Raw genomic sequence first — 56,335 nt, 5'->3', positions numbered from 1 at the left:
CCCAATTTCATAGAAAAAAAATAAACGGGTCTTGGGTCTTATCAAACCATCTAGCTTTTAAACCGGGTTATAACATCTCATTTATTTGTGAAACAATTTATTATCAAACCATAAGTATATTATTAACTTTCATACGATAAAAAAAATATAAATTAAAATAAATAAATAAATATTAGAACAAAAAATATAAAACAACCCCCGTAATACGGGGATAAAAACTAGTTATTATATAATTATAATTATAATTATATAATAATTGTCAATTTTCCGTAGCAACAAAAACACTAAATAAAAAAAATAAAAAAACTGAAAACCATCGCAACTGTCTTGATGACGTAAAGTTGAAGGTTGAGAATTTATGGATCAATATCATCTTCTATAATATTAATAAAATAATAATATAAATCCACTCGTTGGTCACCTTCATCACACACAAAATCCTGATTTCAAATCTCAACTGGTAACAAATCTCTTATCTCATTCTCTCACTTACACATGCAATTTCAATTCACATCAAATTCCTGTTAATTAAATCATTTGATTTTGATGAACGATTGCAATTAGATGTTCAAATGAACGGATGTTAGGTTTAGTTTTGTATTATTTGTATGTTTAATTGCATTATTATTATTATTATTAACATTTGATTTCCGCCAGGATAATAATAATAATAATAATAATAATAATCATAATAGTAATGGATCGGCTTACATTTCTCCGCGCCTCATGATTGTTTCAGATCTCGATCACACTATGGTAAGTTCAAACCGATCAACTGGAAGTTTGCTTATTTATTAATTAAACGAATGAATATTTATGTTTGTTTAACTGCTAACAGAAAGTAATCAAATATTCTTTTTATTTTATTTAAGTTCATTCGTTTATGCTTTATATTATTTAAGTGTGGTCATTTATGTATATTTGCGTTCCTTTACGTTTGTTCATATATCTTCGTGAACTCTTTAGCCAGAAAGTTCGTTTATTTATTTAGCAACCAAACATGAACAGAAAGTTTTTCGTTCTTTTAATTAAATGGACAGACATGACCACATGGTTCATTCGATGTTCGTTTCATTTAGGTTTGTTTATAAACGTCCATTTATGTTTGTTTAAATTTTAATAGAAAGTAATTAAATTTTAATTTAATTTATCTACGTTCGTTTACGTTTTATACTTTTATATTTGTTTGTTTTGTGTTCATTTAAGTGTGGTCATTTATGTTTATTTGTGTTCGTTTATGTGTGTTCAATTATGCTTGTGAATTGCCCGTTTAGATTTCTAACGAACGAACATAAACAAACCCGAACATGTTCATTTTTGAAACAAACAAACCTAAACGCAAATATTCGTTCGATTAACTGTTAGTGGCCGTTTAGATTTTTAACAAACGGACATAAGCATACCCGAACATTTTTGCTTTTGAAATGAACGAACCTGAACACAAATATTTGTTCACTTAACTGTTAATGTTCATGCTTGTATAAAGTTAAATGAACGAACACGAGCATGCCATTGTTCCTGTTTGTTCGGTTCGTTTTCAGGCCTAAAAGAATCTATATGCATTGATATATATATATATATTATATATATATATATATATATATATATATATATATATATATATATATATATATATTATATATATATATATATATAGAAAATGCATAAACTTACTCACACAAGTGTGCTAGTTAAAATAACAAAATGTTTAACTAACTCAAAAGTCAACCAAATAACTAAGCACACTTATTATACCTGCCTTGATACATTTATCCACAGGTTGATCATCATGATCCTGAGAATCTTTCTATACTAAGGTTTAACGCGTTATGGGAGGCTAAATACCGGCATGATTCACTACTAGTGTTCTCAACTGGACGATCGCCTGTGTTGTACAAACAATTAAGGAAAGAGAAACCTATGTTAACACCCGACATAACAATTATGTCTGTGGGAACGGAGATAACATATGGTAATGACATGGTTCCAAAGGCTGGGTTGAGTTTCTAAATCAGAAATGGGATAGAAATATTGTGTCGGAAGAGACCAGCAAGTTTTCTGAACTCACTTTGCAGGTATGTATACTTATATCATGATAAATGTTTATTTAACTCTATGTTAAAACTTCAATTTGTTTAATGTGTTTTTGTTTATGGTAATGCAGTCTGAAACTGAGCAAAGGCAACACAAAGCTAGCTTTCATGTTAAGAAAGAAAAGGCTCAGGAAGTTATGAAGACTCTTTCTGAACGTCTAGCAAACCGAGGGGTGAGAATTGAATTTTTCATTTTATGGTTAATGAAAACAAGAAAAGTTTAGGGACATGTTTAATTAATGAAAAGGATGGTTCTTTGTAGGCCTGTAAACGAACCGAACTAACACAAACAGGGCATGTTCTTGTTCATTTGTTTAACTTTATCTGAACAAACTATCAAACATGAACAGTTAGACAAACGGGATTTTCTTAAAGTTCATTCCTTCAGAAAATGAACGTGCTAACGTCTGTTTATGTAATTATGTTCGCTTTTTAATAGTGCAAGGGGATGTTTGGCAATTATGTGCTAAACCATTAAGAGGTCTAATTAAGGGTAGCCTCTGAATGGGTCAGCATGATTCTGAAACTTACCACTTAACAGGCTTCATGAGCCATTAAGAGGTGTCTTTCAAGCAAATCAAACACACTCTACCTCTAACCGATTTAGAAGTAGCCTCTTAATGGATCATTAAGAGGCTACCAAACAGCCCCCAAATGAGCATATTCATCAATCTGTTAGGCAAAAAATATAATAAAACTAAACTAAATTGTAATGGGTGATATCTTAAATTAAAATACTTTAAATAGTAATGGGGCTTACAATCTTAATGAATACACAAACGAACAAACTTAAACAAACGTAAACTAACGAATGAACATAAATATACATTAACGAACATAAATGAACGAACACTGCATGTATTCATGTTCGTTTGTGTAACTAAAGAACAAAAGAAAATAAACGAACTTCATGTCGAATGATTCACGAACAATTCAGTGAACATTTGGCTCGTTTACAAGCCTAGTTCTTTGGTTTAATTCTCATGTTGATTTAGGGATTTCTTTTTGGTTGCAGCTAGATGTGAAAATAATTTACAGTGGCGGGATGGATTTGGATGTATTACCTCAAGGTGCTGGTAAAGGACAAGCACTTGCTTATTTGCATAAAAAGTTAAAAGGACACGGGAAAATTACCAAAAAATACCCTTGCATGTGGAGATTCCGGGAATGATGCCGAGCTATTTACCATTCCGGATGTGCATGGTGTCATGGTTGGTAACTCATTTCATTAAATTTTAAAAGTTAATTACTTGGATGGTCCCTGTGGAATTTCTACCTATGTTAAGGGTCATTTTAGTCATGCACTTACTGGAAAAGTAACGCATGTACATTCCAAGGACCATTTGTGTTATGCTTTTGAAACAGTGGGGAGCGTACGCGTAATTTTTCAAACTTAATGACGAAAGTTGCAATACCACATGGATCATACTCTATAAATTATGTTCGAATCAAAACGCTTTGAATACAAATATGATTGTGTTAAATTTTCAATGAGTATAAATTATTTTCTCCATGCAGGTAAAGAATGCACAACAAGAATTGCTTCAGTGGCACGCTGAAAATGCCAAGAATAACCCTAAGATCATTCATGCAACTGAAACATGTGCAGCTGGTATCATAGAAGCTATTGGTCATTTTAAACTGGGCCCAAATATATCATCCAGAGACGTAACCGATCTATCAGACGCTAAACTGGACCATTTTGACCCTGCGTATGAAGTAGTCAAATTTTACTTATTTTTTGAGCGATGGAGACGTGGAGAAGTCGAAAATATCGAAGCCTATTTGAACAACCTAAAATCTGTTTGCGTATGTTCATTAACCGTATTAACTTCTTTATTTAAGTTTTAAGGAAATAATTTGTTTTTTCTCTTTCCTTTTTTTTCTTGCAGTCTCCTTCGGGTGTGTTTGTTCATCCATCAGGTGTTGAGAAATCTCTTCATGATTGCATTGACAAATTAAAAGATTGCTGCGGTGACAAAAAAGGTAAACAATATCGCGTTTGGGTTGATCAAGTGTTCCCTTTGCAGATTGATTCCAACACGTGGGTTGTGAAGTTTAAGAAGTGGGAGCAAACCGGTAAGTTATTATATGATTTTAAATAACTAAAATGATATCATCTATTAAAAGATTAACATAATATGACCAAAAATGCAGGTGAGGAGCAACAGGGCTGTTTGACCACAGTTATAGTTAGCTCAAAGGTAATTAAACAATCACTAGTGACACAAATTAGTGGTATTATTGGTCAGTAGAACCTACGTGTGGGGCCAACCTATTTTCCAACAAGTCACCACAGATTAAAAAATAATTTTGTTTCTAGTTAAACCATTATGCGCATTTTTAGTGAAAAGTTAGTGCCCTCACGCCTATGTGAGACAATGAGTCACTTTTGCACTTTTTAGTATTGTGTATTGACATGATTTGTTTTTGTTGATCTTAGGATGTGAAGAGGTAAGTCTCAGCAGAGCCCAGTTGGATCCGCAAGACTCACCTTGAAGAGGGACGTCTGCGCAAAGACCAACTGGTTCCGCAGGACCCACCATGCTCAGAGAGATGAAGACCTTACGCGCAGTACGCCAGCTGTTCCTGCAGGAAAAGCCTCCCAATGGTGAAGTAGCCCGCCTGTTCCCGCAGCTGCGGATACAAGCCATCAGGGAAGGCTACCCGCACTAATAGCAAGGCTACACGCACAAGGCACTAACTCTCAATAATTCAGTAATGTCACCTGAAGAAGGAATGAGCAAGGCGGGAATACTCCCGCCCAAATGAGCCAGTCCGTACGCTTCTAGAGGATCTTTTGTACTATACCTGCCAAGGTATGGACAAAATAGACAAGATCTGACCAAAGCAGCCCATGAACCAATCACAGGGTGACAGCTCACTGACAACAGTACGACGAGGAGCACGCTCTAGTACTTAATGTCACTATCAGCCGCTGCCTACTCACCAACCCTTGTCGTGGCACGTACATAGCCTGCAGTTGGTGGAAAAGGAATAGTACACAGCCGGCCATGTCACTATCAGCCGCTGCCTACCCACCAACTGTGACATCTGCCCCGATCCGACCCGACCCAGGTACCCGTTTCTCTGACCCGATCTCTTTCTTTTATGATTAATACCTATACTTTATTTTTAATAATAATAAAATATATTTTCCTTCCCGCCTCTTTCTCTCTCTTTCTTTCCGCCGTTCCGTCCCTCTCCATTCTTTCCGCCTTCTTTTCCCTCTTGTCGCCGTCCCGCCCTTAAGCCTTGTTTCCCTCTTTTCTTCTAACTTTTGTTCCTTCCCGCCTAAGGTTGTCTGCGCAGACCCCTTGCAAGGAATCCTGCGTGAAAACCACCTGTTTCAGCGTTACGCGAGACGAACTCTTCTCGCAGCGCGCTAAGAATTGTAATTCTTCTCGCAGCGCGCTAAGAACGGTAGTTCTTCCCGCGACGCGCTAAGGATTTGTAGTTCTTCTCGCCGCGCGCTAAGAATCGTAGTTCATCCCTCGACGCGCGAAGAATTATAGTTCTTCCCGCGGCGCGCTAGGAATTTTAGTTCCTCCCGCGGCGCGCTAAGAAATGTGATTCTTCCCGCGGCGCGCTTAGAAATGTAGTTCTTTCCGCGACGCGTTAAGGTTGGTTCTGTCTGCCTTCGCGCTCGCGCTCTCTTGACCTTCCGCGTCTGCCTTCGCTCTCGCGCGTGCGCTCGAGCTTTCTCGCGCTGAACCCTTTGAGTTTTCTTCTGTTTAATCTAGCCGTTTGCTTTTGTGTTGTCTTATCTTTTGTGCTGTTGACCTAATCTGCTTTATGTCTGAAAAGCCACTTTCGGCGCAGCATGCGCACCAACCCCATTGGTTGGCAGAAAAAGTGACTGACATTATCTTTTGAGATCTGCTTTTTCCATGCTTGACCAGTACCTTTTTCTGAACTGCCCATGCCTTTTTACTGTTCCCTGTCAGCTTTTTCTCTTTTTCCCTGCTGCCATATCTTTTGATATCTTTTGCTTTTGGAATCTTTTGCTTTTTGAGATCTTTTCCCCTTTTTCTAGGGATTGTGTTCCCTAGGGTTTCTCTATAAATAATAGTATTATTTTTCCTAACACTACACACACAAAACACTTAATCTCTCCTGTTCTCCTTGCTCTCTCTGCCGCCTCCCTCTCTGCCTCCGTCTTCCTCCCTGTTCTGTCCTGCTTTTCCGGTAATATATATATTATATATAATAATTTACTTATGCTAACTTATAATCAAGACTTAAAACAAATCATTAAAACAATAATCTTATTTATAGGTTAACTTGTGCTTGTTTAAAGTTGGTTCTTGCTTTATCTTACACCGCATCGTTTATCAAGTGAGTAATCTCGTACCTAATCCCTTTTTGCTTTTAATGTTTTGGGATGTTCATGTGTTCATACAAACTTAGAGTCTTAAACTTGTTTATGAGCTTTAGTCGCGCAGTATCCCATGTGTTGAGGACGTTTACTTGGCTGTTTATTTGTATGTGTGTATCATTAACCGCTTTGTTCGGCCTATTCCGCAGTTTTCATGGATCCATTAGATGAACACGGGAGACCTATCGTTTACGGTTTTCTTTGTTTACACTTGCACAGATGTTTTCTCGTTTTTGTGCTCAATTGGGAGCACGGATTGAACTATGAACTATGAGCTATGATCTATTTAGGCTTGATCACAATCTGATTGCACCCTTGTTAAACACCAGACATACACGTGTTGCGCGCAGATTTATTGATATCTATGTATTGTATTAAACTTGATTTCTCACCAACACGCAAGTGTTTGACGTTTATTTTAACACATGTTCAGGTTTGCAGTAGCTGTTTTGGAGCTTGTGGACACGTAGGAAGTTTTCTTTATTTTGGACCTAGATTAAAATGTATCAAGACAAGTTATTGCTGTTCGAATATTTTGATTTATAATATATATTGATTTATGTTGGTTTATTTATATCTTATGTATACGTTGCGCATGCGTGAATGAATATATTTATTAAATATTGACACCCAATAGTGTCACGAGTAATGAAACAATATGTGGCGCCCCGATGTATAATCCGCCTTTGGTCGGGGTGTTACAGATTGGTATCAGAGCTCGTTGACTTTATGATAGGTGGTTAGACGTAACGACCTAGAATACCTAGGAGTCCCTTCTCGCGCATGAGAGAAATCTCATGTTTGCGCGCTTATTGTTAATTACTCGTTATTTATGAATATGCTCGCGCTTGCGCAGTATATGATTTTATGTTTTATTTCGCGATATTTCAATTTTTGTTGAATTTCGATTTTATTGATTTTACTTACATATTCGTTTGTTGGGTTTGAAAATCCGAAAAGTCATGGTGATACATGAATAGTTGATTTTTAATTCCCATTTACGATTATGTTCTGAGGTTGGAGACTTGAAAAGTCATGGTGATACATGAATTGTCAACTTCCAATACTCATTTTCTTGTGTATTTTGTTGAAGATTGAAAAGTCATGGTGATACATGAATCGTCAATCTCCAATACTCGTTTGCTCGTATATTTTAAATTGGGAATTCGGAAAGTCATGGTGATACATGAATTGTCGATTTTTGATTCGAATTTGTTACCTTTATTAAGTCTAGGGTCATTTATTTTACTTTAACTTTTGATAGTATCTAACTCCGTGAAACCAAGCTTTATAAGATTTAAAACTTTGTGCTAAAACCAAGATATTAACTAAAATTAAAATTTTTATAGAATGCCTCCGCTATCTCGCCGATTTCAGAGAAGAGAAGCCTCGCGCATGCGTAGACAGCAACGTTCCCAGGAAATGGCCGCCGCAATAGCCCAAGCTTTGAGCCAAAATAATACCTCCAGTTATAACATTAAGTCCTTTAACGCGGGTAACCCTCCAAAGTTCACAGGTCTTGAAGGAGCCACCGTGATGCTCCAGTGGCTTGAGAAGATAGAAAACACTTTCCTCCACACCCAATGCCCCTCAGACAGACGAACCCTGTATGCTTCCAGTGTCCTGGAATCCAGAGCGCTTACATGGTGGAATGGAGTAGCTCATGCGCGTGGCGCAGAGGCTGCTTCTAGCATGACATGGGAGGAATTCAAGGAAATTCTTACGCGAGAATTCTGCCCTCCCAACGAAGTTAAGCGCCTGGAGGAGGAATTTTGGAATCTTAAGCAGTATAGCGGTGAAGCGCGCGAGTACGCGATGCGCTTTCATGAACTAAGCCTGCTTGTCCCTCACCTTGTTACCCCTTTCCGCCGAGCCATAGAGAAATTCCTTGGGGGTCTCCCCATGGAAATTCAAGATTCTGTATGGGCTAGAAACCCAGTTACCCTCTCTGACGCCATCGAGTTGGCCGCTGTGCTCAGCGACAACCATGTCAGAGCAGGAACCCTGTTCCTGCGGGGATCTGAGAAGACCAAACCCACCAAGACTGTCCCTGAACCAGCAGAAACCAAACCTGAACCCTCAAACCGTAACAACCTTAAGCGCAGGCGCAAGGCCTATGCGCTTACCAACCCGCCCATTGTCCAGCAACCCATCTACCAACCTCCAGTTTATGCGCCTAACCCACTGTCAGCCTACCCAACACCTCCTATAGTCCACAACTATGCCTTAACCAATCCAGCACTCCCTGCCCCGCCACCTAAGAAACCTTACACAGGAAATCAACCCTTTTGCCCAACCTGTAGACTTCACCACCCAACCCAAACCCCGTGTCGACAATGTAACCGATGTGGCCGCGTTGGTCACTCTGCCGAATACTGTAGAGTCCCTATCGCCAACCCAATTGCGCCAATACCACCAGTCTACCCGCAGAATCCACAACCAACCTACCAAAACCCACGACCCAGGTCGTGCTATAACTGCGGTGATCCCAGTCATTTCCGGAACGCGTGCCCGAGACTACAAGTTCAGATTACACAAGCGAATCCGGTGAACCAGATTTCGAACCAAGTGACGCGTGGACGAGCTTTTAACATAACCGCGCACCAAGCGCAAGCGAATAATGACGTAGTTAATGGTACATTTTTGCTTAACGGATTTTATGCTTCTGTACTTTTTGATACTGGCGCCGATCGAAGTTTTATCTCTCGCACCTTCGAGCAGAAGCTTGCGCGACCGCGCGATAACTTAAAAGATTTTTCAGTTGAATTGGCTAACGGCGAAACTGTTTTAATTAACTCTGTAATTAAAGATTGCACGCTTAACCTTAACGAAAACGATTTTCTGATCGACCTCATCCCTATGCCTCTTGGAAGCTTTGATGTTATCATTGGTATGGACTGGCTTTCGCATAATCGCGCCGAAGTTATTTGCGCCAAGAAATTGATTCGCATACCTCGAGAGAATGGTGATCTTCACATCTACGGCGAAAAACCCTCCAGTGGTCTTAAGCTTATGTCTTGCGCCGAAGCCCAAAGACTCATGCGGAAGAAGTGTATTGCATTTCTAGCCCATGTGGTTAAACCTGCTGAAGAAAAGAAGCTTCGCGATATCCCTGTTGTGCGTGATTTCCCTGAAGTTTTTCCTGATGATCTTCCTGGTATCCCTCCCGCTCGTGAAGTCGAGTTCCGTATTGATCTTGTCCCTGGTGCTTCCCCCGTAGCTAAATCTCCTTATCGTCTTGCACCCACTGAGATGCAAGAATTGGCAAGCCAACTTCAAGAGTTGACTGCTAAAGGATTCATTCGCCCTAGCTCTTCGCCCTGGGGTGCTCCGGTGTTGTTCGTTAAAAAGAAAGATGGATCGTTTCGCATGTGTATTGATTACCGCGAGTTGAACAAACTCACCATTAAAAACCGGTATCCCTTACCGCGTATTGACGACCTCTTTGATCAACTCCAAGGTGCCTCTTGTTTCTCGAAGATTGATCTCCGCTCTGGCTATCACCAGTTGCGCATCCGCGATGAAGATGTTCCGAAGACTGCCTTTCGAACTCGTTATGTCCATTTTGAATTCTTGGTCATGTCCTTCGGTTTAACCAACGCACCCGCCGTTTTCATGGATCTAATGAATCGGGTGTGTAGACCTTTCATGGATAAATTCGTGATTGTGTTTATCGATGATGTTCTGGTGTATTCTAAGACCAAGGCCGAGCATGAGCAACATCTTCGGTTGGTGTTGCAAAAGCTTAGAGCTGAGCAGCTCTATGCCAAGCTTTCCAAGTGTGAATTCTGGTCTGATGAAGTACAGTTTCTTGGTCATGTTGTAAACAAGATGGGTATTCATGTCGACCCATCCAAAATTGAAGCAATCAAGAACTGGATTACGCCATCCTCTCCTTCTGAGATCCGTTCCTTTCTGGGCTTAGCTGGTTATTACCGGCGCTTCATTTCGAACTTCTCGAAGATCGCTTTGCCTTTAACAGCTTTAACGCACAAAGGTAAACCGTATATTTGGGGCTCGAAGCAAGAAGAAGCCTTTCTAACGCTCAAGCGTTTGTTGTGTGAAGCTCCTGTTCTTGCGCTACCTGAGGGTAATGATGATTTTGTCGTGTACTGCGATGCCTCCAACCAAGGTCTCGGTTGTGTTCTTATGCAACGAGGCAAGGTTATCGCTTACGCATCAAGGCAACTTAAGGTTCATGAAAAGAATTATACAACTCACGACCTCGAACTTGGTGCAGTAGTTTTTGCCTTAAAGATCTGGAGACACTACCTTTATGGTACTAAGTGTATCCTTTACACTGACCATAAAAGCCTTCAGCATATCTTTGATCAAAAGGAACTTAACATGAGGCAACGCCGATGGAACGAACTCATCAGCGATTACGATTGTGAGATCCGGTATCATCCTGGTAAGGCTAATGTGGTAGCCGATGCGCTCAGCCGAAAACCCTGCCAGCTTAACTGTATCTTGCCGCGCACCCAGCTTCACTTCGCGCCGATTCAAAGCAACCTTGAATCGCGTATTCGTGACGCGCAGCGCGCATCCATCAGTAATGGTAACCTTCGCGCCGAGTTAGCGTGTGGCGCGGAAGCGCACTTTGTCCCTAATCTGAGTGGAATTCTCTGCTATCATAATCGCATCTGGATTCCCTTTGATGAGAATCTTCGCGCTGATATCCTGAGTGAAGCGCATAAATCTCGGTATTCTATTCATCCCGGCGCTGATAAGATGTACAAGGATTTGCGCATTACTTATTGGTGGCCCGGTATGAAGAAGGATATTGCTGTGTTCGTAGCTAAATGCCTGACTTGTTCTAAGGTAAAAGCTGAACACCAACGCCCATCTGGTTTGCTCGAACAACCAGAAATTCCTACGTGGAAATGGGAATGTGTAGCGATGGACTTTATTACCAAGTTACCTTTGACAGCAAGCAAGCATGATAGCATTTGGGTAATAGTGGATCGTTTGACTAAGTCTGCTCACTTTCTGCCCATTCGTGAAAACTACCGTGTTGAGCATCTCGCGCAGCTTTATGTCAAGGAAATTGTCTGCCGCCATGGTACTCCTTTGAGCATCATATCCGATCGTGATGGCCGTTTTATATCTCGCTTTTGGAAATCTCTCCAATCTGCGCTAGGAACTCGCTTGGACATGAGTACGGCATATCATCCCCAGACTGACGGTCAGTCTGAGCGAACTATTCAGACTCTTGAGGATATGCTCCGATCTTGTGTTCTTGATTTTGGAGGTAATTGGGATTCACACCTGCCTTTGATTGAGTTCTCTTATAATAACAGCTATCATTTCAGTATTGGTATGGCCCCATTTGAAGCACTTTACGGTCGTAAGTGCCGCTCCCCGATCTGTTGGAGCGAAGTGGGTGAAACTCAAATCACAGGACCCGAACTTGTTCAAGAGACAACCGATAAAATCGCCAAGATCCGTGATCATCTGCTGACTGCCAGAAGCCGACAGAAGAGTTACGCAGATCGTAGGCGGAAGCCTCTCGAATTTCAAGTTGGTGATCTTGTTCTCCTCAAAGTGTCGCCCTGGAAAGGTGTTGTCCGCTTTGGGAAGAAAGGTAAGCTTGCTCCTCGATATGTTGGACCATTCAAGATTCTCGCGCGTGTGGGAAAAGTTGCCTACAGACTTGACCTGCCGCCCGCGCTCAGTAATGTGCATCCAACGTTCCATGTATCCAATCTCAAGAAGTGTTTAGCTGACGAGAACCTTCACATTCCACTTGATGAAGTTCAAGTTGATGAAACTATGCATTTTGTTGAGAAGCCTGTTGAGATTATGGATCGCGAGGTTAAGCAAACCAAGCGCAGTCGTATCCCTATTGTTAAAGTTCGTTGGGAGTCCAAGCGCGGAGCCGAGTTTACATGGGAAAGGGAAGATCAAATGAAGATCAAGTACCCGCACCTGTTCTCTGCGCAACCTACTTCGAGATAAATTTCGGGACGAAATTTCTTAAAGTAGGGGAGACTGTGACATCTGCCCCGATCCGACCCGACCCAGGTACCCGTTTCTCTGACCCGATCTCTTTCTTTTATGATTAATACCTATACTTTATTTTTAATAATAATAAAATATATTTTCCTTCCCGCCTCTTTCTCTCTCTTTCTTTCCGCCGTTCCGTCCCTCTCCTCTCTTTCCGCCTTCTTTTCCCTCTTGTCGCCGTCCCGCCCTTAAGCCTTGTTTCCCTCTTTTCTTCTAACTTTTGTTCCTTCCCGCCTAAGGTTGTCTGCGCAGACCCCTTGCAAGGAATCCTGCGTGAAGACCACCTGTTTCAGCGTTACGCGAGACGAACTCTTCTCGCAGCGCGCTAAGAATTGTAATTCTTCTCGCAGCGCGCTAAGAACGGTAGTTCTTCCCGCGACGCGCTAAGGATTTGTAGTTCTTCTCGCCGCGCGCTAAGAATCGTAGTTCATCCCTCGACGCGCGAAGAATTATAGTTCTTCCCGCGGCGCGCTAGGAATTTTAGTTCCTCCCGTGGCGCGCTAAGAAATGTGATTCTTCCCGCGGCGCGCTTAGAAATGTAGTTCTTTCCGCGACGCGTTAAGGTTGGTTCTGTCTGCCTTCGCGCTCGTGCTCTCTTGACCTTCCGCGTCTGCCTTCGCTCTCGCGCGTGCGCTCGAGCTTTCTCGCGCTGAACCCTTTGAGTTTTCTTCTGTTTAATCTAGCCGTTTGCTTTTGTGTTGTCTTATCTTTTGTGCTGTTGACCTAATCTGCTTTATGTCTGAAAAGCCACTTTCGGCGCAGCATGCGCACCAACCCCATTGGTTGGCAGAAAAAGTGACTGACATTATCTTTTGAGATCTGCTTTTTCCATGCTTGACCAGTACCTTTTTCTGAACTGCCCATGCCTTTTTACTGTTCCCTGTCAGCTTTTTCTCTTTTTCCCTGCTGCCATATCTTTTGATATCTTTTGCTTTTGGAATCTTTTGCTTTTTGAGATCTTTTCCCCTTTTTCTAGAGATTGTGTTCCCTAGGGTTTCTCTATAAATAATAGTATTATTTTTCCTAACACTACACACACAAAACACTTAATCTCTCCTGTTCTCCTTGCTCTCTCTGCCGCCTCCCTCTCTGCCTCCGTCTTCCTCCCTGTTCTGTCCTGCTTTTCCGGTAATATATATATTATATATAATAATTTACTTATGCTAACTTATAATCAAGACTTAAAACAAATCATTAAAACAATAATCTTATTTATAGGTTAACTTGTGCTTGTTTAAAGTTGGTTCTTGCTTTATCTTACACCGCATCGTTTATCAAGTGAGTAATCTCGTACCTAATCCCTTTTTGCTTTTAATGTTTTGGGATGTTCATGTGTTCATACAAACTTAGAGTCTTAAACTTGTTTATGAGCTTTAGTCGCGCAGTATCCCATGTGTTGAGGACGTTTACTTGGCTGTTTATTTGTATGTGTGTATCATTAACCGCTTTGTTCGGCCTATTCCGCAGTTTTCATGGATCCATTAGATGAACACGGGAGACCTATCGTTTACGGTTTTCTTTGTTTACACTTGCACAGATGTTTTCTCGTTTTTGTGCTCAATTGGGAGCACGGATTGAACTATGAACTATGAGCTATGATCTATTTAGGCTTGATCACAATCTGATTGCACCCTTGTTAAACACCAGACATACACGTGTTGCGCGCAGATTTATTGATATCTATGTATTGTATTAAACTTGATTTCTCACCAACACGCAAGTGTTTGACGTTTATTTTAACACATGTTCAGGTTTGCAGTAGCTGTTTTGGAGCTTGTGGACACGTAGGAAGTTTTCTTTATTTTGGACCTAGATTAAAATGTATCAAGACAAGTTATTGTTGTTCGAATATTTTGATTTATAATATATATTGATTTATGTTGGTTTATTTATATCTTATGTATACGTTGCGCATGCGTGAATGAATATATTTATTAAATATTGACACCCAATAGTGTCACGAGTAATGAAACAATATGTGGCGCCCCGATGTATAATCCGCCTTTGGTCGGGGTGTTACACCAACCACCAGCATGGCACGTGCGTAGCCCATAGTTGGTAGAAAAGGAATATTATACAGCTGGCTGTACCTGCTTGGAAACCTACCTTCGGCTATAAATACTCCAACACCTTGGAACGGTATCATTATCTTATATCTTATCTGATACCATCATATATCATCTAGCTATTTCTCTTAATATACACTTATATTCAGAGCAATCTAGTCTGATTCTCACGCCGGAGGGTGGTCACAAGGAGGTACCCCCACTTCTCAGTGACGAGCTCACGGTGTCTGTTTTGCAGGTCATCAGAAGAATAACCATCTTTTCCGGACCTAACCCTCGTGGGAAACATCTACTTGACCCTAAGATTATCCGTAATCTGCCGGGGTCACTTAGTGTTTCTTCATTGGCGCCATCCGTGCATAAAAGCTAGAACTAATTTTCTCAGTTTTTTCAAAACCTCTGGAAAGATGGTTAAGGTTACTCCGGTGCCAAGGCCAGCGAGTGACCAAGAAACTCCGGTAACCACAACCCCAGCTACTGGGGGGAACACCGGCGAGTACACAATTTTTACGAACACTACCCCGGTTACCCAAGCCGGGGCAAGTGCAGTAAACAATCCTTCACTGGGATTCACCGATACCCAGTTGGAGAGACAACGGACGAGGCTCCTCCTCCAAACACTTGATCAAGTTAAAGCGTGGGCGGAAGCACGTCAGAAAGAATTCCAAGCTGATTTGGATGAACGTTTACGTTCACTCCAACAGGCTAATGACGAGTTCGGAAACACTCGACAACAGCTCAACATGATCAATAAGTGCGAGTACTTGGATGATGATTGGGAGGAGTCCGACAGTGACGCAAACCCTCGTCATAGGGCGAAAGGGAAGCGCAAGGAAACAGACTTCCAACCAAGAAGGAATTTTGGAGAAACCTTCAAACCAAGGAACGCGGGGGAAACCCACGTGACTTATCCAAAGCCTTTAGACCAACTGTTGCAAATGCGGGAACGTCCAAGTTTGCAAGGGACATTGCGGAAGCAATCGCCCCGAAGAGTGCCAAACAGATGTCCAACATCGGCACTTATGATGGTATATCCGACCCAGATGATCACTTGAACAGATTCATAGCGGGGGCAACCGTCAGCAACTGGACGGAACCCACGTGGTGTTATATGTTCCAGATGACGCTGGTTGGAGCGGCCAGGGCGTGGTTTGATCATTTACCGATCCACCACATCTATGATTGGGCGGACTTCCAACACAAGTTCAGCCAGCACTTCAGCCAACAGAGGAAATATACTGAAGAGCAGTGGACGATCCTCAACTGCGTTAGAGAAGAGGATGAATATTTACTAGACTTCATCATTCGCTTCAACTCGAAAAAGTTGGGTCTGGGCACCATAAGCGAAGATCTTGTTCGCGCCGCTTTCATCCAGGGCGCCGAATACCCAGAGCTTATCCGCACGTTGACGGGTAAAGAAGGCATGCCATCCACATAGGATGCCATCATGACGGCGGCCAAGCGCTTTGCCGAAACGGAGAAGCAACTGGGTAGGGATCTTCCCCATAGTACAAACCTCTACACGCAGAGGACTAGAGAAAACAACGTCCGGACCGCCCGGCAAAACAAAAAGAGAAAGCTAGGTATTTGGCAGTCAAGGGTAAACTTTGACACCTCATCCAGCTCTCGCCCTCTAGTAGGCGGAAGGGATAACACGCACCCATCAAGTCGTTGTCCTCGTTCATAAAAAAATAAAAAAAAATCCGACAAATTAACCGAAACTGAAAAGTGGACGAAAATGAAACAAAAATCAAAATCGACTCGTCCAGTCCGAAAAGAAACCGAAACCCAACCCGTCCAGTGCTAAAACTCGTGTCGGCACGAAACCTGATCCGAGCCGAAACATAAACCTAAACCGATCTCGTTCCAATCTAAAACCCGTTTCAACCCGAACATGCCGCTTTTCCTTAAGACACTAACCCACATCGACCCATATAGTTAAATTTGTCAACCCATTTTAACCCGAAAATAAGAATGTAATTTGACCGATTTAATTAAAACTTATGACCCAAATTAACCAATTTAAAATGGTTTGGGTCAAATTGTCACTCCTAGACAACATGTTGATTCTGAGTGGGTTGTCCCCACTACACATACACTTAAACAAACGTGTTAAAGTAAAAAAGCGGAGTGTCTGTCAAATAATCAAACACTTCTTTTGCCTTACATATTCAATACATCACATGACATATATCTGAACCAGTCAAACACGAACATCACCTCGTGTGTGATTTTATATTATGTATGTCAATATAAAAGTTTGTACTCGTGTCTAAAGCCGAACTGAGTAGAATCCAAAACAAAAGCAAAAACAAATCAATCCGTTATTTAATAACTTTCCTTCCCATTTGATTCTCGTTACATCCGATTCATTTAAAAATACATAGATAAAATATAAAAAGTTGGAAAAAGGAGATAGATAAAATGTTCCTAGACGGTTGATCCTTTTTGTAACTTTATCGAAATATCGCATCCAATTTGGACTCTACGAAGCTCACTAATAAACAAACACCGTCAATATAACTTAACTATTACATCCATGCCCTTTCTTCCCAATAACCCCATAAAGTATACAATTTCATAAATAACCAAGTTTTAGAGATTGATATGATCGAGCTGAGCCAAATCAAAATAAGCGAAGGCTTGTTCATGCTAGGCTCATTAACAAACTCAACCGAGCCAATCAACACATTTACAAACCGAGTCAAAGGATAAGGGTCCAAGGGACATAAAAACTTGAAGAAGAGTGACAAGTTCTCGAACAAACAAGGGAGAAGCGGACCGGGCCAAATTCGAACGCCATCAAATTCTTTTTTCAAGCACAACTTATTTCCTTTTAAAATGTTCTATAGAAACAAGTTTGAATTCGAATATATTATGTATGAAAAAGAAATTAGTAGGTTTATACAAATTTTAATAAGAAAGAAGTTTAAAGTTGGTTAATGCACATAAAAACAAACTTTAGTATCCTGAAAACTTAAAGCGAGCAAATGAACTATGAAACTAATCAAGTAAATTGAACCAAACCAAGCACACCTTTGCTTGTGCTTGGCTCGTTTTCAAACCGAGCCGAAATCAAACGTGCATTTCCCAAGCAATCGGCAAGCAACATGTGATTTAGACATCTTTAATCGCGCCCACCAAGCCACTCATGCCTTTGTCATGAGCGCCTCTTAGTCAACGTGTTTGGTGCCGCTCTGGGCTGACTCGGCAAGTGATGTCACGTCACTACACAGTACACACGGTCCAGAGAAGAGAAACTGAATTTTCAAATTATTAAAAAGGGTATTTTTGGTATTTTCTATCTTAAATAAAAATAGCAACCAATTTGGACTCTACAAAGTACGAAACACCCTATTAAACACCCTCATAATAACTCCATAATTACATCAATACCCCTTCTTTCAATATTCCATTAACCCCATAAATATTCCCAAATTCACAAATAACCAAGTTTCAGAATCAATTGATTATTTCTCACCGGACAAATAAATCTCGCCGGAATCCTTCAGTTCCATGAATACCCACAACTTTCCGGCGATCTAAAACACCAATTTCATATAATCAAATCATCAATTTCAGCAATCACAACATCAAATCACTGAATTTAAACAACTGGGTCATCATCAATTCACCATGCCAATTCAAAAAATCGTAATCCGTCAATACTCAATCGATCAACCACACCCATTACTCGAACCAACCCACTCGTCAAAAACCCGGTTCGCAGAATTCGCCGGCGGAACCACGGCGGAGTGTGCGGTGGTGTGCTGCTGTATTCCGTTATCGTTGGTTAACTTATTCGTTCTGGCGGTGTACGGTGTTCCGGCAGGGTTGTTAAAGAAAGCGTTGAGGAAGAAACGACGTCGTAAGATGTTGAAGAACGGGTTGTTGATTGACGGTGGTGCTGACGTGGACGGTGATTTAAGTGGTAGTTGTGATGTGTCGGAGTTGCTGATCCGGTATGATGCGGCGGAGATGGTGATTGGTGCGCCGGTGAGTGTTGATAGGGAGGTGGTGGAGTTGGAGAATGAGATGTGGGACCGGTTTTACTCGACGGGGTTCTGGAGAAGCGTGTCGCAACGAGTGGATTAAACGGTGGGTAATAGGGATGGGATCGGTATTGTACGTGTGTTGGAAATATCGATACTGAATTACATGATGCGCTTACTTGTTACAACATGTTTATCTTTGGACGGTACATGGAACTGAATTTGAAGAAAAGTGGCGACCGTGGTTGCAAAAGTCTCTACACGGTTGATTGGGGAGCTGCGAGTACTCGGCTTAATTAGGGAGTGCTATGGAATTATTTGCTGATTAGTTGGGCTAGGCGCGGAGTACGTAAGGATTAATCATCAAGTACTCACTTCAACCGATTTTTACAAAACACTGGGCACTTGGTATCATGGTTGCAGATGTTGCTAGGTGATACCAGATCAGTCGACTGGAAAGTTGTGAGTACTCAGGATTTATGATTACTTGTTGAGTACGTGATGCCTAAATACGATTTTTGCAACCATGCTTGATACCAAGTACTCATACCTAGTACGGAACGATGATGTTGGGTTAATGATGATTTGTGCACACGTGACTTATACGGTACGAGTCAGCAATTTATGATGAGAAGTTTATAGAAGTGGCCACTTTTTGTTTGAATTTTTAAGGTTTAGATTAACAAAGAGGAATTTTGTTTTAGTGGTTAAACATTTATTATTGTGTTAGTTAAAAACTGAAATCAAATGAAAAGATTGAGGGAATTACGTTTCGCATTTATTGTCTTATTATTATGTATTCAAATCACTCATAATCACGACTCATAAAAGTGAAGTAATCATCTAAATTCAGTTTCAAGTTATGTTTAATTTTGATTTTTCAACTTATGTGAAAATATAAAGAGTCTTAGACTGTTTTTAAAAGATTTGAGGGTGAATTGATAAATTTATATAAATAAAGGGAACATTTTACGTTTTAAAAATTCAGAAAAAACTATCAACATGAATCGATTAATCCATACATATCAGACAGTTCACAACGTTGCATGTAGGAAGGACAACGCCACCTTGTACTCCACGTCAGCTACGAATGTCTTTGTTCTCTTGTGTTGAAGGTAATCTTATACTACTGAACTCTTATACGTGAAAACAGAAAAATGTTTGCTTATTGTGGTGGCCGGCCGGGTTTAAAAAGTGACCCAACAAGGAAACCAACAAAACAATTGATATCATTAATAATCTATAGGATGAGAAGGTTGAATAGATCGACCAATGACTAAGTTTATTGTTTTTTAGTCATATGACCAAGATGTAACTTTCATTAGGAACGTGGGTTAGTGGGTGGGTACAATTATATCCACATCTGTTACAACTCAGCACACCCAGAAGTCGATTGACATTTATTTAATATGTCAAAGTAGCTAGTAGTATGATGCAATTTGACATATACTTTTGAATTTAAGAGTGTGTTTTTTCCTAACAACTTGTAAATAGTTGTAATATAATATGTAATCTAAACATGTATTTTGTCATAAAAATTAAAAAAAAAAAAAAAAACACTGGATGAGATGACTCCCTTTGATCTTATGAGCAGGGCCGGCTGTTGTCGGGCATGTGTCTTGGAGGTTGAGTCGAAGAAACAAGTTTTTTTGGATTGCTATCGGGCCAAAGCGATATGGGAAATAATATCAATTTAATGTGGGTGAGACTTTCCTGACCTAGACTCCTTGAAACAAACAATTATGTTTTCAACGTTTGTTTGAGCCTTTGTCGTTCAAAGAAATGAGTATTGGTCATGCTTCAAAAGATGATTATTGCCCATGTGATTACAGATAAATTTATATCAAGAATTGTCAAATATAGTAATATGCAAATAACCTTATACGATCAAATTAACGTTGTCAAAATAATCTAACACCTTAGTCTAAAACCATTGATTTGGTCCTAATAGAACTTGCACTAAGGGTATGTTTGGTTGGAGGAGATGATATGAAGGGAGAATTGAATGAGAGTAGGAATGAAATGGACAACGGAATGAAATGAATCATTAACATTCATTTGTCTTGTATGGTTAACAAATGAGAATTAAATGAATTATTAATTTATGTTGTTTAGTATAAAAAAAATGTAGGAATAAAATAGAAATAATAAAAATAGTCTTATCTAGAAATAACTTTTTATAAAAATAAAAAAATGCAATGGTGACAGTGGTGGTGGTGGTAGCTTCGACGACGAAAATGGTAATGGCGGTGGTTGTGATGGCGATGGTGGTCAGGCGGCGACAGTGACAATGGTTGTGGTTGTTACGCCGACGATTGCGGCAGCAGCGGTGGCATGGTAGCGCTGGTGGCGGAGGTGGGGGAATTGGTGACTGTGGCAGTGGCGATCATGTGCTGGTGGTGGTGATGGTAGTGGTGGTGCTAGTGTTGTTGAGAAAGTTTGGTGAATGATGAATGGAATGAAAAAAAAAAGGAGGTGAGAAGGAATGGTTTTGATGGAATGAGATTCCATATGTAATTTGTGATTACATTCCATTAAGCAACCAAACACTACTTTTTTTTGTTCTCACGTAGTGAATTATTCCATTCCCTTTATTATTTCTACATACCAAACGCTACCTAAGAGTGTTCATATAGTAATGGAAACGTTTTGACATAATATGAGAGGAGTTACTAACTATTAAAATAATTTTTTTCTTTGAACATGGTTTTTAATGTGTATATATGTATAACTAGCTTTTAGCCCGCGTGTTATGCGGGTTTATTTAAGTTTTTAATCATTTTGCATTATGTTTATGTAATTAAGTGCTTTATTTAATTTATTATAAGAAAGTTTGCTATATCTATTCTAAATTTATACATTTAGACTTATTTTGATAAATTTGATCTTCATGAAAGGCATGAATATTATTCCCTATTTACTATGCATATAAAACTTTGAAAATTCGTTATAATACTTTGAGGTCTCATAACAAAACTATTTCAACCAAAGTAATCCCATTCATGGGTTGCTATTTCATGACATCTACAACAATAAACAATAAATTCATTTCATGAGGTTTGTTGGAAACAAAAGATGCCTGAAACAAAACGTTGTCCAAACTCTATGTTACATTTTTAAATAAATTTTAGTGAGTTCATTAACTAACCAACTTCTATGAAGTTTTACGGTTTCAGCAGTGTCGGGGTGGTAGTCGGGTTCCCCTTGCTAGAAGCATGATGTTCGTATCCAGATTCAGGGAGTAAGTTAAAGCCAGATCCATTGCCAACTCCATTAATGAACCATGTTACTGACTGCCATATAAACAGTCATAATTTGGTAAACTTCGATAATTAAACTACCGAGATGGGCTAGGCTTCTTAATGTGGGTCAAAATTGATAGATACGAAATGTAGAACAAATAGAAAACGAACCCTAAACGTAAAAACATTAAAATAGCTTTTACTAATAACAAATTCTGTATTTTAACATATAGAAAAATGTAAACGGATATCTCCGTAATAAGCTTTTCAGTGAGTGGGTAATAGAAAAAACATATGAAAATAGTTTTTACAATAAAATCAGAGAAGAATAAAAATATAATGAAAATTAATATTTTATATAAGACCTATTTTATATTATATTATAGATATAATCCATGAGGAAAAAAAATTAACGCTAAAAGCTAAAACTTATAGATTAAATTCAAACTGGTTTATCTTGTTCAGAGCATGTTCAGCTTATTAAGTTAAAAAAGTGTTTGACAGACATAAAAACATTTTTTATTTTAGCTTTTTGAAAGTATTAAAAAACTGTTTTTAAAAAGCCATAAATCCTGGCTTTTCAAAATGACTTTTTGAAAAGTCGATAAGTTGTTTTCAAACTCAATCCCAAGCATGCCTTCTTAGTAGTATAATGCAAAAGTAGGTCATTTTTGATAACTAAAAAAAACATAGAGTCAACCTATTAATATAGATTGTAAAATCTTCAGAGGTTTCACCAATGCAAAGCCAGCCAATTATTTGTTATTAGCTCGATCATCAATAATACATCAAAAAACAACATTTTTAACCATGACATGTTATCATTATTAATACGTCATTATGTCAACTATTTAACATTTAAGCTCGCCCTGCTTGCGGTGCGCACATATAATGTATATATATGTGAACCTCGGGTAGGTAAAATTGAAATTGCACTAATTTTGACGTTATTAGACTAATCTCGTGAAAATAACGTTAAAAATGTCGAAAGGTTAATTAGGCATCATGTGGTGGCGTTGATAGCCGAAACACAAGGGCACATGCATCAATCGGCCGGTATGCCGATGATTGAGTGTTATGTGCCTTATGTCCAAGGCTTAATGCAAAACTACTATCGAGCCGGGGATCTCACCGGGAGCAGCCTCTCTATCCCTATGAGGTAGAGGTAAGGCTGTCTACATCTTACCCTCCTCAGACCCTATCATAGCTTTGCTATTGGTGGGATTTACTGAGTACGATGATGATGATGATTTAACATTTAAGCTACATGTGAGGAATCTCTTGCATTCTCATGCCATGCGAAGAAAATTAAGCGATGCGACCGTTGTAGTTTAAACCAGCAACACTAATAACATGACTTTGATCGATGGGATTATGTAGTGTACCACAAAGTGGGCCATGAGGTACATACAACCTCTGTAGAAAACAATATTAAAAGCACTAATTAATATGCTTATTCGATTCGAAACCGTGAAACCATCCAAACTGGCCATCGGTTCGGTTTGACGGCTGGTTTTTTCTTCAAGTTTCGATCGGTCGGTTTCAGTTATTTCAAACCGTAGTGAACGGTTTGGTTTACGGTTTGTATCAAAAACCAACCGCACAAAACCGGACCGGACCGTATAATTAATTTAAATATATTTAATTTTATAAATATTTTATATTATATATACCAATATATATGTTAAATATGAACCGGTAGTGCAAATGTATATATAATAGGCATATTAAACTATTAACTAAACACTAATTGAAAAATGATTGAGCCCAAATTCCATATATCTCAGGCCAGTTAGTTATTCTGATGTATTTTCATGTTTCTGGACAGATTGTGTTTTAACATGACCATGGACGAATTGTATTTATATACGTTAAATATTTTTAAATTATTCACGGCCCAAACCATGAAACCAAACCGTAATGCACGGTTTGGTTGGGTTCGGTTTAAGAATTCAACGGGTTGGTTTTGATTTACAAGAATTAAAAACCGTTACTAACGGTTCGGTTCACGGTTTAGCCCAAAAACCGCGAAAACCAGCCCGTGAAGACCCCTAACAGGAAGGCACATGATTTACAGATATAGCTCAAAACCAAAAGCGGGTGCCTTAAGGGTAAAAGCGTTTTCAAGCATTTGCTAGATTGCATTTATGTTCATTATTATATACTTTAGTTCTTGCAACTTTGATCATTTATTTTTAGCACTTCATCAACAACTTTCCAACAACATACTGATGAAACATTGTTATAATCTAAACTGAAATCTAGCAACCTAGAACAAAAGGGAGCATCAATAAAAGCAGTAATATGAAAAAAAAAAGAATATGCCATAAAAACACGCTGTCATACCAACCTATACCACATAGGCATGTACTGTAAACGAACTACGAACTGAGCGTTCAGTAACTTGTTCGTTAATAATTCATCGGAAAGTTCATTTATGTTCGTTTATTTAATAAAATGAACATCTTGACAAAAAAAAACAAACGAACACGAAACAAAATATTATGTTCTTTTAATTAAATGAATGGATTAGAGTTGTGATGAAGTGGGCTTCTTAATGTGGGTACAAAATGATAGGTATGAAACGTTTAGCAAATAGAAGACGAACCCTAAAGTAATACTTACTAAGATCAATGCTCGCCGGCCACTGCCTCGATTCACAACAACCAAAGGCAAATCCTGTAATAAAAACAAACCATAACAAAATTAATTCTTTGGATTCCTAAATCCTAAATGAAATGAGATTTGCAATATGTTGCAGAATAATAAACTAACTAATGCACCATCATCTTATCACTTTACACCACAAAATTAAGCATGCTTACATAATGACCAAGTTAGGGATTTTGATCATATTGGTGGCCGGATAACTTATGTGTTTAACTACAACTGATTTTCTTGCATAAACCTGGAATGAAGTAAAACACAAACCAATAAATGACACTATGTATGCAAACAATTGACCCATTTGCTTATAAACGGGTATAAAGTTCACATTTTTACAGAAATGTTTATTCAAGTACCTCGCAACACCAATAAATGAATGCCCGTTAGGAATGCCAGCCTACTGAACATCTGAGATAACTCCAAATTAGAAAAGAGGCGGTTTCTCTTGTGATATTGATCCATTAGAACTGCCAATTGTTCTTTAACTATCCAAACAAAAAATAAGAACAATATTAAGATAAGCATGGTAGTAAGTAGGAAAACAACTAAATTAAATAATTCATTTTGGGTTAAACGGGTCATGTTTATTTCAATATGCCAATCGGATTCGTGTTGGAAATCAAATCATTTTGGGAGTATATGTACAATACCCGTCATTCATAAGCCTCGTAGCATTCCCAAAATGATGGCAGCATCCAAAAACAAACCTTCTTCAGTCCCATTAATCGATTTTATACAACCCGATTAACATGCTTACAACTTAATTTATATGCATCAACCCGTTTGACATGTTTAAATATGAGGGTTAAACTGGTTGTGTTCAAGTCACATGTTTTTAAGTATGTAATAGAAAGGGTATGTAGTCCGCAACCTGTCAAAAGACCCATCAAACCGCCAACCTGAACCCGAACACGATCCATATTTTTAAGTGTGTAAACGAACAGGTGGTGTTCGGGTTGAACAATTCAGCCCGCCAACCCGACACATTGGCACCCCTAAATTTCTGCAATATTCTTAAAATGATCAAGGAGTTGGCACGTTTACAGGTTAGAAACAAATGTAATCAAGCCCAATGAGTAATGTACCAATTTATTATAAGGCAATCAAATATAAATATGATGAAACGCCAAATATGTACCTTATATTCCATTCATTATCAGCATGAACTGGGATTTCTATAGTTAATTCTTCCTCCATCTTTGCTTTGAGAGCTGCATCCCTTGTGGGTTTAATGAGCATGTCTTCTTTCTGCATAATTATTTAAAAAATTATTAAAGAAACCAACAACCTTAAACGGATCAAATGATAAAACAACAATGGTATCAATTTACCTGGCGTTGTACACAAGGCCCGTTTGAACATTGAGGGTTTGGCTTCATTGCCATTGTTTCTATTGCTCTTGTTGACCTGCACGCCAAAAATTAATACTACATATGAAAAAAAATTATAAATGTATATTAATAAATTAATAAATAACATCACATACATAAGATCTGAGATAAGTTAGACCTAAAATCAAAATAATGACAATTCACCAACATATAAACAATTAACTTCACAAAACTGATTAAAAACTGTATAATTGACTATTTGACTGTTGACTATTTGGCTAATTATCACTAATTAACTAAAATTGAACATGAATTTCATCTAATTACAAGTTCAATTTGTCCATAGATTTTCCTACTAAAAAAGGGAGCCGCTGCCTATCACTTTATTGCAATATAAATATTTTAACCTCCTCCACGTTTTAGGGTTTGACAGAGGGAAATGGAGAAAAAGAGTAGAAATTAGCGAGTTCACCATTTAAAAATCGAGCAATCTGGTGGCCATCGGATCTGTATCACAGTTTCTGTTATCACCAAATTGATGAGAGTAGTAGTTTTGGCCGGAATTGAGGTCTAGGGTTTTGTTAATTTGGGGTGATAGGGTGCGGTTTGGTGTTGAATTGGGATTGAGATTGAAGGTGGAAGGTGGTAGAAGAAGAAGCAGCCATCGGAGGGGATGGAGGCTACAGAGAGAATAGGAGGCAGGTTCAATCAAGCCGTCTGGCCCATTTTAGTGTATTTGGGTTTGGTAAAAATCTCGACCCGCGAAATTTAAACCTTAAAACCAGGTTAAATCAATGAAAGTCATCATTTTAAAATCAAGCAATTCTGGTGACTTCAAAAAAAGGGGGAGCGATCACATCGTGACACCTAAGCTTTTTTGGTTTTCGTTTATATATATTATAGATAGATGATAGATTGGACAAAATTTTAAATGTCAAAACAAAGGAAACCATTTCAATTATTTTTAAGGTGAATTGGATTTTAATATTCTAATTTAATATAGTTGTTTAATAAGAATTCTAACTTAAAAAATAGAAGTCACATGTTCCAACTTTAATACAGTTTGTTTTCATTTGACCTATATTTAAAAAAAGCTTAATGACGTTAATTTTTTTCCAAATTTCAAATTAATGTTTTAGGGCTTTCGATCGGAATGAGGATACAAATTAATTGATGTAAAACTTACCTCGAAACGGTGCTCTAAATAACTTGATTTTTGGTAATTAAAAGTTTACATCGCAATTGGAACATGCTTTAGTCGTTTGGACCATTGTTTTGAGGTAAGTTTTACATCAATCGACCCGTATCCTTATCCCGAGCGAAAGCCCTAAATCATCAATTTGAAATTTGTAAAAATATTAGCGGCGTTAAGTTTTTTTTAACGGGGTCCGATGAAAACATACAGTGCGAAAGTTGAGATTATTAAAATCTAATTTACCTATTTTTATAGATTAAATTACTAACGTTATTATTTAGAGTTGTTTCATGTTGAATCTGTTTATTGTTTTTAATCAAGGAAGTCTGTGTAAATGTGTAATATCAAATATCTCGAATTTCTAAGAATTCTAAGAATATTATCATAGTATCATTTGTTTTAAAAAATTGAAATTGTCATTCGTGATATAGGCTTTAACAATAAAAGAGTTTTTCAGGGTAAGTAAAGTTCTACAAATCTTCATTTCCCTCTTGTTAAATGTTTCCCGTCATCATACTTGATGTGGTCCCTTTTGTGTACATTAATCAGTAAATTTGTCATTAAATCAGTTATATGAGACATTATAATACTTAGTGATAGTAATGAATATATAAATTTTAGCTAGTGGGTGTCAAAAATAGTCAATCCAGAACATGTCAAGTCAAAATAGGTCAAACGAAAACGGGTCGAACAATAATGGGTTGGGTCAGACCCAAATGAGTCGACTCAAAAGAAATTACATTAAATAAACTATGTATAGAAACGTAAGTAACAAATTTCATCAAAACATAACAAACTTAAACTAAATACATATCACAATTAACAAAGACCTTTCTATATTTGTCATAACTCAAAGTTGTTACTACACACGTGTACAAATAAAAAAATTACAAAGTTAAATAAATATAAAATTTAGAGTATCATTAAAAACGCATAGTCGACAAGCATCTGAAGCACCCCAAATCAAGTTGAAAAATAGGTTTTTTTATACAGACCCACAAAACTATATCGTACATTACCTACAAGGCACATTAAAACATGGCATTCTACTTCGTTATAATCTCCTATGCACTTGCACGCTTTTTACAGACGCACACTGGACCAATGATAAAGATAATTATAGAATCACAACCAGTTACATTGTCTACCTCGGTACAAACCCAATTACATGGAGCTTGAAACTACAAAGCACCCTTGCACGAAGCTCAACAAAGGCAAAATTTAGAGCGGTTGCATCCACCATGGCCGAAGTACAATGGTTAATCTCTTTACTATTTGAGCTCGGTTTCCAACTTTCATCAATTCCTAATATTTACCGTGACAACCTAAGTGCAACAACATACTCTGCCAATCCAATTTTCCACTCACGGATGAAGCACCTAGCACCGGACTTTCTAAGACTAAACCGCATTTCTAGAGATGACCAAGTAGCTCTAACCTCCAAGATCGGTCTCACAAACGTATCATCCATCGTAAGGAATCATGCCACATATCATGCCCCTTTACATATGCTACAAATCGTATATACGTCTAATTAGTTATTTATATATTGTAGTCAAACATAGTTTATCAATGTTAGCTTGATTATTTCCCTGTATTACTTTCCATATTGTATATAAATTTATTGTGTCTTTCATCATCAATGGATGAATGGAAGAAATTTACTTCTTTCACAATCTCTATCTCTGATATGATCAAATTAACTTTATCAAAGAAAATCCAACGCCTTAGTCTAAAACCATTGATTTGCTCCTTATACTTACATAATAGAAACTATTTCATGTTGCTGAAGAACTAGCAAATTAGTTAAAGTAATAATACAAAAATTTTAATGACTACAAGAAAAATGTTGTGAAACACAATTATATGTTAATCTTTTTGATAAGTTGGAATGTTATTAGATATGTTTTTTATTTTAATTTTACTAAAAATGTATAATAGTAAAACTGTAACCTTCTCTTTTTTTCCTCCAATCCTAGAAACACATAAAATGTTTAATTTTCTTTCAATTAAACTCGAGAACATAAAATAAATCATATTTTCTTTCTTATATTTCTTTTCTATTCTAATTATCTTTCCTTTATTTTATCTTATTAAATGAAACTTGGGAACACATTGTTAAGGTTTGTAGAATGAACATGATAGCGGGTTATAACTTGTATATATACGATCCATGTTAATGAACACGGGTCGAGTCTAAAACCCGCAAGAATTCCATATTCGGGCTCCAGTTTTTTGGAAATGGGTTAAAAAGCTATGAAGCAGTGTTTGAGCGATACCTTATTAAAAATTATGCCTTTTATAAGGTTAATATTCAAAATAAGACAAAAATAAGAAAATGTGAGTGATTTGTTGCAAAAAAAAACCACCTCAACAAAAAATTCAAAAAATTAATTAAAAAATCATAAATTAAAATATAAATAACAAGCGATTTAAAAAAAAAACTCAAATGTTTCCTCCGTCTTCACGTTCCAAGAAAAAAATCGAAAACACAATGCCGAGATCAAAGACACAATAATAACTAAAAAAAACATAACATATCACAAATATAACATAATGTTGAGTAATATAACACAATATCAAGAAAAAAGACACAGTGTCAAGAAAAAAACACAATTAATAACGAAATAAACACAAAATACAATGATAAACAAAATGACACAATGATCCTTTTCCCTCAGCATTGTTTTTTTTGTGTTTTTACTTTTTTCGTTTTTATTATATTTTGAGTTATGATTTCTTTTATAATTTCTTTTATATATTTTTGTAATTTTTTAAGAGGCTTTTTTTTGTGATTATAAATCTTTCTCATCCTTATTATTTTTGTCCCCCTTTGTAGAATAAATCGCTCTAAAATCGAAAATATATTTGATAAAAAATAGTAATCATTTTTATAATTTGATTCCATAATGATTCGAAAAGAGTTTCGTTTTAAAACGAAATTACGTGACCTAATTCTTATTAGTTGAATTGAAAAATATCTTAGAATGCATTCGCTGATTGCAAACGCGGTATGCGTAGATGTTACAGACGATTAATCAATTTCTTTTTCTAAAGGTGGGACTTTATCAGTATTAGTGTTGTCTATAATGATATTTAAATTATAAGCTTGCAATTAGTATTTTTGTTTCTCTCCTATTTTATAAAAATTGAAACTCAGACCCTGGATTGATGGTTTAATTGTAATTTTTATTTTTGTTAAAAAAGTAATTTACTTTTTATTAAGACTTGTAATTTTTATTTTAGTTAAACTTCAGCCCCAAGTTTAACAATTAGTAATGTGACCACCACCACCTTGGCTTAAACAGATGGTGTTACATTTTACACCAAAAGCCTTTTAATAGAGGTGTGCGTGTGTACTATAAAAGTGGTGTATGTATAGAAACACTCTTGCTATATGACAAGATGGTGCTAATTTTACACGTGTGCCTAAAGAAAACTAGCGACCTTTAACCTTAACATTAACTATAAATAACTGTCGCATTTAAAACGGTACGTTAGCCCCTACAACTGGAAGCGTTTATACGATTCTCGTATTTATTATTCTGAAATTGATTTTAAAACGTGTTTCTAGGAATATCATAGACCTTGAGAAAATCATATTTTGTTATGCATGGAATATCATATTTGCATTCTTTACGGAACAGTGGTGTTATGTTCCAATTACAACGGATAAGCAAGTAAGCGGACAACAAGCATGCACAACAATCTCCTTTTGAGTAATCATCAATGCACCATCTTTATTGTTATGATGTACATAATGCCACAACACAAAGAGATACCTGAAAATAATTTACTATAAGTTTAGATGATCAAGCTTGTCCCAATGCAATGCAGGCCTATAGATGTTGGCTTGCAGGTCCATTCACTAACTAAAAGAAAACTGAATGTGAATCTGAATATATTATAAATTGGATGGTTTAGTGATGCAAAAAAGTTGTTTGTTGGATATAGGGTTTACAAACCAGTTGTAAAATCAAGAAAAATATGATATAAACAACGGATGACCTTCATGGTTGCAGGCTATGCATATCGATTACAATGAATTTGTTTCAGTGATGCAAAAAGAAAGCGGTACGTACTGTCGGAAGGAGACAGCAAAGAAACAATCAATTGGACTCACGGTGAGAGGGATTGCAAGTTTGTTGATCCTTACTAAAGTTTTGATTTTTTTCCTTTTAAAAATAAATAAATAAATAAAGTTTGTATTCATATTCTTCACAAAATATACAAGAAAATTGGGTCAAATCTCACCAAATTTCATATAAGATACTAGATCCTAGCTAGCAAGATTTTTTAATGGAAGTCAAAAGAGTCTTAACGAATTCAAGAATGTAAATTGTTCAATGTAAAGAAATGATGGTGGTCAAATAATCCTTCACCTTGTGAGTATGGCCCAATTTTGTGTGATTGATAATTCTTCTAAGATGCTAGATCCTAGCAGGAGAACAACTTTTAATGGTGTATTATTATACTACTAAGTAATTTGTTATCTTGTAATGCATCACAAAAAACTAATAACAGAAGTATCAAGTGTCAAAAACCAAACAAAATGTTCACTAAAATATACCACTACTGCTTAGTTCTTCCTTCCTGGTCTTCTACTCAGGAGTCTTTCCTTCCCAACACATCTGATAACACTCGCTTTTTCGGGCTGCCAGACTTGGTAGATGTAGGGGTAGTTGCATTGTCGGCTCCATGGTCTCTCCATGGAATTAGATCAAGCGGAACCCCCGCATGACGCATTTCATATGTCTCCGAGTTGGGTCTCTCGCTCGGAATATCTCTCGGTTCTGACCATTGCTGTCCAACACTTGGACTTTTAGAATTCTTCTTCTTCTTAGCCAACTCAAACAGCGCGTCTTCTTGACGCTTAATTCCCAAAATTGCCTCCCTATTTTCTAACCTCCATTGCATCATTTCAGCTTGATATAACTCTTTCCGTTCTTCTTCAGTCTTGGCTGAAAGTAAAGCAAATCAGTTTTTCATGAATAGTAATATTAATTATAATAATAATAATAATAATATAAAAGTCCTCAATATAATATTTATTACCTTTGCAAAGGAATTTGTGATCCTTAGCCTCCTCGGGTGTCCCTGTAAAAGGGCAATGAGTACACTTGTTTTGATCTTCAGCCACCATTTTAGGTACATCTTCAGTTGCTAGTTGGTTACTCTTGCCCTTAACTGAATATTGTGGTACCAAATTAGGAAATCAGTTTTTCATTCATATATACAAGGCGGGATAATAATAATAATATTATTATTATTATTATTATTATTATTATTATTATTATTATTATTATTATTACCTTTGCAAAGGAGTTTGTGATGGTTAACCTCCTGAGGTGTCCCTGTAAAAGGGCAATGTAGACACTTGGTTTGATCTTCAGCCATTTCAGAAATCAAGAATTAGAAATCAAAGAAATTGAACAAGTAGAAAGAAATGAATATGATTGAACAATTTGTTTTTCAAGAATCAATTAAGAAGATGATTGATTATTAATGGCAGAATGTTGAAGAATCAATCAACGAAGAAGATGAGTAGTATATGCCAGAAATTGAACAGAATGTTCAAGAAAGAAGATGAGAAATTGAACAGAGTGATGATTAATGGTGGGTGTGCGTGTGTGTGTTAGTTACTACTGCATAGAAGAACATGGCGGTTGGTGAATTTGAAGGACTTAACAATGGCGAATGGATTTCAAGAATCAACATTAATGGTAGAAGAAGAAGAAGATTAATGGAATGGAAGGTGTTTATGTTTTAATAACAATGGGGGGGGGGGGGGGGGTTGGGGAATGGTGTATGTGATGAACGAATGTTAAAGATATATATATATATATATATATACGTATATGTGTGTGTGTGTTTCAGTAAGGAAGAAGAAGAAGTGGTACGTGATGGAATTGAAGCAATTTTTTTATTTATTTATATTTTAAATTTTAAAACCCCCACTTCATGCAATTACATTACATACATACCTTCTTGACTCGTGGATGAATGCTAACGCCGTTAAAACATTCACCTTCGAAAACTAACACCGTTAAAACATTGACCTTCGAAAGCTAACGCCGTTAAAATATTGACTAACGTCGTTCTCTCGCCTACCGGAGCTCCGTTTGAGCTGAGAATCCATTATCCGATGCATCTGTGTAGTACGACGAATCGAGGTTTGAAATGAGTGGCCTGAGCTGAGCTGAGCTGAGCTGAGCTCGATATGAAGGCTTGTTCCGTTAATGGCCGCCACAATTGCACCATAATCCATGGCGCCTAAAGTTTGGTAGGGTTTCAGTGGAGTGGAAAAGGGGATTTGAGAGGAAGGGATGATATGGTGGTATTTATAATGTTAAAAATGAAGATGCTATAAACTAGGGGTGAAAAAAAAACTGAATTCAGAACCGGACTAGAAATAAAAACTCGGAACCAGTTTTTTTTATATTCGGGTTTTTAATACCCGAACCCATACCTGACCCTACCCATAGGATACATATAGGATATGCATTTCGGTACTAAAACCTGAACCTGAACCTGAACCGAACCCGATTTGTACATGGTAATACCCGAAAACCCGAAACGATTCGATACCCGGAACCGGGTTTTTCCAATACCCGAAACCAGGTATTTCAAATACCCGATCTATACCCAAAAAGTACCCCTAAAAAGTGCAACCTTTTAGAAAATCAAATCTATGCTCGAGAAAACTCGAAAATTAATAGGGTTTTTTCAATACCCGAAAATAGGGTATTTAAATACCCGGTTTTAGAATACCTGGTTTCATACCCGACCCGAACCCAATGTATAGGGTATGGTTTTAGAGACAATACTCGGACCCGAACCCGACCCGGGTATTACCAATACCCGATTTTCCAGTACCAGGTCATACCCGAATCCAATTCCATACCCGAAACCGGGTATTTGAAAAATCCGATTTGTGCACCTCTACTGTAAACCATTTCAAGAAAAAGAAAATAAGACTAATAAAATATTCTAAGAAAAACTAATATTCACTATAAATCTCTTTATATTTTGTTAATTGTTTAGTTTACAAAACAAATTATAAACAATTTTTTGGGGAGGCTTAGGCAATGCTAGAAAAATCTATCGGGTTGTTTGGGATAGGGTGACACTTCCAAAAGACGGGAGGATTACACATCTATAGACTCAAAGATGTGAATATTTCCTTATTGTCAGAGTGGTTATGAAGATTTAAGATATAAACAAATGGGTTGTGGAAACGAGATTACATGGGTTTAGTTAAACATAGCTAAGGTTTTAAATAAGTTATAGGTACGTGGAGTAAAAATGGAAGATATGTTAAAGAGCTAAAATCGGAGATGGAAAAGAGATTGGCTTTTGGTTGATATTTGGATAGGGAATTCTTGCTTAAGCGAGCAACTACCAAATTTATACAATCTGGAAAAAATTAATATTGCAAAGTAAGGGATCGGTTTTGAAGAGATGGCATGGGAGTTGGAGATTGTTGGGTTCGTAGGCCTTTTGTTTAGGCCCGGTTTATTATTTGAAGTTCAAAGGACAGGCGGGTGTAGGGTGTCTAAACCGAAGTCCAACTCGGTTTGGATTTCTTATTTAATAAGATACAAACCCTATGTGTATCTCTATATATATGATTGTTATATACTTGTAATCGTGGTCACTCAATAAAAAAAAATACCTAGTTGCCACCCGTGGACGTAGGTCAGTTTAGACCGAACCACGTTAAATCCTTGTGTTCGTTATTGCTTTCGTGTTTGTGTTCGGTTCGTGTGTGTGTTTAATCCTAACAAGTGATATCAGAGCTTATGTTCGGATCACACGAGAACACGTTGGACCGCCTCTTTCGCCGTCGCGTCACCGCTAGTAGTCGCTAGGGTTCCACCGCCGCTGACAAGAAATTTCTCGCTGCAACAGTAGTTTGTTGTTGCTGCCACTTACTGTCGTCGCCAGAAGTCGCCGATTACGGTTTTGTGGTCGCACCACCGCTAGTCCGCCGCTAGGTCCGCCGCAAGTAAGAAATAAAATCGATCGCCGACTGAGGTTTTGCTACCTAGACGTTGACGATTGGTGTGTTCACGTTCTATTTTTTGAAAGCAATTAACTTCGTTATCACCATCGTGTGCACCGTTGCAGAACATGACCTCGTAACAGTAAGTAATTTCCTACTTTGTTGGAGACCTAAAATTGTTTATTTTTTTATTTGGGACCCCGTATTGAAAAAACAAATTCAATTAGAATTCTTCAACCAGATTATTATATTTTCATTGGGTCACAAATTTAGGCGGTAGGCCCAACAAGTTAGTTTAATTTGTTTGAGCCAGGTCTTGAGCAGTTTAGCTTGAAAATATTTGGGTTGGGACGAGATCATATTTTGCAAGGTATGAGCCGAGAACAGTTATATCAAGATCCTATTTTCGTTGAAGAACTGTTATCAATTAGAAGAATCATTTAAAGAAACGGAAGACCAGTGTCAAATGTGTTTGTCAGGTTTTATCGTTTCAATTTAAAGTTTCAGTTTCTAATTTTTCAGTCCGTTATTTCCGATGCATTTAAAATAGGTTGATTCTTTTACAGAGGTCAGTAGAACAGACGTTAATTTCTCGCCCGTGCCATTGCTGTGTTTGTCTCTGTTTTTATCCAGTTTTTCGTTTTAGTCATTGTCATGGCAGAAGACGGAAAGGTTTCGATACAGAAGTTTGACGAACATAAGTTTGGTTGGTGGAAGATGCAGATTGAGGCGATACTTTGTCAGAAAGACTTGGATGTAGTGCTTGAGGATGAAAAACCAGAAAATTTGTCAGAAGCAGAATGGAAGAAGTTAGACAAGAAAGCTAGGGCTTGTATTACACTGTCGTTGTTGGATGATGTGGCGTTTAACATCACGAAACAAACCACAGCCCGTGGTATGATGGAGGCACTATCCAACATGTATGAGAAGCCTTCGGCAGTGAATAAGGTCTATCTTATACGAGAGCTAGTGACAACAAGAATGAAAGAGGGTGGATCAGTTACAACGCATATTAATAATCTTAATTCGAACCTCTCCTGCTTAGTGTCAGTCAGCATTAAGTTTGATGATGAAGTTTAAGGTCTTTTATTGTTATCCTATTTGTCCGACAGGTGGTCCCAAACAGTGAGTGCAGTTTGTAGTTCGTCTACAAAAATTACTTTTTATGGGATTCGGGATTTGATTCTTGGAGAAGATTCAAGACGCAAATATTCAGGTGAATCATCAAGTGATATATTAATCACAGAAGGTAGAGGAAGGGGAAAACAATGAGGTAGTGAGAGCATGAAGAGGAGTCAGTCTAAGACTCGTAAAGATATTGAGTGCTAGGGTTGTAAAGAGAAGGGACACTTCAGGAATAAGTGTCCGAATGGTAAGAAAGAGGTGAACGTTACAGAAGACGACATAGATGACAGAGTCAATAGTGATGAGTTTTTAGTTCTTAGTGTTGAGAGTAACGTTGATTCTTGGGTGATGGATTCCGGTGCATCGTTTCATGCCACTCATTGTAGTGAAACGATGAAGAATCTAAAGTTTGGGGATTTTGAAAAGGTTCGACTAGCAAACGATGATATTCTAGAGGTTACAGGTATGGGAGATGTTGATTTGATAACTTTAGCAGGTACTTCTTGGACTTTGAAAGACGTGAGGGTTATTCCAAATTTTAAGAGACGTTTGATTTCAGTTGGACAGTTGGATGACCAGGGGCACGATGTAAATTTGGGAATGGGCAGTGGAAGGTAGTCAAAGGAATCTCGTGGTTGCTCGTGGTAAGAAAATGGGTTCGTTGTATATGGTCGATATGAAACCGAAAGGAGTGGATCCAGTTTTGGTGAAAGACAAAGTCCGGTTCACAGAATCTCGTGGGCAGAATAAGGTTCGTTTTGCAAGTAACAAACCCAGAGCCAAAGTGAAGATTCAGGATGAACGAGCTAAGAAGGTTAAATCAGTCAAAGGACATCGTGACAGTGGGAGCAAAAGTCGTGTTTCAGTTACAGTTCCAGGTCGACAATGGATTAAGAAAACCAGTATTCCAGCTGTAAAAGTCTCTCTAGTGGATTACTTGCTGAATATGGAGAGTGTTTGTTCTCAGGGTATCTCAGGATCCGGTAGTTTGTTTAAGTGGGAGCCGGTAGGGACAGAGAACGGGTTAGGGGCATTTTAGCCGAGACTAATGTGTTGGAGCTCCTGGGAGCTTCAACGGGTCTTTAGGTTAATTAATGAGAAAGCGGGTGGCAACTATAAGTTAAATGTTTAGATTACACAAGTAAAATCAGGAGTGCAGACGAGAGTACTCAAGGCCTCCGAGTGGGAGATTGTTGGGTTCGTAGGCCTTTTGTTTAGGCCCGGTTTATTATTTGATGTTCAAAGGGCAGGCGGGTGTAGGGTGTCTAAACCGAAGCCCGGTGTCACACCCCGACCAAAGGTGACGGAACATGCCGGGACGCGACGGATTGCCCATAAGCGCATGAAACTATTTAAAGCGACAATATTTAAGAACTCATTTAATTTCACACATCAAAGTGTCACATAACAATATTCATAGATAATCATAACAAAATATAGCAAATGAATATATTGTTCAATTTGCTAATATCCTAACGGACTTGATGACGTTTTCTCCAACTCCATAATCAACCTAAATGCAAACCTGTAACATTTCATAAAATAAAGTTCATCAACACAAAGGTTGGTGAGCAATTCATAGTTTTGAGAATATATGTATATAATAAGAAAAGCTACAATCTTGTATACGAAACAACAAATAAACAACAATAATTTGGATAATATGAGGTCGCTAATAAGAATGCATTAGCGGCACCGTCTATTAGAGAATACCATATAGATTCGGATTTCAGGATGTCGTTAATAAGAATACATTAACGGCATCGTGCTATAAGAGAATACCAGATGGTTCACGGATTTATGAATCAACCCTCCAAAAGCGATAAAACACATAAGCATATAAACATATAAGCATAGATCACCAAATCGAGCATTTATTTAAGTAAAGTATACAATAACGGTTGTGGTTTAAGATTCAAGTATAAAGCATTTAATTTGAATAAGTATGAAATGTCACCCCCAAAACGAAAGGTGGAAAACAGGGTAAGAAAATACTCACATTCAAGTATAAAACTTGGTCGGTAAAAGACGGGAAAACGGAAGGACGAGTATAACGAGCAAAGTCTAAATAAAAGTAAAAGCCTTGAATTAGAAGGGTTGTTTTGGGAAAGCTTTAAAATAAAAGACACGAAATGTAAACAATTAAAGTTTAAGGTTTATAAAGTAACTATTTTAGAAATTATAGAAATAATCCTTTAAAAACTTAAGTTTGCTCAAAACCGGGTTAAAGTATCTAACCATAATTGTGACATTCGTCAAATTTGAGTCTCGTTCTATATTCATTTTTTTAATCATTTTGTAACATGCCGATTTCTTTCGCGTTTATTTTAAATAAGTTATACTTCGTAATTGTGGTTAAACTTGTAAATTCGAATCGGAATTCATCAACTCATTAATAATATAACTCTAGCGTGTGCGAGGTTTGTCAAAATAAAGTTATGTATAGTTTATAAGCTCGGTTAAATAAACTCTAGGGGCTAAAGTGGATTTCCTTAAACCTATTCAAGATTTAAACCATTTATAACTAAATACCAAACTTGAGGGGCCAAAAATGTAACATTTATAACCTACCTATAAAAGAAACAAACCCTAATCCTAATATTATTAACACCAGCCGCCACACCCTTCCTCTCTCGCAATTCCGGTGACCGGAATAGCTCCAGCGAGCTCCGGCGACGTTTGACGCCAGCTCTGGCTACCCACCTCCCCCTTCACCGACACCACCACCCTCACCATCACCTCCTGGCCACTTCCCCTTTCCCCCTTGATTTTCCGGCGACCGAAAATCCGGCCGCCGTGTACCGGTGTGCTCCCTATCTCTCTACCCCTCTATCTCTCCGTCTCTGTTCTCTCTCTCTCCCCGCCTCTCTCCCCCTCGCCGTACCCTATCTCTCTCTCTCTCTCTCTCTCTCTCGTCGGTTCCCTCTCTCTCTTCTCTCTTTCCGTTTCTTCATTTCCGACGCACCTCAGGTGGCCGGAATCGGCCTCGGGAACTGCTGTTTCTTCATGTCCAACAGGTTCGGCTCGGTTCCTTCTCGGTGTAGAACCACGAGCATAAACTCAAATAATAGGTAAATTTATCTTGGGTGTTGGTGTTATTAAATTTCCATAAATCGATTATAAGATTTGAACTTGTTAATAATCGGTTTTATATTTCGGTCATATTCTTTGAAACGAGTGGGATGAGTATTGGATTGTTTTGGTTTGGGGAAAAGATGAACAACCGGGTTCGGGTCTCAACTTAGACCGATTTTAATGTTAATTTTTACACTTAACAAATTTCGGTTACTATTAGTGTTAATATTTTTACATAAAAATTATTATTAGTATTATTATGATTATATGTATTTATTATTATTATTAACAAGATTTTTATTGTAATTATTATTGTTATTACTATTATCCTTTTAACAAAACTATTATTATTACCATTATTTTCATAATAATAGATTATCATTATTATGATCATTATTATCTTTATCACTATGATTATTAAGGAATGTTATTAAAATCTAATATTGTTAATATAACCCATTTGTTTTATCGAACCGAAATCCATGTCGAGCCTAGTTGTCGTTTAACGTCATTGTCACTAGAGTTATATATTTTTTATCATTAATACTACTATTATTAAAATGTTATAAGTATTAGTTATTATTAATATGACACATATAATTATAATAATAATAATAATAATAATAATAATTAAAACTTATAAATCTATTAATAACGTTTTCAACAATAAAGTAATAATTATTATATTTATTACTACTACTACTATTAGTTTTAACAACAATTCTCAATTTGTAGTATTACTATGTATTATCATCATCTTTATCTTATATATATATATATATATATAATATGTTATAAAATTATTATTATCATTACTATCTTTATCATAAATAATATTATTTTATTTTAAGTATAAATTTAGCACGAGTCTCTAATCATTAACAAACTAACCGGTAACCCGATTTACAACCGAACCTCATCGTTCATTGTTTCCAATATAGTTTCATCATAGTTTCAAGTTCATTAATATATTACATTATTTATTTTTAGCTAAGGTGTTTATCGTTTCAAGTTGGATTCATTCGTTTTGTTCACAAGCTTTCTATTTGTCGATCATTTATTATTTCTCGATTCATCAATCGAGGTGAGTACTTTCATACCCCTTTTTCCATCTTTCGTTTTGGGGTGACATTTCATACTTATTAAACTAAATGCTTTATTTACTTGAATCTTAAACCCACAAACGTGATTGTATACATTACTTAAATACTTGCTTGATTTGGTGTTCTATGCTTATATGCCTATGTGTTTATCGCTTTCGGTTGGTTGAATCTATAAATCCTAGACTACTTGGCATCCCCTTGTAGCAATGTGTCGTTAACGTAATGCAATTAACGATAAACTATTAAATCCTAGACTACTCGGCAGCCCCTTGTAGCTAGGTGGCGCTAACATAATTCTATTAGCGATTGCCAATTTATCCAAGTCGTTGCTTTTATTTATTGTTTTGTATACAAGTTTTGTGGCTTTTTATTACTATATACTTATATGCTCAAACTTATGAATTGCTCACCAACCTTTGTGTTGACAAACTTTATTTTATGAAATGTTACAGGTTTGACTTTTGTTGTCTCGTTTGCTTGACGAAAACGTTACCAAGACTATTAGGGTATTAGTAAAATGAACAATATAAATGTTACTTGTATTAAATTCGTTTGTGTGAACGAGAGGTGTTGATTATTGATTTATGAAATAAATGAGTTGATTAAATATGGTCACTTTAAATAGTGTCTTGTGTATTTGGGCAACCGGTTGCACCCCGGCATGTTCCGCCGCCTTTGGTCGGGCTGTGACAGATTGGTATCAGAGCCACAAGACTATAGGATAGGTGGTTAGACGCAACGACCTAATATAGTCTTTATTTTAGAGTCCTTATACGTGTTGCCTATACGTGTTTACCCTACTTGATTGTTCAATGCACTTGTTTATTTATATACTTATTTATTTTATCAAATCATAAATATACACATACATACACTTTCATAGTACTCCAAGGTATCCTTACCTTAAAACGCAAAAACATTAGTTTTTATTGTGTTTTATGGATCACGAGCTTAACTTGGATCCCGTTGTTTCAAATCTCCTTAAAGATCGTCTCATATGAGATGACCACTTTAAGTAGTAGAATGCGAGCGTTCCGCCCGCCATCCTAATTTTCGGTGTTAAGACAATAGAACTATGGTAATTTTGTGGACTAGTGTTTTGACATGACGTTGTATTCTGATTTATTATTTTTGCTACAATCGTTATTTGAGTCGAAGACATGAAAAAGACGCGGAGGTACGTGCACACGTTTAGACTCAACATGGTATTTTTGTAATAAAGGTTTTTAGTGTCGGAATATCAAGTCATGGTGGTTCATGCACGATTTCTCCATCTTTAAATCTTAAAACATTATTATTACGTTTCAAGAATTTAAACCATTTTTTCTTTATTTTGTTATAAATTCTTATCACAAGGTCTTCATTTATAAATGTTATATATTTTTTTACATATATCTCAATTTTATATGGTAAAATTTTACACCAATTTTCTCATTTTGATTCCACGCTGATTTTTATTACAGATTTCGTTCATTATGATCTCTTCGATATAGGTTAAATATATGTATATATAGAGTTTGATCTATTCATAATAAATTTTAATATGCCATTTATTTTCATTAACACGACTTACAAACGAAAATCTTATTATATAAATTTAATCATATTAAGAAGGTTTTATGATAAATTCCGCCTCAACTTTTCAAGTAAATTTTCCTATTGTATAAACTTTAAATTGTTTTTTAAAGTCGTTGCGCGAAAATCTTATAAAAATTTTATTTTTATAAATATTCCGTTTATTTTGGACGATCACTTCAAAATTTTAATTATTTAAACTTCTCACGACATTTTTAATTAGACTATATTATATAATACACGTGGTAAAATTTTCACTACCCAATTTTATTTTCATAACAACTTTCATCAGGCAATCTTTGGTTAATTATAAATTTTCGCAAATAAAAAAAATTTTAAATCAAACGATTTTCCGCGTTTTAAAATTCTTATGATAGTTTTGCCATGATCTTCCAAGAAATCACAAACTTATAGCTTGTAATCTTCTTGAAACTCTCATGCAAAACTTCATAGAAATTTTACTTTAAAGATCAAATCGTTTACTTATGATTTCTCGATTTACAATGCCGGTCATTTAACTTACCATGATATTTTTGTTACACGATATTAAATAACGAACTTGGTAAAAAAAAATTCATTTCGCAACTTTGTTTTCCCAAAAAAAAACGACATTCATCATTTAATATTGAGACCTCATAACAAATTTTGACATTCAATTTACGTATTTTAAATTTCCTCATAAGCAAAAAAAAATAATAAAAAAAATTATTGTAACCTTAATAAAGAAATTTGTGTGATTCACACGCTCGGATCTCAAAAATTCTATTTATATAATATATATTTACATAAATATATATTAACTTGTAATTTTTATTATCAATATTTTCATGGACATTTCAAACATTATTTATAAATTATGATATTTTCAATTTAATACCTACGATTAGTCAAAATTTCCCTAAACGCAACCACAAGTTCCCGAACTCCCGTATCACATCTCAAACTACCGCCTTAAATCAAACCATCCTTACACTTCAAAAGTTTTCCCGCGCACTCAAATTTTTCCTCAATATGAACGAAACCTAAACATCCAAAAGTATACCCTCACCTACTCAAACCTTATGCAAAATCCAAGATGTACAACATTAACCCAACAAAAAGCCTGAATACCGACACCTTTACGCCACAAACACCTATCAAACTCACTATCCAAATACTTCAAAGACACCGACAAACACACCCACAAAATGCCTTGAACATATACGAACCAAAGCTTACCCAACTATGACTTAAAATCCTTCGAACCATACTATGTCGAGTCACAAACTATATCGCCACACCGTTTCCCATCCAACCATAGAGTTGATATTAAAATAGTAACCCAAACACTCCTTGTAAAATACATGTATAAACCAAATCTCAACCCAAACTAGCTAAGATCAAATTATTTAACCCACCAACTTAACCCAAGCTCAAATAAGCCAAACCTCACCTAATAGCCCAACCATTACTCATACAAATCATCCAAGCCCAAACCACTCAAACGACCTAAACTCAACAAACCCCATTGATTCAACTCAAGAAAACTCAACTATCCAAGCCGACCTAAACACCCCGATTTACTACTACACTTCCAAACCATTCACCGTACGAAGCCTGAAACCCCTTCCTACGCATGCAAGCTTCATTTTCCCTAATTATATATATATATATAGGTATATATATATATATATATATACAATTAGTGTGTTTATAACGACCCCATGTGTTCAAATAATCACTTTTAGATTATACACTCTAAAAATATGTATATATATATATATATTGTATTGTCAAGACAACAAAATTTTATTATGAGGATTTGCTTTCAAAGATTATTAAACGATTATATGGGTGATTCAAGATTTATAAATATTGTCACCTAAGGTGATAAATCTCATAAAGACTTTATAAATTCGAGATTTCATTTTGAATGTTGAATGCGGGATTTATTTAGTAACAAATTTCAACTTTCACCGTATTGCGTAAACTCAATGACCATGGCTTTGCAAATCTTTCGAGACGCTTTTATAAATACTTTATGCTCCATATTGCTACACAAATTTTCGTCCGATAACGTTTTATGCAAATTATTACCTCTTATCATCGCAAGCATCATCACTTTATATAATTTATTTTCATCACAATAACTTTATGTATACAAACTCCTTTAACAACTTTGGTTACAAGATTTACATTCAATAATGATTTAAATATTTTCCCTAGCAATGCGTTATCGCGATGCTTTGTTATTATGTACATTTCTTAGAAACAATAAAACGGCCTTACTTAAGACCTTATTTCAAATTTTATTCTATTATACGCTACGAGATTTACATATTTCGACATTTATTCGAGTCTTACGATTATTGCGATTTTTCTTTTCATTTGATGAGATGTTTCGATGACAATATTATGCACACGAGATTTCATTTTGATGTTTTGATTTTTCATGACCGAATTCAAACTATTCAATAACAATTTGTGTAATATTTTCATAGCCTCAATTTCGCTACAAAATTTGTTTATCTTTTAAACGATATTTCCATGACTATGTTATTCATATTTGACCATTTATGGAAACACAATTCTATACATTATTCTATATCATTTTATCTAATCTATTAACGGCCTATGTGTGGCTGTCTACAACTTTTGGCGCTATTAAGAACCGTTATTATAATGGCGATTATATAAATGGTTTCATAATAGTGGCCGTATTCACGTTTTATCACATTTCATCGATTGATGGTTGTTAACTAAATACTATTTTATTTATTTTGATGCACGTATGTGTCACCCCAAAGAAACTCACCTCATTCTAGTGGTTTCATGTAATCATATAATCAAATACTTATAACCTCAAGTTTGTTCACGTATGAAACTCATCGTACCCTATTACTAATTGTAACATTGTTTACCTCAACCTCATGTACTCACCTTTCCGGTTTCTTATTTTCACACTTTGGATTCTCGTTTCACTTATTGGATTTCGCATTTCCTTCTATCAGAATTCTCATTTTTAAAAAAATTTCACTCATCAGATTTTATACTAATTTAGTGACCCGACTTTAAACCATGGATTTTAATGATTCACTTATTACTTCATGCTGAGGACATTTGACTTCAATCCTCACTACCCGGGATTTTTTTTATTTATTTATTCGATCATCTTTACTTATTTATTACCAAAATAGTTATTTTCACCTTGGTTATACTTTAAAATTTGGATTGTTTCATTTATGTAACCCGTCTTCCTACCTATTAAAAAGTCAATCCCGAAAATTTTCAACCGCTAGTACTGTTTTATCAATTGTAGTAAAATTCAACAAATTTATTTACACATTTATTAATTAAAGATTTCCAAAAATAAATATGTCTCTTAAACCACATAAAGGAACGAACCATGTGGACCATACGATGATCTAAATAATTATGGGTGCACACTTAATTATCAAAATCCTCGTATGGAAGCCATGGTAAGTATACTTGTGTGCGATAACTCAGACCCGAGGATGATGGCAGAAAAACGATAAAAATGTGAAAACATAATAAGGGCATGGTGGATACGCCGCTGGTACATCCTATATATAAATGCTTTATTATGTTTCTCATTTGTAACGTTTTTTTTTTCAAATCATTAAGGATTTGACGTTACTCTTTTGCTTAAAATTTGTTAACGCAATTATCTTACTAAAGACAATATTCGTTAATAATTACTTTTTCTTTGATTTTATCTTAATTTTGGGACGAAATTTCTATAAAGTTGGGGATAATGTGACATTCGTCAAATTTGAGTCTTGTTCTATATTCATTTTTTTTGTAATAATTTTGTATCATGCCGATTTCTTTCGCGTTTATTTTAAATAAGTTATACTTCGTAATTGTGGTTAAACTTGTAAATTCGAATCGGAATTCATCAACTCATTAATAATATAACTCTAGCGTGTGCGAGGTTTGTCAAAATAAAGTTACGTATAGTTTTTAAGCTCGGTTAAATAAACTCTAGGGGCTAAAGTGGATTTCCTTAAACCTATTCAAGATTTAAACCATTTATAACTAAATACCAAACTTGAGGGGCCAAAAATGTAACATTTATAACCTACCTATAAAAGAAACAAACCCTAATCCTAATATTATTAACACCAGCCGCCACACCACTTCCTCTCTCGCAATTCCGGCGACCGGAATAGCTCCAGCGAGCTCCGGCGACGTCCGACGCCAGCTCTGGCTACCCACCCCCCTTCACCGACACCACCACCCCTCACCATCACCTCCTGGCCACTTCCCCTTTCCCCCTTGATTTTCCGGCGACAGGAAATCCGGCCGCCGTGTACCGCTGTGCTGCCTATCTCTCTACCTCTCTATCTCTCCGCCTCTGTTCTCTGTCTCCCCGCCTCTCTCCCCCTTGCTGTACCCTCTCTCTCTCTCTCTCTCTCTCTCTCTCTCTCTCTCTCTCTCGCGTCGGTTCCCTCTCTCTCTTCTCTCTTTCCGTTTCTTCATTTCCGACGCACCTCAGGTGGCCGGAATCGGCCTCGGGAACTGCTGTTTCTTCATGTCCAACGTGTTCGGCTCGGTTCCTTCTCGCTGTAGAACCACGAGCATAAACTCAAATAATAGGTAAATTTATCTTGGGTGTTGGTGTTATTAAATTTCTATAAATTGATTATAAGATTTGAACTTGTTAATAATCGGTTTTATATTTCGGTCATATTCTTTGAAATGAGTGGGATGAGTATTGGATTGTTTTGATTTGGGGAAAAGATGAATATCCGGGTTCGGGTCTCAACTTAGACCGATTTTAATGTTAATTGTTACACTTAACAAATTTCGGTTACTATTAGTGTTAATATTTTTACATAAAAATTATTATTAGTATTATTTTGATTATATGTATTTATTATTATTATTATTATTAAGATTTTTATTGTTATTATTATTGTTATTACTATTATCCTTTTAACAAAACTATTATTATTACCATTATTTTCATAATAATAGATTATCATTATTATGATCATTATTATCTTTATCACAATGATTATTAAGGAATGTTATTAAAATCTAATATTGTTAATATAACCCATTTGTTTTATCGAACCGAAACCCATGTCGGGCCTAGTTGTCGTTTAACGCCATTGTCACTCGAGTTATATTTTTAATCATTAATACTACTATTATTAAAATGTTATAAGTATTTGTTATTATTAATATGACACATATAATAATAATTATTATTATTGTTAAAACTTATAAATCTATTAATAACGTTTTCAACAATAAAGTAATAATTATTATATTTATTACTACTACTACTACTACTACTACTAGTTTTAACAACAATTCTTAAGTTGTAGTTTTAACGAACCATCCTTCCTTTTCACGAAGAGGTTTACGGTTCGGAGCTATTTACGGTCAAACCGAGGCTAGTCTCTTAAAACCCATAACCATGGAACTTGATAAATAAGCAAGATAGGTATAAGTTAGCATGGTTAGTAAGCAATAATAAAGTTAGATGGTTAGATGCGGAAAATATATAACAAAGACCACGAAAGTCCTCCATGTAGCGTTGCCTTACGAGGGCTGAAACTTAACCAACCGGGGCCGGATAAGTAACTACCAAAGGTAAAAAGGGGTGTATATTATATATATGTTGTGTCATATAATTCAAGTATTAGTTAAGAGTTAGTAAACTAATTAAAATGAAAAACTACATCAGTTTGACTTTGGAAGTCAAACCCGACATAAACATGAAAATAACCTTGTAAAGTCTTTGAATTTGAGTGAGGGAAAGAGTTATGAGCAGGGATTTATTTGGAGAGTGCCTTGTATTAATAGGATGAGCTTAGAGGAGTTAAACAAGAGGTTTTGTTGGCAAATTTCGGATTCGTTGGACAATAAAACAAGTAAGGGAGCAAAGGGGACAACCTGGTCTGCACCAGGTCGCGCTACGCGACCTCAGATGGTTCATCCGTCACGCGGCGCGGCAGGTAGGGCTGGTGATATTTTACAAAGTTTCAAAAATGACAGTTTGGCCCACGAAGTTCGTTTTAAGTGTTTTTAACGCGTTTTAAGGATCGAAAAGGATGTTTTCAAGACCCAAGAAGTGTGAAACAATATTTTAACATAAAATCCATCATTTTAATTATATCATAAGTTTCGGTTTACAAAACGGGTTGGTTTACATGATAAACGTATCATAAACGAATACAAACGAGTACAAACGGGACCCGATTTTGACGAATGTCACAATATCCCCTACTTTAAGAAATTTCGTCCCGAAATTAAAACGAAGTCGATGAAGCAAACAAGTGTGGATAACTCTCTTTCATAGTGTCTTCTCGTTCCAAAGTGAATTCTGCGCCACGCCGTAATTCCCATCGAACTTTGACTAACCGAATATGACTTCTCTTGGTTATATTCTCGCTGCGATCCATGATCTCAACGGGGCGTTCAACCATGATCATCGACTCATCGAAATGTACTTCGTCGAGAGGTATATGGAGATTACCCTCGGCTAAGCACTTTATGAGATTCGAAACATGAAACATTGGATGAACACTGGCAAGTTCTTGCGGTAATTCGAGTCGATAAGCTACTTTCCCAACATGCTCAATAATTTTTAAAGGACCAACAAAACGAGGAGCTAGCTTACCCTTCTTTCCAAAACGAACTACCCCCTTCCAAGGAGATACTTTTAGAAGGACAAGATCGTCAACATTAAATTCGATCGGTTTTCGCCGTTTGTCGGCGTAACTCTTTTGACGACTTCTAGCGGCTAGGAGGTTCTTACGGATTTGATCAATCACATCGATGGCTTCTTGGACCATTTCATGTCCCGTGATTTGAGCTTCACCGATTTCATTCCAACTAATCGGGGAACGACATTTGCGACCGTAAAGAGCATGAAAAGGAGCCATAACAATGCTGGAATGATAACTGTTGTTATACGAGAACTCGATGAAAGGAATGTGAGAATTCCAATTCCCACCAAAATCAAGAGCACACGCTCTTAGCATATCCTCGAGTGTTTGAATCGTACGTTCAGATTAACCGTCCGTTTGAGGATGATAAGCGGTGCTAAGATCGAGACATGTTCTTGAAGTGATCGCCAAACATGAGAAATAAAACGAGCTTAGCGATCGGAGATGATAGACATTGGCAAACCGTGTCGGCACACAATTTCCCGCACATAGATTTGAGCAAGCTGCTCGACAGATGACTTCTCGCGGATCGGAATGAAATGAGAAGACATGGTTAAACGATCAATAATCACCTAAATACTATCATTTTCTTTTTGGGTGTTGGGTAGTTTAGTGATAAAGTCCATAGCAATTTCTTCCCATTTCCAAATGGGAATCGGTGGTTGCTCGAGTAGATCAAAAGGTCTTTGATGTTCGGCTTTGACTTTTGAGCAAGTAAGACATTTAGATACAAACAATGCTACGTCCTTTTTCATACCCGGCCACCAAAAGGTAGCACGAAGATCGAAATACATCTTAACCGCACCGGGATGAACAGAATACCGCGAATTATGAGCTTTGTCGAGTATGCAAGTACGAAGATCATCGCGATTGGGAACCCACAAACGATTGAGAAAGTACAAAAGACCATCGAGTTTGGTTTCGAGTTGAAGTTCGGCTCCACATGACATTTCGTCGTACATGTTACCTTCTTCAACAGAGGTACGCTGAGCTTGAAGATACGAATTTGAAGATCGGTTTGAACAACAACGCTTAGAAGCATAACTGATTTAACATTAACCTTTCGAATTAGGGCGTTGGCGACAACATTCGCTTTACCAGGATGGTAACGAATTTCGCAATCGAATCACTAAGTAATTCGGCCTATCTTCGTTGTCTCATGTTGAGGTCTTTTTGGTCAAAAATATGTTGAAGGCTTTTATTGTCGGTAAAAACCACACACTTTGTACCATAAAGGTAATGTCTCCGGATTTTGAGGGCGAAAACGACGGCAGGAAGTTCGAGATCATGAGTGTTATAATTCTTCTCGTTGACCTTAAGTTGCCTTGATTCGTAAGCGATTACTTGACCTCGTTGCATGAGAACACAACCGAGACCTTGATGGGATGCATCGAAAAATACAACAAAATCGTCGTTTCCATCGGGAAGAGTTAGAACGAGAGCGTTGCAAAGCATGTCCTTGAGAGTTTGAAAGGCTTCCTCTTGTTTCGAACCCCAAATGAATGGTTTTCCTTTATGAGTGAGGGAAGTAAGAGGCAAAGAGATCTTGGAAAAGTTTCGTATGAAACGCCGATAATATCCGGCCAAACCTAGGAAGGATCGAATTTCGTGGGTGTTGTTGGAGTTTTCCAATCCTTAACGGCCTCAATTTTAGCGGGATCAACATAAATACCTTTGTCGTTTACGATATGTCCCAAAAATTGAACTTCCTCGAGCCAAAATTCACATTTGGAGGATTTGGTGTAGAGTCGTTTGTTTCTAAGGAGCTCGAGAATGGAACGCAAATGATGCTCATGTTCGGCTTTGGTCTTAGAAAAGATAAGGATGTCATCAATAAAGACAATAACGAATTTATCGAGGAATGGTTTGTAAACGCGGTTCATGAGATCCATAAATACCGCGGGTACGTTGGTTAACCCAAAGGGCATGACCAAAAATTCGAAATGTCCATATCGAGTACAAAAAGCGGTCTTTCGAATGTCTTCTTCACGAACACGCAATTGATGATAACCCGACCAAAGATCGATTTATGAGAAACAAGTTGCGCCTTGAAGTTGGTCAAAAAGATCGTTGATTCGTGGCAAAGGATAACGATTTTTAATAGTGAGTTTGTTAAGTTCTCGATAATCGATGCACATGCGAAACGAACCATCCTTCCTTTTCACGAAGAGGTTTACGGTTCGGAGCTATTTACGGTCAAACCGAGGCTAGTCTCTTAAAACCCATAACCATGGAACTTGATAAATAAGCAAGATAAGTATAAGTTAGCATGGTTAGTAAGCAATAATAAAGTTAGATGGTTAGATGCGGAAAATATATAACAAAGACCACGAAAGTCCTCCATGTAGCGTTGCCTTACGAGGGCTGAAACTTAACCAACCGGGGCCGGATAAGTAACTACCAAAGGTAAAAAGGGGTGTATATTATATATATGTTGTGTCATATAATTCAAGTATTAGTTAAGAGTTAGTAAACTAATTAAAATGAAAAACTACATCAGTTTGACTTTGGAAGTCAAACCCGACATAAACATGAAAATAACCTTGTAAAGTCTTTGAATTTGAGTGAGGGAAAGAGTTATGAGCAGGGATTTATTTGGAGAGTGCCTTGTATTAATAGGATGAGCTTAGAGGAGTTAAACAATAGGTTTAGTTGGCAAAATTCGGATTCGTTGGACAATAAAACAAGCAAGGGAGCAAAGGGGACAACCTGGTCTGCACCAGGTCGCGCTACGCGACCTCAGATGGTTCCCCCGTCACGCGGCGTGGCAGGTAGGGCTGGTGATATTTTACAAAGTTTCAAAAATGACAGTTTGGCCCACGAAGTTCGTTTTAAGTGTTTTTAACGCGTTTTAAGGATCGAAAAGGATGTTTTCAAGACCCAACAAGTGTGAAACAATATCTTAACATAAAATCCATCATTTTAATTATATCATAAGTTTCGGTTTACAAAACGGGTTGGTTTACATGATAAACGTATCATAAACGAATACAAAAGAGTACAAACGGGACCCGATTTTGACGAATGTCGCACCCGGCCCGGTTTGGATTTCTTATTTAATAAGATACAAACCCTAGGTGTATCTATATATATATATATGATTGTTATGTACTTGTAATCGTGGTCACTCAATAAAAGAAATACCTAATTGCCACCCGTGGACGTAGGTCAGTTTAGACCGAACCACGTTAAATCTTCGTGTTTGTTATTGCTTTCGTGTTTGTGTTCGGTTCGTTTGTGTGTTTAATCCTAACAGAGATATCCTAAATGGACAAGTGAAAGGGAGGACGGAGGAATGGGAAAGGAGCTTCCAACTTGTTAATGTTGTTGCCTAGCAGGCTGGCATGGTGGTTCAAATTCGTGGGAGTGGGTTGGAGCCTGGAGACAAGGGAAGGAAGTACAGTGTTAACTTTGTTAAGAGCTTTCTTGTTCAAGGTGTGGACAATGTTAATAATTACATTGTGAAGTGGGGTAATGGGTCCTAACAAAGTGCAACATCCATGTTTAGAGGGCGAGGATGAATAAGATGCTCATCGAAATGGTGTTAGGAAAATGGAATATCCCGATTGAAAGACATGTTATGCACCTTGTGTGAGGCATTATGGGAGTCGGTACATGGATCGTATTTTTACAGGTTGTGCGATTGCGACGATGGTTTGGACAATATAATTCGGTGGTGTAAGGTCTTCGCAATTTTTGATTTTACGGTTAGAGATTTTCTTGAGCTTTCCAAAACCTTGAACTAGGAGTCGGTCAAGAAGGAGGGTTTTCACGGATGAATTATAATAGCTTGTTTGAGACTTTGGAAAGTGAGAAACGAGAAGATGAACGGTGGTAAGGAAGTGAAGATTGTAAAGATCATAGGAGATATTAAATCTTCAGGCAATTGTATGAGGGTTGTATACCACTACTTTGTTTCATGTTTTCATAATGCTATGATTTCCATCCCTAATTTTTTTTAATTTAATCAGGATTAATATGTTAGTTATTTATTGAAAAACCAATGAGTTTTAGCTCAACTTATATTGGAGGAAAAATTAAAATTTTTGGTTGGAAACCGTAACGCCTTAAGTTTGAATATGATTTTTACCGGATTTTATCGTAGTGGGCCTTAAGGTGGTGGGTATTCCCAGAACCGGACATGGCGGGCTTGTGCTACCCAGTGTTGTCCGGAATCGTGGCATACGAGTCATCTTTTCATTGGGTTACCAGGTACAATGGCGAATCTTGGACAAAAACACAAAGAGTTCCAAATTTTCAAGCGAAAAATGATAAATTCGCCACTACTTAGAAAAAAAAAAGAAAAAGTTGGCGTGAGAACCCCTCAAGCCAATAGAAAACTTCGCACATTCCCAAGTAACCAAAATTTATTGGTTGGTTTTAAAAAGAAAGAATTTCTTTATTGAAAAGAGAAGGTCAATAATACATAAGACTGTGTGTTGTCGTTGAAGCCATCCCCTGGATTCATTGATTAATATTGTGATATGCAGTGTTAACCGTACATGTAACACTCCGACTTTAACGGAATACGCCGGGTGCAACGTACAAATCACTCATAAGCTCGTGATACTATTAATAGTGACAATATATTTATTTTATTCCATAATTTCGCAAGTACACAGATAGTTTATTAATGAGACAAACAACATTACATCTAAATGAAACAAATATTATTCATTAAAAAAATCCTAGGTATAACTGATTTTCTTGTACTGACACTTCCTCGTATCACTTGCAGCACATTTAAAATAATATATTTTGTCAACAACACATGTTTGTGAGTTTTCATAAGTTTTTACACACACACACACACACACACACATATATATATATATATATATAATGCGTGATTCAACGATCGCCATGCAATAAATATTCAAACATAATGTAAACGAAGTCCAAATATTGGCGTCCTCCTGTTCATTTAGCCGAAGTCAGGGAAATGAGAACCACCTTACGTAAACAACCGAATTCGTAACCTTAGACGGCGCAGGTGCGTCTCGTCGGACCCTCCCACTATGTGTATACATTTGCGTAACTTCTACAATAAAAATAGTAAACACGTTGCACATAATTCACGTATAATCATAAACAATATGCGGGAATAATATTAACATGAACGATAAATGTGAATCCGTTTGTAAACAAGCGCAAACTAACGAGATAAAATTCATGACGTGCTAAACCCCAGAATATTAAAAGCGTTAAATGGGGTAATGAAAAATTCACATGTTAAAGTAAGCAAGCGAAAGAGAACTAAGCGTTTAAGCGAGCTGAACCGGACAAGTTCGGTTCAGCAAGCGATTCTAGAAAATAAATTATAGATTCAAAACAATTGACATAAAATATCAAAGACGGCGATAAGTTTGTTAAAAGTTTGGTTTTTTTAGAGTTTATAACGAAAAATATATTTTTCCCTCTATAATTGGTTTAGTAATGTTTTTGACATAAAAATACCTAAGTTATATAATTTATTAAGAATTTGGGTTGCGATAGTTGTTAATCAATTTTTATGTGTTTGGTCGTTCAAGAAAGTTAAACGACCTTAAAAGTAAGAAAATGGCTTAAGTGAGTGGTTCGTTTTTATAAGAACAAATCCGAAAATTTAAAATGGGTCGAGTTTTCGGGTTTGAAAAATAACGAATGTTATAGTAAACTCGTTGAAGTCGCCTAAGTCTGTTGTGATTCAGGTGAACGGAGGATTTAACAAACTTTCTGGTTTTTTTATTTAATATTTTTTTCCTTATAAGTTTGTAAACTAATTGATACTACATTAAGATAAAAAAATATTACAAGCAACAAATAATACTAGTGTTGTAAAAGATCATCAGAACATCTAGCTCACAAATGCTCGACAAACTCATGACGAAGGTTTTCGTGTACCTCGCGTTTCTTGAAATATATGACGTTTTGGAGTTTTTGTTCATCAATGATTGTCGATTCGGGTCGTGGGACATCACCTTGGTAGTTTTGATAAATAGTCATACCTTGATCCTCAAGAATCGTGTTATGTAGAATTAAACAAGTGTAGACGACACCCATTATTTTCTGCCTTGACCAAATTTGTAGTGGCCTCGCAATCAAATGAAAATTTTTCTTTAGAACTTCAAACATCCTTTCAATATCTTTTCGTGTCGATTCTTACTTTTCATAAAGTACTTCCGTTTGTCTTCAATTGGAAATGCATAAGCTTGAAAAAGTGTCGACCATTCGTTGTAAATGTCGTCAACCTGGTAGTAGCCATGCTTGAATTCTTTCCCATTTTCATAAAACGCTTGAGTAGGTTCAATCCTGTTAATAATCTCATGAATATCGGCGACTGTTCGATAACATTTAGGTCGTTATTTGACCTGACAACACCATAGAACGCATGCCGGCCAGAACCAAAGATCTTGCGAGACCACCACCTCAAGTATAATAATGGGGCCGGGGTGATCACCCGGTGGAACTGACCTCGCCAGGCCGCAGGACACATATCTCATCAACATGCGCACAATCGAGGCTAGCGAGCATTCCAGGAAAAACATAGTTCGGATTAAGAAAAACATATTTTTCACATGCAAACAGTCGAGGTTTACAAAAATAGATTCGGAGTAAATCGATATAACCCTATGTAAAATATCAAATATCGTCTAGTATACATTGAATAATTATAAAAATATAACATTCGGTTACTATTAATATCTTTGTTATGGAAAAACAAATATCATACGATGTGATTTTACTTTTATTAAAAAAATTAATGTAATACAAAAAATAAAAAATTTAATTAACATAAGTCTTAGCAGAAAAAAAATTAAGTCTTAGCAGAAAGGTTGGGACATGAAACCTAACCGAACTAGTTTAGGTTTTCCTGCGGCTGGCTGCCTGCCTGCTTTCGTTCAAGCCTAATTCGAAGCTGTCGATTATTATGTTATAAGCTGTCGTCACACAAATAATGGTATTGTTTTACTCTTATCTGAAAATTAACATGTGTTGTTTAAAGTTCTTTTCTATATATCATGGTTTGTGGTGCTATTATTTGAACATCTTAGATGAAGTCTGCAAGACGCCAATGGTTTATTGCTCAGAATATGGAATCCAATCACCAAATTTTTTATACCATGGACAACCGGCAGGATCATTATCGGTGTCGGATCAATGAGTTGCATGGGAGACGAATCCGGGCGTGTTTTCATGGCTGGGTGATTCTCTCCAACCATCCGGACAGCGTTCTATGGTCTCTTTGGAACCCACTCGCATCTAAGTTGATACATCTCCCACCTTTGAGTATTTATGAAAGAAAACACTCACACGAATGTTGTTTGTCAGCTCCTCCAAATGACCATGGTTCGGTTTTCCTGTTGACAAACACCAAAATTCCTAACATTGTTTACTGTCGGCTAGACCGCAAAAGAAAGAGATTAAAGTGGACTGAAATGTCGTATGCTAAACAGCTCAGGAGCAAAAGCAGTCGTGAAGATTGTTTTCTACAATGTCCCACTTGTTGCAATGGTAAAGTATACGCCATGACCCTCGGGCCTTATTTTAGGTTTGTAATAGAGGTTGACATTGTGGTTAAAGAAAATGAAGTTTTGATAAGTCTATTGCCATTTGTGAAAGTCCCTCGTACTTCTTACAATCGTTGTCCTCCCGTAATTAATAGTTTTTGCAAGTTTCATTTTTTTTTGAAAGGATCATCCACGGACTTGTTTTACGTTGGAGTTGGTTTTAATGATGGAAATAGGATTGGTTATATGTATTTGTTTAAACTGGATATTACTAGTATGATGTGGGAGGAAATGGTAGACCTCAAAGAT

The 56,335-nt window shown here is 36.9% G+C and overlaps 2 protein-coding genes, 1 long non-coding RNA gene and 1 pseudogene across 5 annotated transcripts in view; 3 read left to right on the top strand and 1 right to left on the bottom strand.

Annotated features, from left to right (window-relative positions):
- Positions 1-694: 694 nt before the first annotated feature.
- Positions 695-4,348, top strand: LOC143635998 (sucrose-phosphatase 2-like; annotated as a pseudogene). The gene is made up of 7 exons (XR_013154168.1): positions 695-756; positions 1,780-2,075; positions 2,165-2,266; positions 3,109-3,304; positions 3,612-3,902; positions 3,986-4,172; positions 4,251-4,348. The product of XR_013154168.1 is annotated as a sucrose-phosphatase 2-like (transcript).
- Positions 4,349-18,179: 13,831 nt separating this feature from the next.
- LOC143635997 (uncharacterized) lies at positions 18,180-18,638 on the top strand. Its single transcript, XM_077103695.1, has one exon. The coding sequence runs from the start codon at positions 18,180-18,182 to the stop codon at positions 18,636-18,638; it is 459 nt and encodes a 152-aa protein (XP_076959810.1).
- Positions 18,639-23,020: 4,382 nt separating this feature from the next.
- On the bottom strand, positions 23,021-26,464 carry LOC143635954 (uncharacterized). 2 transcript variants are annotated; one of them, XR_013154161.1, is made up of 5 exons: positions 26,248-26,464; positions 25,776-25,851; positions 24,603-25,692; positions 24,403-24,456; positions 23,021-23,191 (listed from the first exon to the last, which is right to left on the bottom strand). It is a non-coding gene; the product is annotated as an uncharacterized LOC143635954 (long non-coding RNA). The 2 variants fall into 2 exon arrangements; XR_013154160.1 differs by lacking the exons at positions 23,021-23,191; positions 24,403-24,456 and having other exon boundaries at positions 24,508-25,692.
- A 29,175-nt stretch (positions 26,465-55,639) lies between these two features.
- LOC143635996 (F-box/kelch-repeat protein At1g57790-like) overlaps positions 55,640-56,335 on the top strand; it is a 2,302-nt gene continuing 1,606 nt past the window's right edge. Inside the window, exons 1-2 of the mRNA XM_077103694.1 lie at positions 55,640-56,144; positions 56,211-56,335. The exon at positions 56,211-56,335 is cut by the window's right edge and continues 68 nt beyond it. Coding sequence (XP_076959809.1) covers positions 55,640-56,144; positions 56,211-56,335 — 630 coding nt within the window. The remainder of the gene's footprint in view (positions 56,145-56,210) is intronic.

Source organism: Bidens hawaiensis, unplaced genomic scaffold (genome assembly GCF_021521415.1).
Source record: "Bidens hawaiensis isolate Kalapana, Puna unplaced genomic scaffold, B.hawaiensis_p1.1 tig00007743_1, whole genome shotgun sequence".
Lineage (NCBI taxonomy): Eukaryota > Viridiplantae > Streptophyta > Magnoliopsida > Asterales > Asteraceae > Bidens > Bidens hawaiensis.
Note: the sequence above shows the minus strand (reverse complement) of the source record. Positions and strands in the feature narration are given on the sequence as shown.

What these genes read in the sequence shown, in the direction of transcription:
- LOC143635997 (XM_077103695.1), top strand. Translation starts at nt 18,180, where the DNA reads ATGCCAATTCAAAAAATCGTAATCCGTCAATACTCAATCGATCAACCA.